Source organism: Acomys russatus, chromosome 4 (assembly GCF_903995435.1).
Source record: "Acomys russatus chromosome 4, mAcoRus1.1, whole genome shotgun sequence".
In the NCBI taxonomy this organism is placed as follows: domain Eukaryota; kingdom Metazoa; phylum Chordata; class Mammalia; order Rodentia; family Muridae; genus Acomys; species Acomys russatus.
In genome coordinates this window covers 70,249,548-70,320,189 of record NC_067140.1, presented here as the reverse complement: position 1 = coordinate 70,320,189, position 70,642 = coordinate 70,249,548, and the positions used below count along the sequence as shown (strand labels likewise).

Here is a 70,642-nt window from a genome sequence, read left to right as displayed (position 1 = left end):
GGGGAGGGGAAGATAGGAAAAAGTGGGGGAGCAGGAGGAGAGGAAGGAGGGAGCTGACAGAGATGTAAAGTGAATTTTTTAAAAACCCGGAAAATATCACGAACGTGGTTTAAAATTTCTTTGAATTCAGTTTGAATTTATAGTCACACAAGGAACCTATTCAGACAGCAGGTGTGAAAGCCCAGGGTGTAAAGCAAGCAAAGTCGGAGGGTCATCAGAAGGTGGGAGGTTGAAGAAGTTGGGGGAGACATACTTTATTCGTGGACACAGGTTCTAGTCAAGCAGATGCTGGCAAGAACCCAGGCACACACTTGTCAATGTGAGCCTCACATTGGTACATATGTAGTCTAGCACACAGCTTGTGCGTGGTCTCGCAGGCCTCTGCAGTCTAGCTGGCAAAGGCAAGAGGTGAGGGCACTGGCCTCTGCTCTCAAGGGCATATTTCTGCAAAACACAAAAGTGGCATTCTGCCAGCAATATTACGCATTACATCATTGTTTACTGTAGGTTCCACAATGTCCACTGTCAGCCATCATTAGGTCATAGTCCCCTGAACATCTGGAGTCAGCTGTTTTAACTGACTCAAACCAGATACCTATATTAGTACCATTTTGTCCAAATCCTAATTGCCCCAAGAGTCTTCTGTTCTCTACAGTAGGGTTAGATTGCCTAAGTTCTTGAGATAGTGGAATTATTATAACAACATTTGAAAAACTTTAAAAACAAAAGGAGTAGCTATAAAGCAATAGAATAATATATTTAATGTTTACCAGCATCAAATGCAGCCTTCATGATCCATTCTACTCTTGTGGAGCAATACAGAGTTTCAACTTAGATAGTCCTTTAATCATTGATTGTGAGATCATCTCTGGACTACTTTACACTAATCTTTGGGAAACACCAGAATGTTATCAGTCTACACCTTAGGACTTCCCAAAGCTGTTTTTGAAGCACTGGGAACCACCTTATAGCACACTGACAGGGAGTAGATGCTTGATAGCAACCTCCTGCTGCTGGCTCCCAGTGCCTCCTCAGCCACCCCATCCCAGAGGTGTGAACTCCAGCAAGTGACCCATGATCCATGTATCTCATCATCACTATGGGGACAGCAGGTGAGAATTTTAACCAATCCAGTGAGTAAAACTCAAGACGTGTTTCTAAAATGTAGCATCATGTAATGGCCTTAGACTTTGTAGGGCAGCACTTTGAGATCTAGGAATGATCCTGAGGATATGCAGGGCATACTGGGAAACAGCAATGCTTTTGAGATGCTGCCTCTGTGGAGTCAGGTTGGCTAAGGGTGGACAGCCTGTCTCAGAAATGCCTCGCTTTAGGTGTGAGGCTGAGCCTTAACTAAGCAGATGCAGAGATAGAACTCAACTTTTCTCTACCACCTGAAACCAGAAATGATGTGAGAGGCAGGTGTACTTGCTGGAGGAAGTTTCCTGACCGCACGGGCTTCTGGTTGCATCCTGGTTCTTTCTAACTTCTGCTGTGAGATAATTTGACCTGGTTTGGTTAAAACGTGAAGACCCAGTAGTCACATCTGAGTAAATTATTGCTTTTAAAGGACTGCATTCTAGAAATCACTCATTTCTGTATTACTTCCATTCTCCCTTAGTGTCCAAAGCTATCACTTCCATAAGCTAGTGTGTGCCTTCAGTCATCTTTTATACTATCCCTAGAAATTCTCTTCAGATGTCTCCAAAGGACAAGGTAATTGTTCCCTTTCTCACGCCTTTTACTTCTACACCATCTTTACTCATTTTGGAAAGATCTTCTTCTTGCTCCTATGGTTTTAACTGTACATTTGAGCCTTAGATCTTTACGTAAGTGGAAAACAACAACCAGCCCAACCAGAGTTCTTGATCGGGAGAGAAGATGGCTGGGAAGCTGTGTGTGTATCGGCGTCTATAGGAATTGTGCTTGTCTGTGCCTACATTTTCCACTTTCTGCTGGCCAGCTTCTCTAGTTCAGTCTACCTAACTGCTAGCCTCAGCCACCATCATCAGATCTCATTGTTCTCTTCACAAACAACGGAGGCAGAGAATAGGAAGGCTCCCAAAAGACCAAGCTCTCCTGCCCCTTTCTGCTTCCCACAACCCACACTCCTCCTCCAGTCTCTCCAAGAGGCTCCTCCCCGAGCATCTCACTAGGTACTTGTTTCATCCTCCCGCCTTTGGTCAGGAAGCAGGTGACACCGCCATAGTAACTCACCTGGACTTATGTCTTCCAAATCATCTCATTAAAATTCAATTTGCAACTTCTTGGAGGAAGTTTTTCTTTTAAAGGCAATCTAAAATTCATTATATTTATTCTATAAGTATCATTTTTCAAACTATAATGCACTGCACTTGAGACTTCATTGTTCCACAGGTCTGGCTATCGCCAAATATGCACTATTGACCTAGGAAAAATTTAATATGTGTGCGAGTGGGTACCAATACAAATCTAAAGGTAGATTTATTACTAGACTATAGCCCCATCCAAATTACTGAATATATGGTCCAATCTTTCTAGCTAGCCAGCCCCAGAAATATAATCAACTTTTATCTCTGGAATGAATACTTAGCAGGGTCTAATTCATCATTCAAATGATCATTTCTTAAGATCCCCATGCATTTGTTTTCTACACAGATACAAGGCGCCACACTTCAGTTTTTACCTCCTCCCTAATTCTTTGCTCTAGCCTTTCCCTGAATTTGCTTTGCTTCAGTCTTGATCTTTTATTTCTTCCTCCTCCTCCTCTTTCTTCCCATGTCAGTTTTATACACAACTCAGTCTTTTCTGCTAGGTGCCTTTTCATCTTTTCTTCTATTTTTTCCTCCTGATTCAGCTGCTCTAAATATGAATGATAAGGCCTGGAAGAGAAAAGGAAAAACAAAAACAAAACAAAACAGCAGCAATGAGTATTCCATAATGAGGACTAGACCTTTCAGATGAAGTGTCATTCCTGTCACCTTGCAGTGAAGGAGTAATAGGTTTCAAAGATGCTGCTGTTGCACTGTGCACTGGGGTTTTGCTTACAATTGCCAAACTTCCCCCCTCTCTCTGTCTGCCTCTCTGTCTCTGTCTCTCTCTGTCTCTGTCTCTGTATCTCTGTCTCTGTCTCTGTATCTCTGTCTCTGTCTCCCTCTCCCTCTCCCTCTCCCTCTACCTCTACCTCTACCTCTACCTCTCCCTCTCCCTCTCCCTCTCCCTCTCTCTCTCTCTCTCTCTCTCTCTCTCTCTCTCTCTCTCTCTCTGTGTCTGTGTCTGTGTGTGTGCACACGTGCCTATGTGTGGGCATGTATATGTGTGCTGGATGCATGCGTATGTATGGTATCTTCCTCTACTGCTCTCCACCTTATTTTTAGAGATAGAGTCTCTCATTGAACTTGGAGCTCACCAATTTCTCTATACTAGGTGGCCAGGGAGCCTTACCTCTTGTCTCCACTTCCCTACTGCTGGAATTTTAGGCACATGGTACCTTTCCTCCCCCCCCCCTTTTTTTTCCAGTCAGGTCCTTATGTTTATGTGACAAGAATATTACTGATAGAACCATATCCTCAGATATCAATCTTGACTCTTTTAAATATTTATTTACTTACTTGTTTGTTTATGTGCACGTGGCAGGTATGCAGCTGATGGATATGTGGACGCCAGAGGATAATTTGTAGGAGTCAGTTCTCTCTTTTACCCTATGGGTTCCAGGGACTGAATTCAGTTCAGCAGTCTTGATGACGAGTGTGTTTAATCGCCCACATGGATGCCTTCTGTGCAGGACCATTCAGTAGGGATTTGTGCAGCCCTGTACAGGAAACTTCTTTGGAGATTGCTGCCTTCCCAGAAGAGTGTCAATGAAGGGATATGGGGAAAGGCAACAGACATGCATCTCATCAGTAGAACTTGCGTTCCAGGTACCCTTCTATTTGTCTGATTCCAAACATTGTGAGAAGCCAGATTCCTCAACAGAAATTACTTAATATTATTAAATGTTGGAGTTTTTTTCCACCAGTAATGGTGACTCCTGACTGGAAGAATTATAAAAGTACATTTTCTTTCTGCTTGGAAATACTGGTTAAAATAAATAACAGGACCATGACTTTTAACTCCATCATTTTTACATTTTTTACACTGTTGAGCCCGCCTCTTCATTGAGAAATTGCTTCCTGCATGTGGAAAACGATGCCATCTTCTTTCTGGAAAATGTGGGTATCTATCAATACCGAAATCACATTAACAGACATTTTGCTGTTGCTAAGAGCAGAAAGACCAGACTAATTTGTATGATCCTTATCTGCATGACTTCTGGAAAATCCTATTAAGATGAAAGTACTCAGAGCTGTGAGCTGGCCAGTTTCTCAATGTTTAACTGTTGGGCTCTGAGCAGATGAATATGGGGCCTAGGAGGGTAATAAAAAGTAGATGCACATGCAGCCAACCTGAGGACTTAGGAGGAACAAGAGGCGATGCATTGGTTACTGCTTACAGAAAGTGACATAAGAGACAAAAGGGACAGTTGTCATGCATATCACTTGAAAGTCTCCTGGTGTTGATGATATTAATCAAATTCTCCCAGCTGTTTTCTGTGGGAAATTTATCATTTTCCCCTAACATGCCAACCTTATCTTTTTTTGTGCAACAGGATTCTTGAGCCCTTGTGAATCTTCGTTTCAGGAGTGACTCCCTGTGGAGGGCAGAGCTCTGCTTTGAAAAGAGCACAGTTTCATTGGAATGTTTTTTCACACTAACCTGGAATGCCAGCAACTCCACATCAATTATTTGTCTTTTCGCAAAAATGTTTGCTCATCTCTGAAGCTTTAGAGGGGGGGAAAAAAAAAAACAAAATAAAGCAAAACAAAACAAAACACAAGAAACAACTCAAAACATTTCTGTTTTGTAGTTCACAGTGACCTGACAGGCCTCACTTGCAGAAATGAAGCCTTCGTTTCCTGATCATGTTGATGCTGTAGGCATGAGATATTTTATGACCATTAGAACCCTGGAAAGATCCTGTTGCTTTTTTCTTCCTTCGGAAGGGAGTGCTGAAACAGTGATGATCTAATTTATTAGATTCACAGTGTCTTTCCTAGCACTTGCCAGACATTAGATCAACACATTAGCACTGTCCTGCCACTCTGCAGGTTAAAGCCTGGCAGCAAAGCTGGTGTCTGGCTCAGAATGTTTCTCTTGTATCCAGATAGTTAAGCAGAACAGAAACTTTCTTCTGTTGGAAAATTTAAAATGACAGTGACCTCAATTGTGATGAGCTATGTCTTTTATCTATTCCCAATTATAGAAACTATGTGGGATTGAGGTCTTCCCTTCTGACTGGCTGGTTTTCATTTTAGTTTTGTGTGTGGTGCCCAGGTTTAAAGCCAGGGCCTTGTGCATGCTCTGGTGACAGCCGCAGCTTTCGGCATGTAATGTGGAAATAGAATGTTACAAGACGATTTGAGAGGAATTCCATGTTCTACTCTCATGACTGTTAACTTTGGTCAAGCAGCTGTTTGGCCTCATTTATCTGTCTTTAGTGATGCTTATATTACAAATTTTAAATTCTTAAAAATCAGCACACAATCCTCAATTTTTATTTTTTCTATTAATGCTGAGTGTCAGTCCCAGAATACACACACACACACACACCTTCCATATACACATTCATACACATGCACACATATGCATACAAGCACATACACACATACACATACTCACATGCACACTATTACTCATCCCAATATATTTCAGGAAGAATCACCATTTTAAGGGGTCCTAGGATTTTACTTACTGGGGCTTCCTGTTATCATCTAGGATTTAGATAGCTTTCATTCTCTCTGCTAATGGAAGAGCTCAAAGGCAGGAAAACTTCTTAGAGACAGCAGGCAGCAATAAGGAGCACATTTTATAACAGATTATGAAGCATGTATAGACACAGACACACATGCATACAAAGACATGCATACACACAGGCACAGAGAGAGGGAGAGAGAGAGAGAGAGAGAGAGAGAGAGAGAGAGAGAGAGAGAGAGAGAGAGAGAGAGAGTTCCCTATTCCCTTATTTCGGATTGATAGGATTAGACAAATAAAAGGGAGATCTACAGCTTCCACTGAACATGTTCAGGACTAGCCTTGAACAAGCTTGAACATATCAGGATGAACCAGTCACCAAGAGGGAGGCCCTGATAGTAGGAGAAAAAAAAAATCCCTACAGGTCATCAGAGTAAGAATGAAGCCTGGAGGTTTGCCACCTTTATTATTAATCGGTGTGCCCTTTCCCGATCTGTCTAGCTCCTGGGCCCTCATTCCTGTCCCTGGTGCTGTAGATGCTCTGTTATGTGATACATGCGCTTGACACCTCATTAGCTGGGACTTTACAGCTCATCTACTTGAGCGTAGAACAGAGCCGTATGACAGCATGGCAGCAGTGAAGAAAGGAGGGTGTCCTCATTTCTGATTCTGTCGCTTCTTACGCCATTTGGATAAAGTGCGGCCACCACAGAAATTGGCATTTCCAGGTAATAATGTCTTTCATTTTATCCTTAGTCTAAGGTCTGTCTGGTTTTGGTTTGTTGAGCTTACACGTTGATTTTTACATTTCACAATGATACGAAATTATATGTAGTGACGCATGCTATAGAACACTTACAATACCCTTAGTGCATGTGCTTATAATGGGAAACTGTGTGTGCTGCAGTTCTCCCAGGTTGGGCCTAATGGATGGTGATGGAGGCTTCCATAATTCTCTATAGTTTGTGTGCCCATGTCCACTGGAAAAACCATATGACACAAACAGAGGATCCTAGCAAACTGGCAGAACCTCAGAACAAGCTGGTGGCTGCTTTCCGGATCTGCACAGAAGTTCCCTCAAGTGCTGGCAGGCCTGGCACCTCTCCACAGTGACAGTGGGAAAGTCGGCTACCCCAGAGCTTGTATCAACTCCATAGTGATCCAAAGGTTTTATGTAAAGAAAAAAAGCTTGCTGCTGTGCAATAAAAATAGATCTGTACTCGATGCTGGACTCCGGAGTCTGTTTCCCGGGTGGATGACTCCATCTCACACCGCCTCCTGGACCCCAGTTCCCTCAGGAAACAGAGCACTGTTACTGTATAAAATATTTGCACATTTATCCAACATTGGGAAGTGCATACAACATTGGGTGATGCACAAGTGAATTTCATTAAAAATTATGAAAAGTATATAAAAGTTCACATAAGTAACACATTCTGAAGTCTCATCCTGAATAATTCATCACTCATCAAAATGCAGATAAGAATCACAAATTGTGCCTCCCCCCAGTCTTTTAGTAGTAAGTGAAAATGAACAATTTAGCTTTTTAAAATATACTTTGCTTTGTGATGGGCAATCACCTGGGTTACCAGAAAAGATATTTGCATTAAGAAGTTACATATCCAAGTGTGAAAATCATTTTACCCGTTGTCATAGGGTAGGTTGGATGTTTATTCATATTGAGCCCTTTCCAAAATCCATTTGCTTTTAATAAATTTGCCTAGTTCCAATACACTTTTTATGTAAAAGTATCCTCTTTAAATTCCCAAGATATTAAAGTTCTAACAATTTCCCAGTTTTCAAGTACGTTAAACTTTTTGCTAATTTTTATTTAATCTTTGAAATTTTCATACATATGTACAGTATATTTGATCATATCCATCTCTCCCTCTCTCAGGAAGCCCCGATTTCATCTCCCTTGCAACTTTTTGTTCTCCTTTTACAATGAACTACTTCTATATTAATTATTTTAGCTCATTGTGTCCAATTAATGCTGCCCATATGCTCAGCGACATGAAGCATCCATTTGGACATGAGACCTACAGGGACCATTCCTAAGGAAAAGCATGCTGTTGACTCCAGCAACAGGGTCCTACCAAGTTCTGGTGGGCAAACGAGAGCAGCAATAGCCTATACTTTTTGAGGTGCCTCTGGGGCCTCACTGACCAATACAACTTGTGGGAGAGTAACCATGCCCAGCATTGAGACTTTCATTTAATAACATGTCTTCTGAGATCTGCATGGTTCACTAATGTAAGTTTGCTGCCTGAACAGTCACCCAACATTCTCTATAATGTTGGAGCATCATCTTCAGCCTTCTGGCCCAATATATCTGACAGACATATTTGTGAGGCAAGAACTATTGAGTATTTGCTTACCCTGTCTTGGCAGAGTTTTGCCATCAACTTTGCCTGTATCCAAGCTTGCCCATTTTTAGGCAGAATTCTGTTTGTGGCAGAAATGAAGACATTTTGCCCAGTGGCTTGTTTTCCACGTTTGAAGCCATGACCATAAGGAGGCTCTTTGATGCTCATCATCTTCTTTGAGGTAGGCTGGGTGTTGCCAGGAGTTAACCTGTCTAGAAGGGGGGATATAGAAATATATAGGGATGATAGAACAAGAAGTACATTATTAAATCTACTCCTCAACTTAAGATCTGAATTGTTACTCACAAATGAGAGTATTTTGAATGCATTGGTATAGAATTTTGTATATAGATACAAAATAAGTTTAATTTTGATACATTGGTATAGAATTCAAATTTAAGATTATTATTCATAGACATTATAGTATTGTACCCGTACAACTCAGTTGTGATACAAGGTTTATTTCCAATACCTTGAAAGTAGTATTTCAGGCTGTTTAGGATAATTAAGTAACACAATCTAATTGTTAGTTGATCAAATCATGGTCATGTCAATTACTAGTCTATTTTTATCACAAGAATATATATCATAGGTTTAACAGATAGGTAAGATTCTATAGATATATAAGGTAAAATAGTTAGCTATGGTCTTCAAAAGCTTCAGAGACCTACAGAATATAGCATTTAAAGATATTTTTATTATTTTAAAGATTCTTATTTTTCTTAACAGCTGAAAAATATTCCACTTTGTAAATGCACCATATATTCATTATCCGTTCGCCCATTGATGGGCATCTTGGCTGTTCCCATTTTCTGTCTATTAGGAATAGAGTAGCGATGCACACGGATGAGCAATTGTCTCATAGTAAGATGTAAAGTCCTTTGGGTACATGTCCAAGAGTGGTATAGCTGGATCTTGAAAGAGATTGATTTCTAGTGTCCTAAGGAGCCACCACACTGATTTCCATAATGGCTGTCTGTCCAAGTTTGTAGTTTTACCAATAATGGGTGAGAATTCATTTCACTCTTTACCCTCATCAACATGAGCTGCCATTTGTTGATTTTGGCCACTTGACCGGTATAAGATGAAATTTCAAAGTAGTTTTAGTTTGCATTTCCCTAACAGCTATGGATATTGAACATTTCTTTGGTCTTTCTTAGTGTTTCATCTTTTGAGAACTCTCTTCTACTGCTTAGTTTTGTTCCCCATTTTTATTGAGTTATCCTGATATTCAAGTGTTTTTGTTGGTTTTGGTTTTAGCTCTTTATATATTTTAGCTACTAACCCTCTATCACATGCGTAACTGATGAGTATCTTTTCTCATTCTGTAGCCTTTTCCTTTGCCATGCAGAAGCTTTTCTGTTTTGAGCTTCCATTTGCTAATTGACGGTCCTAATGCCTATGTTATCTATGTTTTGTTGAGAAAGTCTTTTCCTGTGCCAATGAGTCTGAGACTATTCCCAACTGTCTCTTCTGTTAGATTCAGGATAGCTGGCCTTATTTTCAGGTCCTTGACTGATTTGGAATTGGATTTTACTTGGGGTGATAAATATGGATTTATTTCTGCTTTTCTACATGGAGCCCTCTTGACAAGAGCCATTCTGTGCATTTCTTAATGGCCTACTGTAATAGGGTTACTGGGTTCTGGTAAATGCATGTTGTCTTGGTTGTTCGTGTTTGATTTTTTTTTTTTTTTTTTTTTTTTTTTTTGCCCTGGGGCTAGAGTTACATGCTGCATCTGGAGTTATGGTACTGGAGGTGGTTCCCGAGTGCCAGTGTCAGGTAGGTGTGTGGTTTTCTGGTTGCTGTCGCCCTCTCTGGATCCTACACATTGTAGTGGCTGTGTGAAGGGTGCTTCTGTAGGTCAGTCAGTGGACGGCAGAAAGGAGCGAAGATTGGATGGATAGAATGCTGAGAGGGCCTGTGGGAGAGAACTAGAGGAATTGGGAGCTACGTTCAGAAATGGAGCCCTCAGAGAATAAAGATAGGGTCGGGGGCTGAGGAGATCCTGCTGAAGGCAAGTTGCAGGCAGAATATAATGGTGTTTTATAATCTTTTCTTGAAATGCACCGGAATGAGTGAAGTTGTTTGTGTATTCATGCGTATGTGTGCATGTGAGTGTTTATACGGATGTATGTATGTATGTATGCATATGGGGACAAATATATACATATTTGTATGTATGGGAATGTCTGTGTGCATTTGAGTGTTTACATGTTTATGAGGTTTCATTGAATCCGTGGATTTCTTTTAATCCTGCTACTAACCCATGAGTGTGGGAATTACTTCCATCTTCTGGTGTCTTCTCAAATTTTTTCTTCATTGCCTTAAAGTTTTCATTGTCAAGGTCTTTCGTATCCTTGGTTAGGTTTTCTCCTAGGGCTGTGTGTGTGTGTGTGTGTGTGTGTGTGTGTGTGTGTGTGTGTGTGTGTGTGTGTGTTTGTGTGTGTGTGTGTGTGTGTGTGTGTGTGTGTGGTGAATTGGATTGTTTCCCTGATTTCTTTTTCCAGTGTATTTGTCATTGGTGTACAATAAGGGTACTTACTAATTTTTGTCTGTTAATTTTGTATCTTGTCACTTTGATGAAAATATTTATCACCTCTAAGAGTGTTTTGGTGTTGCTGCTATAGTTTCCTGTGTATAGAATCATATCCTCTGCCAATAAAGATGCTTTGACTTCTCCTTTTCCAGTTTGTGTCCCTTTTATTTCCTCCCATGTCTTATTAATCTAAGAATTCAAACACTACATTGAATAAACATGGAGAGAATGGAAGCCTGCTCTCCTCATCTTAGTTGGGATACTCTGATCGCCACCCCACCCCAGCATGATGTTGGTTACTTGTTTGTTATGTAGATATTTTATTGTGTTGCCATATGGTCCATCCTCACTATGATTTTGATCAGGAAAGAAGGTTGGAGTTTGTCAAAGTCTTTTTTGTATTTGATGAGATTATGAGATTATCACATGATTTCTGTCTCTATGTGAACAGCATTGGTTTACATATGTGTATCCATCTCTGAATGTCTAGAATGAGACAAAGTTAGTCATGATTCGCCAGGTAGATTGGTCTGCACTTTTCATTTTTATTGTGTCTTTATCTAACTTAATTATCAGGGACTACCTTCATAAAAAGAGTTTGGGAGATTGTTTTTATTTTATGGAAAAAATTAAGTGGCATTGGGCATTGCTCTTAGTTCTTTTTTGACAATCTGGAAGAATTCTGCTGGATCCATTTGCTCCTGTATTTTTTTTTTTTTCTTTGATTTGGTTTGGATTGTTTTGTTTTTGTTTTTGTGTTTTTGAGGGGGGTACTTTTTTATTATTGCTTCAATTTCATTGCTGGTTATGAACCTGTTTTAGGTATGTATTTTATCTTGGTTTAATTTTGCTATATTGTGTGCATTTAGAAATTTTCTTTAGGTTTTTTAATTTAGTTGGACAGAGGTTTTTGCAATATGTCTTTATGATATCCTGAATTTCATTGGTATTTTGTTATAATGTCTACTTTTTATTTTATCATTTTATTAATTTGGATTTTCACCTCTTTCTTTTAGTTAATTGGCTAAGGGTATTCCTATCTTACTTAGTTTTTCAAAGAACCAGATGTTCGGTTCATCGATTCTTTGTATTATGTTTTTTATTTCTATTTCAATTTTGGTCCTAATTTTGATTGCTTGCTTGGTTTTACTACTTTAGTGTTAGTTTTGATGCTGGTTTTCTAAGGCATTATGGTACATCATTAAGTAACAAATTTGAGTTATTTATATATTGTTTGTAGGCACTTAGTACACGTAAGTTTGGTTTTATTGTGTCCCATAGATTTGGTATAATGTGTTTTATTTTCATTAAATTATAAGATTTTGTTTATTTCGTTCTTGACTTTTGTCTTTGCTGCAACTACATTAAGTGATGTGTAGTTTAGTGATTGTAAGTTTGTGTACTTTATAGTTTTTAACTGTTGTTGCTACTTAACTTCATTCTGTTGTGGTTAAATTGAATGCAGGATGTGAGTTCGGTTTTCCTACACTAGTTGATCCTTGCTTCGTGTCCTAATATATGATCAGTTTGGAGAAGGTGCCATGGGCTTCTGAGACAGAGATGTATTCTTTAGTGTTTGCGTGGAGTGGTCTGTAGGTGTCTATCAGGGCCATTTGATTTATGATGTCATTTAACTCCAAGGTTTTTCTGCTTTTTTTTTTTTTTTTTAGCCTACTTGAGAATGTGGAATGCTACAATTACCAACTATCACTGTGTTGAAGTCAATCTGTGGTTTTTAGATAGTATATATTTTATGAAATTAAAAGTATAGAAGTATATCTTTTATGAACTTATATGTACCTGTATTTGGGGTCTATATGCTTATAATTAGAATATCCTCCTGGGTATTGTTCTTTTGATGAGTATAAAATGACCTTCCTTACCTCTTCTAATTTTGGATTGACCATTATTTCGTCAGATATGATAATATCTATGTCACTTGTTTCCTAGATCCATGTGCTTGAAAGAACTTTTTACATCCCTTTAGCCTAAGGTGGAGTCCATTTTATTGTAAGGTATGTTTCTTGCTGGAAAAAAAAATCCAATCTGCTACTCAGTTCCTTTCTATTAGGGGAATGGAGACTGTGCTGGATAGTTTTGTGTCAAGTTGATACATTCTAAAGTCATCTGAGAGAATGGAACCTCAATTAGGAAAACGGCTTCAATGAAGTCTGGCTGTAGGTAAGCCTGTAGGACATTTTTAAAATTAGTGATTGGTATGGGAGGGCCTGGCTCATTGTGGGTGGTTCCACTCCTAGGCCAGTGGTCCTAGAGTCTATAAAAAGGCAGACTGAGCAAGCTGTGAAAAGCAAACCAGTAAGCAGCACCCTCCATTGCATCTGTATCAGCTCCTGTTTCCAGGTTCCTGCCCTGTGTGAGTTCCTGTCCTAACTTCCTTCAATGATGAACAGCGATGTGGAAGTGTCAGCCAGATAAACTATTTTCTTTCCAAGTTGCTTTGGCCATTGTGTTTTGCAGCAGTCAGAACCAAAGGTAAGACAGAGAGCATTAATATTAAGAGTTACATTGAAATGTGTGTTAATTCCTGTCATCTTGTTGATTTTGTTGTATTTTAGGGAGATGCCTTTTGCTTAACTGTCCTTGGAGTTTGCTGTCCAGTTTCCACCTCCCTGTCTGGGTAGCCTGGCCCATTGCACACCCAGCTGGATGTAGTGCAGGAGCGAAGGGCGAAATGAATAGACCTGGAACAGCGCCTTGAGGAGGCTCTCTGGGTCAAGGTCTGTGTGGCTGAATACCATTGGCCATTTGTCAGAGCAGGGGTGTTAGAAGATGCTTTATCTTCATACTCAGGGACTGCAGAGGTGGGGGGGGGAACAGCCTTATAAGGTCAGACAAGGAGTGATGCCTGATAACTGTCAGGGCAATAAATTCTTACAAGGGTTGATGATCATGGGGGGGGGCAGCTTTATAGTGTCGGGTTCAGGGGGAGGTAGCCAACTCTCCCTGTCATCATATGAATTTGAAGTATCTGAGATTGAAGTTCCCTTGACCCTTGACCCATAAAACTCTCTCATCTCTCTCTCTCTCATCTCTCTCTCTCTCTCTCTCTCTCTCTCTCTCTCTCTCTCTCTCTCTCTCTCTCTCTCTCTCTTCTCTTGTTTTGTTCAAGTTGCTTTTCTTTTCTTTTCTTTTTTTTTTCAGTAGAGCTCTTTACTAAGTTCAAGAGAGGACAAAGTCTTAGGATTGAGATGTGATTTTCTTTATAGCTCTGGTGCAAGAAGCTCCAGATGGTGCAGATGAGTCTAACAGGGAAAGCTGTTAGACCTCTGCCGGATGCAGGAGGCTGCTTGGACTTTTTTTGTGAATCAAAATTCCCAGGAGCTGTGTGGAGGCCGGCTATAGGAACCCCAGTGGCCTGGTGCCGGGACTGAGCTCACTGAGCAGGCCTGAGACAGGGAACCAGGGGTTGTGGACTTGGTTCAGGAGTCATTGAACGTCTGCCATGTGGTATGAATCCTAGTCTCTTAGCTGCTACTTCCTGAGAATATGTAAGAGACATGCTATTGATGGTCACTTCTGTCATCAAGAAGAGAACCAGTGCTCGTTAATCCCACTGAAAGGCTGTCCGTACCCACACCTCTCCCTGTAACAGGAGAGACTTGCAGGAGACTCTATTCTGTGATGCACATGCATGTGAGGCGATTCACTTTTCCATTCTCCTTTGGTGGAGCTCTCTTTCCTATCTAAATCCGGATGATCTTCCTGAAGGAATGAAGTTCTCAATGACATGTATAGAGTCTTTCCTGCTCTCAGAAGATTATAATTTAAACAACACCTTGCAGCTGAAGGCCTCTTGCTTCCGAGTCTGTGAGAATGACATCTTCACTGTCCATCCACTCTACCTCTGGCTCCAAGAGCCACTCTGTGCTAAGATTAGTGTCCTTTAGAGGTTTCTCCCTGATTGTGCTGTATGGCACTTACAGAGAGCATTCCATCTACCGTCTGCTCTCTGTCATCTGTCATTGCCACCTGGGTAATATCTTTGCATACAAGTAGGAAATATTGCCACATAAACTTAGAGGGTTACTGTGGACTAAATGAGAGGATTATGTACATAAAATGAAATGTTATTTAATGAGGGAAGAAAGATAAGGTACTTAAGAGAGTGATTGTCAGGCAACTAGTTATTTGCTTGTAAAAGTAATTGGATTCCTTTTCTATGCCTTCTGTCAGGAAGATTGCAGTGCACTGTGTGGTTTGGAATGGCAGCTCTGTAGTTGCATTCATATTATGTCTCAGGCCTCTATGCTGGGGACCATTAACATCAGGCAAGCAAAACAGCCACTGTTAGGACAAAGCTGCAGGCTCTACCAATGAAAAAAGAGATAGAAAAGGTACTGTCTTCGCAATGTTGTACTCTAGCCCAGTTTAGCAGTCACAGGCACTGGTAGCTCATAGTCCAGAATTGTTTGCGTGGCCCAGAACCAGCCTGGTCTCAACTACAAGAGAGCCAGAAATGATTATTTTCTTGAGACTTGAAGGGAGGAGCTGAGCAGATTTGGAGAATCAAATGTTTAGCCCACTTTGTTTACTGAAGCAAAATCATAACAAGTGCAGTCTGTAGAGTTCAGTCCCAAATGACTGAAAACATGGGCGAATGCCTTTAAGACCTCTGCGGTAGGGTGGTTATTAAAGAGATATTCATTATATTGATGTGTGTATGTGTGTGAGGTCAGAAAAAGGACTTCAGATCCCTGGGGCTGGAGTTATAAGGCCTTTGTAAGCTGTTCAGTTTGGTTACTGGAAACCAAACTTAGGTCCTCTATAAGAGAAATGAATATTCTTAACTGCTGAGCCAACTCTCCAGTCCCATCTCTGGAGGATTATGAAAAGTAAGATTAAAGGGCTCAACACATTAGCAATAGGCTATCTTTATTAGAGAATATTAAAAACTAATTACCTTAATTAATTACCCTTAATTACCTGGACTAGCCTGACTAAAAAGCCTCTTACTAAACACTTACATATGTGAAATACAATATTGTAAGAATACTTTACAATATTTTTCTGCAGTAGCAAAAAAAAAAAAATATATTGACTATTTTTACAAACCAAAGCAGAAACAACAAACTTAAAAGATAGAGGAAAAGCTTCCAGGCAGGTAAATGACTGAAGAGTCTTCCGTGTGTCTGCTGAGCGCTGAGCAGAAAGCAGGTTGACGTGTGAAGCCCGACAAGTAGGGAGGCAGTATGGGAAATCCCATATGAAGACTGGAGGCCAGAGGACAGTGTCTTCAATGAAAGGAAAGTATATCTTGGGAAATTGCCCATGCTCACATACTGGATGATGGGCCAAGGGAAGGCAAAGCAAAACATTAAGGCCTTGGGGCAAAAGCAGGCATCCATTTAGGCACTGCAAATGGTCATCCCTGAAAACACTCATAGGAGTAGAAGTGGATGCATCCTCACTCTGTCTCCTGCCTCTCTTGGTGAACAATATTGTGGAGACTTTACATGACCACTGACTAGGCTTTGTGTGTCTCCTGTGGTTTCACGTCCAAACTAAGCCATAGACTACACATGAGGTTCTATTAATACATTTTCCCCTTGGATGTTTTCCCGTCTACAATATATAATTTCTAGGTTCTTTGCCCAGCGTGAACTATTTTGAATCTACATCCCGTTCACTCATTGGGGCTTTATAAAGCATGAGTCAGGGCATTTCTCCAAAGAACATGGCTACATAGATCATTGCTGGATGGCGATCCTCACGAGGGAGTAGAAAATAACTTGAATAAGCAAAGAACGATTCAAAAGGATTGACATGAGTACAGAACAGCAACAGCCTCATAGAAGCCAGGGAATCTCATGCACCTTTTTGCACTTTAGATATTCATGTTGATATAATTGAGATTAAGAAATCATCTTTTACAGAAACCCGCTGGTGAAGTAGGAGATGAGTGTGTATTCAGTACCTACTGTGTTGCTTTCTCATTGCTGTAAAAAGAGCTGATGACACTAACATCTCAAAAGGAGAAGTAGTTTATTCTGGTCCATTGTTTCTTTGCCTCATGCATTTGGGCAGGATATCACAATGACACGTGACAGAGGAGAGCTAATCGCCGTAGGCCGACAGTAAGTAGAGAAGAGAGGGCAGATACAAGATACTACCAAGGACCTTTCCTCTTCCAGCTAGGCCCCTTCTCCTACCATTTCTAAAACCTCCTATATGATCAGCCGGGGAACAAGCATTCGACATACGAGTATCTCATATTCAAAATCAGCTCCATCTGTGTGCTGTATTTCCACCAGTGATACATCCTTTTCGTCTCCCCACAGATCTGATATTAGTCAAGTCTTAGTTTGGGTTTTGTCAAAAGCGCACTGCCATACAACAGTTCAGTGGGCATGGATTGCAGGAAGACCCAGTCTGATGTAGCTCTGAGCCAGCGGTGGCTTCAGGCCAGCCCCTTAGCTTGTGACTCATTGTCTTGTTCCTTCAGTGTGACAGACCCTGCTCATTTCTGCTACCTCCCCGGCACTAACTGCGTGTTCCAGGTACATTTGGTGACTAATCTGCAAATGAAATGTCAAAGTCTAGGCATACAGTGTTTGTTTACTTGATGTAAGCAAGAGAGAATTAAATATGAACTTTGGCAAATGTCTATTAATAATTGACAAATAACAGAATTACCTGGGCATACAAAGCAATCCATGAAAAATTTCCAGAATATCTAAAGTTGTGTTACCCTGCCACAATGTTGCCCCGGCTGGTCTGCCTCAATGATTATGAACAACATGCCCGATCAGTGCTTCAAAAGTCAGTGTATGATTATTACAAGTCTGGGGCAAATGATGAAGAGACCTTGGCTGATAATATTAGAGCATTTTCTAGGTAAGAAATTTTGTTATTTAAAGTTGTGTTTTAATACCCCACAGTGATATTGCATAAGAATGAGATGTAGTTTTATGCGGTGGTGTGAAAATGACTGCCTGGATTTGAATTTAATGAGGAGTAGAAAATTGCTGGCATGTGAGAAATCTTGAGGTCTTAAAATGTTGAAGTATTATAAGTCTGGGGATTGATGGCAAAAGCGAGCCCTACCATTACCCAAACTATGTCGGTAATAAATTTAACTATACCTACAAGTTGTCATGAACGCTGATGACTCCATTTACTTTTTATTAGAGTGTGACAGAGAAGGCTTGTGTGGATAGACTAGGGGACAGCTTCACATGTTAAGACGGTCGAACCCGAAAGGATGATGGCTTCACAGGCTCTCTCTCACCCTGCTGGCTTCCTCGGTTATCATCATCATTATCAATGGTTTGTCCACACTGTCACTTTAAATTTCAATATGCCTGTGTAGCAGTCATCTTTTCACCCTTGCTGTCTCACGCCTCCTGCAAAGCGCTTCATTTTTCTTCCCAAATTACGGTCCACAGGATTTTATATTTCAGATACAAGATGGCTTATGCTTCCTTTTCAGGGCAAAACCAAAAAATAAAATAATTTTAAGTGGGTTCTTCTCAGCCTACTAGCTGGGAGAGGCTTTTCCACAGCTCACATTTTCTGTGCCATTTTTATTCCACTGTAGTCCTTAGTGGACCTGAGAGTTCCCCTTTTATGATCCTTCCTTAAACAGAAAGGGCTAAAAAAATATCTAGAGAGCAGAGAAATCTGCCTTCTTTCTTCTTCTTATTTTTTTTTTTTTTTTACATGATATAGAGTGAATTTACTAGAATCGCCTTTGTGTTTCTAACTAGGAGAACTTAAGTCATTGTAATCAAGGTAGTCTGTTGTTGGCAGCAGGTATTTTACATGCAAGTTGCTGGAACCTGGCACAAATGGTGAGACATCTACGTAACCTCCAATGCCCTTGATAAGGCTTTCTCTGAAACCATCCTGAACACACAAATGCTGGGGGAGTTTTGGAGGGGGAGTTGTTAACAGTGTAGGAGCTCAAAGTTCTGCAGTTAGTCAACTTATTATTTCTTCAAATATTTGAGACTGAGTCAACATTTCTTGTTCTTGTAAAATGTCCTTTCTTGGGATCATGCCATTGTGCTTAACTGTAAAAGGCTCTCCTGAGTGGTCTCTTCAAATGTCATCTTAGTCCCACTGGGCTGTTATAGCCAAAGATATTTCAGGCCCCTGGCTGATATAGTGGGCTGGTGTATGTGCGCTGCTGCTGTTGCTGCTGCTGCTCACCCATGCCCTTGCTATGCAGCTTTCTTTACCCTATTAGCCACCCCAGCATGTGCAGCCCATTAAATAGCTCTGTGTCATGGCGAACTGTCCATGCGTACCAGGCTAGCCTGGGACTTGCAGTCATCTCCCCATCTCTGCTTCCTGAGTGCTACAGAAGTGTGGCAACATGCCTAGACAATTGACTGAAGTGTACTTTGAACTGTTTTCACAGACAAGATCGCTACAAGTTGAGGACCTAACACTGAAAAAAATAGAAAGGAATCTGCATTGCAGCAACTCCACACTGGCTTAGTTTCCATAATCTAGTAGTTGGCAATGAGGTAAAATATCCCCCAAAGGCTACTCAAGGGAAGGAGTAACAGAGTACAGTGAAGCAGACCACCTTGCTAATCTTAGAAATTCTAGAAATTTTTTGTGGCATAGAGTACTGGTGGCTTCCAAGTTATAACCAACCAGAAGAGTCTCTTGGCTTCTGTGAATTCCATAGCACTCTGACTAGAAATACCATCCCCAATGACACAAATAACGTAACCGGGCTTGCAGTGTCATGTCTTTCATGAAACTTGATAATTCTCTCGCTTCTTTTTTTTTTTTAATTTTATTTTATTAATTTATTCATATTACATCTCAATTGTTATCCCATCCCTTGTATCCTCCCATTCCTCCTTCCCTCCCATTCCCCTTACTCCCCTCCCCTATGACTGTGACGGAGGGAGACTTCCTCCCCCTGTATATACTCATAGGGTATCAAGTCTCTTTTTGGTAGCCTGCTATTCTTCCTCTGAGTACCACCAGGTCTCCCCATTCAGGGGACATGGTCAAATATGAGGCATCAGAGTATGTGTGAAAGTCATATCCCACTCTCCACTCAACTGTGCTCTCGCTTCTTTAAAGAAAAGGGTATTGAGGAAAATTTTCAGGAGAACAGCTGATTCTTAGTATTTGTACTACAACAAAAGTCTGTCCTGACCACCCATCTGCCATCTCTAGGCCTCCTTTGCTTTGTGGCTCCCTGCATGACCCACAATCCCTTGGTTTGTGCCACTGAGCAGGAAGTAGAATTTCTGCTGGCTTTGGTAGCATTGCCTTGACAGCAGGAAGGAAGTCATCCCTGAGTTTCTTATTCTGTTTCAACTAAAGGCTACAAAATAATCACCCTTCAGATAACTGTGACCTAAGGTCAAAGTGTTCCAAGGGCCTTTGTGGAGTTCATCCTGTCTCCTCACAAGTACACGGAGCATCCTCACTGGCTCTGTCCATCAGCACTCAGATCTGACAAGCACATTTTGGAGTTCTGGAGACTTGGGCCACTTGTGTGACCCAGTAGCCGCTTGGAGATGGTCCTTGGTGTGGCCAGGGACTGTCATTATCATGACCAGAAATCACGTCGTGAAATGATGAATAACTTGAACCATTTAGAAGAATGAAATCCTCTGTTGCAAATATATAGGAACAAGGCAAAGGCCAGAATGCCAGGCGGCTTCATTTTGAATAGCCTGAGCGGACTGGGGCTGATCTGAAAAAGTGTACTTCACCATTTCTTTCACACATGGACATAAAGGAGCCCACTCACCCAGCATTGTCACACACTCTGTGGCTTTTCCTGAAGGTGTTCCTGATGGGAACTGTTGGCTCTGTTTCTTAACAATTAAACTTTATTATACAACCCAACTAGCTTACACAAAAGGGAAAAAAAGGTTAAAGGGAAACAAGAGTGAACCTTCCAGTATCAGTTCCATGCGACGGGTCCCCAGGTGTCTCAGGCCTGAGTGCTGGTTCGACCTGTTCGCTGATCCTTTACCTGATCCACATACGCTCAAGCCTGGTCTCCACCTGCTGCTCCTTTCTCTCCTTTAGGCGTGCCTGTCTGTCACGTGCAAGAGGCGGTCTCCCTCTCCCGTTGAGGGTCAATTAGAAACACAATAGTCCAGGTGGAGTCCCCAGGTGCGTTTCCTGAATTCCAGGCCCAGGACGACTCCACCCAGTCTATCTCAAGGTTAATCTCAGGGAGTATCCGTGGTGTGTCCTACGGCAAAGCCCGCCAAGATTGCTTTCACCTGTGACAAAGTTTACACTCCTTCCCAAAGGAAACTAACTCCACAGTTTGAGTAGAAAGCAGGATTGTGACATCAGAAGTAGAAGCCGCCTCCCTCCTGCTGTATCCCCATTGGTTGGCGGATTGCTGTGAGTTCAAGGCCAGTCTGGTTTACAAAGTGAGTCCAGGACAGCCAAAACTACACAGAGAAACCCTGTCTTGAAAAGCCAAAACAAGACACTGACAAATGGGAGGCTTAATTCAAACTGTCTAGCAAACAAAAGCAACACCAGCCTCACTTCACTGTTTGAGAAACATCACAAACTCTCTAGTGACGTTTGTTTTCAGTGTTACATAAGTAAAAATGTCACAGCCTCTCTCAGCTAATCCATGAAAGAAGTGAGGAAGGAGCTTTGCCAATCATTTGTCTTAAACTCGTAGAGTGGAAAGTTCACTTAAAGACACTGGAATGGCATGTGCTGGTATTTTTGGACTCCAGGAAAGTCAATTCCAGGGGCTTAGTTCTATGATAAGTGGGTGCAAGGTTTCAGTGCAATGGAATTTGTGGATACTTTTAGGGAGTGTGTGTGTGTCTCTCTTGAGTTTTTGCTTAGTTAGAACCTAGGCTTTTGTTCTATGTGAAGTGTAGGCTGAACGTCTTGTTGTAATGTCTTTTGTTCATTTTGGCCTTAAGAGTGTTCCAGCTGTGCTGGACATCTTCACAGGGACTTCCTAAAGTGGATGGCACGGGAATGCAACATAAGGTTATGTAGAGGCATTATTTGTTGTATAATTAGCGTGATAGCCATTTAAATTTGGGGTCAAAAAAATCCAGTGAAACTATCTGGTGAAGTTATTGTAATTTGGAAAACACTAAAATTTGGAGGACACTTTGGAGATTGTGCCCTTTCCTGTTTCCCCGACTTTATTTAATGTTGCCCGGAACTGTAGGTCTTGAAGAGTCTCTGTAATACTGTAATACGTGAAAACAGATAATATAGTTAGGGAAGGCGGGAGCCTGTGATTGTTAGGGTGACTGCGCCACCAAGTGGACAAATGTAAGGCTTGTGGACAGAATAATCCTTAATGGTGACACTTTAAAAGGCACCTTTTGCACATGTATCCACTTGCATAGTTTTGTGGGTTCTTCTCATGAAGATTTCCACTATTCCCTTAGTCACAAGTAAATATTAATATTAATGCCTTTAAAAGATGGTGCGTCTGTCACCACTATTAAAGTCTCTTCTCATTTTAACAGCTTAGAGATGATCCGTAATAAATACTCCCTCCAGGGCTTCCACCTCTCCCCCTTCAAAATGGAGTCAAAGCATCATGATTTAAGTGTGGTGCTGAGGAAAATATTTCCAGGAACAGACATGTGGTGTGATGGAAAATGATGTCCATTATGACGTTCAAAGAACAGCTCTCCTTTATTACACTGTCCAGGCATGGGATGTTTTTAGTTCACTGTGTGAGAAAGGTTAGATTACAGACCTATAACCAGTCCTCAAGGGCAAAGCTGTTGCTGATGCTCCTCCTGGGGAAATGAGTTTTACTCAATTACGGGCTTTCCCCTCACTTCTCCAATATAAAATCATTCTTTGCTATATTTACAAGAGCAACCTCAACCTCGTTAGAAGTAGAGGAGATAAATCTAGAAAAATAACTGGGACTGTTGGTCAGGTCTGTATGTGTATCTAAACAAGACGGTTATTATAACAACACTCAGACTTAGTTTGCCACAACAAGGAGGGCAATCAACATAAATAGGAAATGTGCACTCAGTTGATAGAAAAGATAATTTATTCTTGGTAAGATTTATAGATAAAACTTTTGATGATTGGCTCCATAGTAACTTCTGTTGGCATGTAGAGGAATCGCAGGAAAATCATTTACAATTTTCAAGAATGAAAACTTTTCTTTTCTATGAACCATTCTGAGGAAAAGGCTTAACCAACAAAACAATTAACCCCCAAATTTAACTTTTCCCTTATTGTTATTTTTGTGGATATGGATTTAGTTAGTAACTTTGAAGAGGATAATATAATTCTAGAAGCAACTGCCGTGAGCTTATCTTCCTTACAGAATGTAACCTCTAGGACTTTGCATATCATTATCTAGGTCTGGGCAGAGTACAATAAAAATTCCATTCACCCAAATGCCTGTAAGTGGATGTTCATAGTGATGTTGTTGATCATCAGTACAAATGCGAATTTTCTTTTTTTTATATTTTATTAATTTATTCATATTACATCTCAATGGTTATCCCATCCCTTGTATCCTCCCATTCCTCCCTCCCTCCCATTTTCCCCTTACTCCCCTCCCCTATGACTGTTTCTGAGGGAGACTTCCTCCCCCTGTATATACTCATAGGGTATAAAGTCTCTTCTTGGTAACCTGCTATCTAAGTGTCCCCCAAGAGTGAATAAACTACTATGGTAGCGTCCATGATGTGAAATGGGGTTCCTCAGCACAAAGGTACAAACTGCTTATACACGCAGCAGCACAAAGGGTTAGTAAGTACACTGTGTCTGCTTTTCTTTAGTGCTCTTGTTTTTGTTTTTGTTTTTTTTCTTTCTTTCTTTCTTTTTTTTTTCTTTTCTTTTTCCGAGACACAGTTTCTCTGCGTAGCCCTGGCTGTCCTGGAATTCTCCTTGTAGACCAGGCTGGCCTCAATCTCACAGCGATCTGCCTGCCTCTGCCTTCCAAGTGTTGAGACTAAAGGCATGTGCCACCACGCCCGGCACTATTCTTGAAAAAGCAAAAATATGAGGATGAAAAATACAAATGTTTGCAGGAAATCTGGAGGACGCTGACTGGCGTAGATGTGGGCTGTCTAGGCCATTACTTGGCTGCCTGGTTTTGTCACAGCTCTCAGACCCATGTGCTGGCATAGATGGGTTCTGATGTGACAGTCACACTTTAGTAAAAATTATATGGGAAGACATTGTAATCTCCACTTTTATATTTTAAAGTTGCAACAAGTTCACAAAAAATAAACTGACATACAATAGGATATCAGGTAATGTGATGTTCATTATCAGCTTGTTTACTTTCTATGCTAGCAAACATTAAATCTGTCCATTTTTCTTTAGCTTTATAAAAAAGAATTTGGCTTAACAAAAGTTATTTTCTCTTTTAAAGTATGGTAAAGTTGTGGTTACAGTTTTAAAATTCTAAAATTACATGTAAATATTAATATCATTTTAACTTCTAGATGGAAACTATATCCACGTATGCTCCGGAATGTTGCTGATATCGACCTGTCGACCTCTGTTTTAGGACAGACTGTCAGCATGCCTATCTGTGTCGGGGCTACTGCCATGCAGTGCATGGCTCATGTGGATGGGGAGCTGGCCACTGTACGAGGTAGGAAAGAGAGACAAGTAGAGGCTCCCACCTCTAACACCCTTCTGAGGAAGCTTTCATTAAAAAAAAAAAAAAATACATTCCTTGGTTTACTGTCAGCTTTCTAGCTTGTGGCTCAAGGCAAGATACTCTCTACGTGCTTGGCTTTCCTCTGCACAACAGGGATCAATCCAGTAGTTGTTGCATTGGGTTGCTGTGAGGGTCATAATAACATTATGCATATAAACGCCCAGCACAGAGTAGCATTCTGAAAACGTTAGCTATTTTATGAGTAGAATATCAAGGTCCATAAAAATGACGATCTAAGTAGTAGTCTGCCCAAGGTCATAGGTCTTGAGTACCAGAGGTGGTTTATTCCAAACTGAAATGCTTTGCGTTTCAGTGCAAGAATAAACACAGCGATCTAGTTGGTTCTATTTTATTGCATGGTATTGGAACTTGATACTATTTTATGGGTGGATTCTGTTTCCAGTGGAGTATTTCCCATTGCCCCAGGAAGGAGCAAGGAGGACAGTGAACAGGGTGCAAAGAAGGCCCTTTCCGTGGCTAATGTGCTAACTTCCTGTTTCCATAGCAACACGGAACATGTGACCTCTGCACATTCTGCTTTAGAGACTAAGAAGCCTTGCTAAAGAATCCTAGTTGACATCTTTTGATGCCAAGCATGGTGAGAAATGGGGGCCCAAAGGGCATGAACTCAATCCTAATTCAAAACATTTTAATTCTCAGAATTAAGGATCACACAGATCTACCTTCTTTGCTGAAATGAGTCCCACAGGTTTCTGGGAAGAACGTCAACATTTTGTTTTGACACAAGAAGGTTGTATGACATAAACATAGGTCAGAGGCCAGGATCATCGTTAATGCTAGGGCCATATGTGTATGAGTGGCCTCAATTTAATTTTGGTAGTCTGGCAACACATAGCCCCTGAAATAGGGGTGGGGGCTAATAGGAGACTGGGCTAGATGAGTGTAGTAGGGGTGGGACTATCTAAAGACATTTCAGGCAACAAAACAAAAGTGGAGAGATGGGCATATTAGATTACAACCTGAGTGCACCAAAATTTCCATAAATATCAAAAGAAAATATCCCACAAGATACTGTAATTGGTTTTGAGGAACTGAAAAATAGTTGAGAAAATAGGAGATGCAAATGGACGAATGTCCGTTCCATTAACCACAAGACAAAGACAAAAGTAAGAAAATCGGACATTCCAAAAAGGAGACGGGAGAGTCAACAAGTGGAATTATTTCATTTACTAATACACAAAGGAATGTAAGTTGTTATCATACATTTATTTTCTGGATGTAAAGTTATTATTTTAAGATCTTGATGGCTGGTGCGATTTTGGAGAAATGTGCAGTTTCCAAAATGGATAGAAAGACTAGAAAGCAGAGGAATCTGAGAAATAATTGGTATCAAAGATTAAAGATGTGCATTCCATTCTGGAACTTGCTTTGTTTTGTTTTTGAAAAATATTTGTACCAAATTTTTTTTATCATTTTATTTTTTTATCTGGCAGATGTTAGAAGACTGGCTTCTAATTAGAGATGCAATGAAAAAATGGCGAGCGTGCCAAAAGAAACAAAAGTTTGAAAATACTACAGAAAATGATTATGATCTGTTCCTTTTAAAAATCTAACCACATAGCCAAGCATGGTGGCACACACCTGTAATCCCAGCACTCAGGGAGACAGAGGCAGGTGGATCTCTGTGAGTTCGAGGACAGCCTGGTCTACCAAGCAAGTCCAGAAAAGTCAAGACTACCCAGAGACACCCTTTCTTGAACAAACAAACAAACAAACACAAATATAACCATCTTTCTTTTTCTTTTTTCATTTTGATAAGAATTCATTGCATATCTCAGCCTGATTCTACTGCCTCTGCCTCCTGATGCTGGGATTACAGATGTGCTGGCTACTATACTTTAGGTATTTTAAAAAGCAGTTACACATGGTAGTAAGGCTCACAATTTTTTGGTTTCTTTTGCTGTTGTTGTTGGTTTTTTTTTTGTTGTTGTTGTTGTTTTTGTTTTTGTTTTTTTAGTAGCCAGAAAACATGTTTCGGAAACCCTGCTGGAAGATGGAGATGCTTATTGATGATGATGATAATTTACTAGTTTTTAATGTGGCTGAGTAGGAGATTATTTTTTGTTATTCTGTCTTTTTGGCCCATCTTTTTTTTTTCCATTTACAACTTCTTTTTATTTATTTATTTTTTAATTGAAAAATAAAATAATTCATATTACATCTCAATTGCTATCCCATCCATGCATCCCCCCATTCCTCCCTCCCTCCTGCTTTTACTCCATTTCCCTTCCCTATGACTGTGACTGAGGGGGACCTCCTTCCCCCGAATATGATGCTAGGGTATCAAGTCTCTTCTTGGTAGTCTGCTATCCTTCCTCTGAGTGCCATTGGTTCTTCCCATCAAGGGGACATGTTGGGCCATCTTTATAAGCTAATTTTCAAGAAGGAAGCAATGAAAAATAGGTTTAAAAGAGAAGACAAAAACCAGAAAATAACTCAGAGGACAGAAACAGAGGGAATTGAGTAGGTCAGTGGGCAGAGATCTCCGGGTAAGTCACTGTGGGGGCAGGGAACTGTTTAGATGCATTTCTTTAGGGGCTGGAATAAAATAAAAATGCTTATTTAGAAACTGTTAGGTTATAGGCTAGATAGGACTATTCATGGAACCTTATGTCCCCTGGCACTCACTATGAGCTGACATTAAGTGCACATTAGTTCTTATCCTTTTAGATTGGTGCAGTATGTAGTTAGCCACAAGAAACTTCAAGCAAGAATGGAGCAACATTCAGGCTTAGTAGATTACTCTCCGAGATGCAGGAAATCATTACAGAATCAAGAAGGTTTAATTCATTTATTCCAGTATTTGTAAGAAGAATTAAAAAAAAAAATCTAAGCCTGATCCTTCAAAATATTGTGAAATCTGTTAAAAGTATTATGGACGATTTTTGTCAACTTTCTAATTATCTGGCCCCTAAATTTTGTATTGCCAGGGAAACAAACTATTTGCAAAGAAAGGAAGTTCCATTTACATCTTGTCATAATGAAAATCACTTATTTTCACTAAATACTTTTGCCTTACTCTTTATGCAAGGACCTCAAAAATTACCCTTAAGGGCTAAGCTCGAAGTCTTTAACGTACACAGAGTAGAGGAGGTAACTGAATAATAGTCTATGCTCTTGATGAAGGCAGTGTGATTGCCTGATGTATCCCAAAGGGGGCAGCTATGTCCTAGCTTTAGCTGACTGTTCCTGAGGGAGTCAGGAGAGTCTGGCAGATCTTCAAATATCTTAAAAGAAGCCAGAAATCTCAATTTTTATGTACAATTTCTTGTTTTTATATGTTGGCAAATAAATCAAATTCTCTAAAATGCTATTTGGGGCAACAGCATGTGGGCCAAAGCAAATACTTTTGTGGGTTACAACTGTCCCTGGGCTGTTCAGCAGCGACATCTGATTTATGTGGAAATTCACCACTAACTGGTTTTGCTTTGTGGCAAGTCATTTTCACTCTCTAGGATTACTGTGCCCTCACTGATAAAGTGAGCTGCTTAAGCAAGGCTAGTGGTTTGCATACTATGTCCCAAAGGGCTTGGGGCTGTTCTGTGGGACCTTAGAAACTTAGCTATCCCTGAGCATGCCAGTGATTCAAAAGGAAGTTCTTTAAGAAGAACTCTCCACTGCTAAACAGCACACAATGGAAACCATATCAATGAGAAAACTGCAGAACCAAACCAGCTCGGCGTGGTGGCACATGCCTGCAGCCTCAGCACCCAGGAGTTCAGAGAAGAAAGGTCAGTAGCAGTGAGCAAAACAGAACAACATCACCACATGGCCCAGGAAACAAAACCAGAGAAAGAAACCAGTGATGACACAACACAAAGATCCAGAAAATCCCAAGAAGGGTAAATGATCTTTACACTTAAAAACAATGGTTTTGATTATATTTAAAATTTCACTAACTACCTAAGACAGTTCAAAGTATATAGCTGCCCTTGTACATTTTCTTTCTTCTTTTTAAAAAATGTGTTCTATAGCAGCCATTGGAGAGCTTGGGCAGGGAGTCAGTACCTGTATACATTTGCTGTCTCTTCTTACACTGTGCTCCTGGGATACAGGACTGGAGTGGAAGTGTATTTCTCTTTGGATCTTGCTAAAGACACAAGTAAACATTTGGTAACTATTTCAGAAGTTCAGAAAGGTACATTTGAAAGTCTTGCGGGAAGATAGCGAACATTGATTGAGCGTTTGGCATGTTTCAGATTTGAAAATTGATGATCTCATCTGTTCTTTATCACTACCCTAAACCACATTAGCCCACGTCCCTAAGGACTGATCTTGAACCCTGTGAATGTGGAAATGAAGGCTGTATGACATTGAATATTTTGTTCAATATCATTATTTAATTGGTCAGTGCTGACTATAATAACCTAGTCAACCATTGATATTTCCCAAATATTAATTGTAGCAAGAGACCTTGAGGCAAGCCCTATGTGATAGTTTAGGAATATTAACCAAAACCATAGCATGTTTTACCCTTTTTATTTTGAGAAGAAAATGAAATCCATTAGGAAATACTTGAAAGCATATGTAAGGTGTCTTTAATTATATAGCAACAGAAGCTACAGTTCCTAAAACTCTTATGAAGTGGAGGGGTGTAGGTGGAAAATATCGTGGACTTTTTAATGCATTATGCTGTGACTAAAAGATTTGATGCAGAGTATTGTTTAATTAACACCTTAACAACTGGAAATTATTCAAATATTTATTGAGTTGTGAATGTCTAGAAATAAGAGACTTTACCTGCCACCACCCCACTTTTTTTTTTTTTTTTTTTTTTTTTTTTTTTTTTTTTTTTAGTTCTTGTCTTTCTTATTCTTTAAGGAAGAAATCACTTCTGTATTTCACATATTAAAGGCATTAACAAGCAGTGATAATAAATCTCACTAGCTCATAAAATAAGTAATATAGTTACATTTGGTTTCTGTCTTGCAAGATAGGTAGACCACTCTGATTTTTCTTGTCCTTTTTGTTCTGAGCCTAGCTGTTAATAGCTGAGCCCTCTCTTTAGTCCCAAGTCTGATTCCTCAGATGCCTGCTGCTATGTCACAGGCGTTACTAGGGCAGCTCTCTTACCTCATTGTATGCATAGTGACCATAATACAGCTTTACCCCGTCTTCCATGGAGTTGCACACTCCTACTTATTTATTGCCTTTAAAAATAAGGAATAATAAAGGAAAATATATTTATCCTTCTATTTCTAGCTTGTTATGTACATAAAGGCCACATGAGGGAGTGCTGGGACCTCGTAGAGAGAAAGGCACCACTGTCTAACATGTTCCAGGAATGCTCAGCATATTAGCAAATTCTTATTAAACTGTCAAAAAAAAAAAAAGTTTTAAAAGAAATCCCAGCTGCTGGATGCAATTAGAGAGTACCACACAGGATTTGATGGGCCATAAAACCATTAAATCTGAACACTTTCTTTCTGAGCTTAAAACATTCCAAAGTGAAGTTTGAGATTGGCCACCTATTAAGGTGCAGGTGGAGGAGAGTCACACCAAGAGCTGCACGCTGCAGAGAATGGGTCATCGTGGAGGAGAGTGTTCTACCTGTTGAATTTTCTGGGTTTTCCAAGATTAAGTGATCAGCCTTACCCTTGACGGAAAGCACTCAACAGGAAAATGTTGCCATTTCCTTTGCTTCCAAGTCAAACGATGCAGTTTTGAAAGTTTTATTGATTTATATATCTATGTGTCATTCTAGGTGACCAGGGAGATATCCATTTCAACATTCCTACCAGGAAAAGGACCTCATTGTTCTCAGTCTTACCCAACCCGGGCAAAGCAGTGGGCTTATTCTAAAAGACATTTTTAGCTTTTTCCTAAGGTAGAGGGTATTTGCTGTACGAAGTGCAGTGCTTGGATTTATAGCTCTGCCATCACTCCTCAAAATGGACCTGCAGGACTGTTCTCATTATCATTTGACAGTGGAGGAGGAGGGGACACATGGGCAAGGACTATCCCTGGTGGACAGAACGGTTCATCCTAGGAAGGTCTCACTCTGAGCTCTGACTTAGCTAGCTGTATTAAAGACCAACATAAAATGGTATGCTATTAAGGACTGTGCACCAAAGTTTAAGCAACCGAGTAGCCTTGAGGAGAGCATGTGATTGCTTTTGTGACTTCTGAGTGGACGCTGGGTTACGACAATTAGGGTGTAATGTGTCCCAACACTGAGGGAGTTAAGCTGTGGGAATTGTTTGAAGTCACCAGATGTAAGCTTGATGATCACCAGAGTCATTCATCACTATGCCTGACTGCAGGATGCTCTCTTCCTCATTATCTGCCAGTTATATCAAGACTGGACCATTCAGTCAACTCAGCTGCATGACAAGCAGGTGAGGGTGATGTTTTCCTGTAGCTCAGCATTGTGCCCTAGGGATGGGCTGAAGCAAGGAAGGGAGGTCTAAGGTGTCCCAGTAACTGATGGGTCCTTACGAGCACTTCTGTATGGTGACAAAAACCTCAATGGACAGTGGCAGGCTAGTGTGATCCTTGAGGATGTACTGTTCCAATTCAGGGAATGGCTTGTGTTAAAGGAATTGCAAAACTAAGCCTGTTTTCCTCACCTTTGTTGAAAGTACTTAAATTGGTTAAAGTCCTTAAACTGTAAGTTAAGGTTTGTTTGACCATTTTTAAGTAGATCAAGCATAATTTACACTTCACTTAGTTCATTTCCTCAGAACTTTATTTTTCTTGAGAAGACTAATATAATACTTTCAGACACTTTGGCAACAACGTTGGTCATTTCTTTAGTCCCTACGTGACGAAAGGCTGACACACGCAATGCTCATTAAGGTGTACATTTATGCAAGTACTTCAACATGTCAGACCATGAATTTAGAACACACGGTGGCTTGGTACTCTGTCACTGCATATTTTCCCCATTACACAAGCACTTCCTGTGCAGATGACAAAATTCGTTTTTCTAAAAAAAAAAAAAAAAAAATTGTTTTCAGCACAGATGTTTCAGTGACTAAGTCTTGTAGGAGCATTTTAATCAAATGCATCTTTAAAATGCTAGACCTTTTGAACAAATTAAACCTTTTCTTCCTTTCTCTCCTTTTTTCTTTTAAAAACATAATTTTGGAAACTCGAGGACTTTTTTTTTTCCCAGAGAAAAGAGATAATATTCGAATAAAGCATTTGAAATCAGGATATTTGAAATTGCTCAATTGTTGGGCCCTGTTAGAGTATGAGATGGTCTCTCAGGAGTTAATGTTTCAAATAAAAGTCATAACTTGTCATAACGTCTCTGGTATGGCTGTCGGGGGACATCTTCAGGCCTATCTTATTTTTTCCCTCATGTCAAGCACTGCATGATGTGCTTTTGTTTTACATGATCAATATCCTGTTCATAAGACTCCCGGACTTGGCATTAAACATTTGGAACCATTTTATAATTGGTAAATTGTAATTTCTCAGCTTTGGGTAACCACTCTTTTTCTCTTTCCATCTTTGAACATTTAAACTTAGATTCTTTTATTAATGTTTCCTTCTAATCTGAAATCTATGAAGCTGAGAAAATTATGGGTCAACCTGCTTATGAAATATGTCTGGTGGCAGTTAAATGAACTGAGCATAAGCACTCTAATGCAGTTTAACTCCTTGATGCAAACACAGTAAGAGATGGATATGGGAGAAAATATGGCATATGACCTGTGCCTCTCCCTGGTGGTCACCAACAGAAACAGAGAGGTGTCACTAGGGTAACATCGACAACTGTCAAGCCATGTGTGTTAATGAATACTCTGTTACCCCTGGTCAGGTTTCCTCCCATTTTCCGGGAATTCTTCCTAGCTACAGCTCATGAACTCGGATGGGAACTTGAGAAAGAAAATGCATACAATCTTGTTCTCAAGGAATGGTTGATGGTCACCAGCCTTGACCACACTCAGCAGCTTCGAAGAAATGTGGGTCTCAGGTCTCCCTCCAGGTCTGTTAGATGGAATCTGAAGTTCATCAACTTCTATGTAGCTCCTATAGACATCGGGCTTAAACAGATAGACAAAAGCCTGGCATGAGTGCTTTGTATAGTTACTAAAGGGATGGATTAAGTCCTCTAGGATGAGGCTGTTAGAGAAATTGTGGAACACATTTCCACTGAAGAGTACCCAGGTTTTCCGGGAGCCTGTTGACCTCAGGGTGAACATGGGAAATGACACAACTACTCTAGTCCCTGAGAGAGATGCATGTAGAGGCCCCTTTGCAGACCTGTTGTGGGTGGGCTTGGGACCCAAATTTGTAAAATACATACAAAACAAAGGATACACATATGTGTGAGGTGGTTTTCTTTTAGATTTTTCTTTGGTGGAGCTCTCTTTCCTGCCTAAATCCAGGTAGATGCTCTACCTGAAGAACTGAAAATCTGACTGAAATATAAAATCAAACCTTTGGACCAGAGGCCTTTCAGTGCTGATACTAATCTCTAAAGTGTATTGAGAATGACATCTTCATTATTAGTCCAAGGTTTTACACCCACATTACCTGGGTCAGAAGGAAACATTTTTCATTAAGGCTTGAAATAAAGAAACCTGCCCCCCAATCCAGGGGCACAATTACACTTCCTGGCTGTAAGGCAGCTCTTGCCAGGCATGCTGTTTTGTTGAGCGATAAACTTGAGATAGTCATGTAAGTCACTGTACATTGGACTTTAGGACTTGCTTTTAGGTAGCTCAATCCTTATGGAGCCAGTTAGAGATTGAATAGGGTGTAAATGTAGTTAAGTCTTCACTGGAAGGTGGCCTCATGGCTGAGCCCTATGGCTTACCTCATGCTTGGGCCTGCCCTAGTGTATGCGGATTTAACTTTAATAAGATACTTTATTTGGGTTTATCTGGGAGGAACTTTCAGCAGAAGTGATCACTGTTACCATTATTCCATAGCCTGCTATATGGGCTGTTTTCTTGGTAGGGAACTGAGTTTTTCTTCTGCTTTGAATATCAGCCCCTTATCAGGGGTATGGTTTGTCTGTGTTCCCTTCCAGGCCACTGTGGTCTCTTCTGTAGTTAACTGTTTTCCTTGCTGTAGTGAGACACGGCAGGTCAGTGGAATCCCTTAAAAAATAATAAAATAAAATTACAATGTGATCCAATAATCCCACTCATAAGTGAAGATTTAAGGGAACTGAAATTAGGTATGCTAAACACATATAATATTATCTGTATTCTCATGTTCACTTTATCGTTATTCACAATCACCAATATGGAAGAACCTGACACCCCATAAATGGATGAAAAATAAAGAAAATGTGGTATGAGTGCATCATGGAATATTATGGAATTAGAGAGTAAAGTGGTAGAAACTAGGAGTTGTGGTTAGGGCCTGAGGATGGATAAAGGAGGATGTCAATTGAAGTCTAGGGTGATGTGGTTGAAACGAGAAGCTAGGGCCCAGGGATGAGAATGAGAAAAGGACGATGTCAGTCAAAGCCCAGCTTAGACTAGAGGAATAGCTTCTAAGAAGCTATTTTCTGTGTGAAACCACACTGAGTACTGATGTATTATACATTTCAAATTTGCTGAAAGAACAGGATTTTTAAAACTTTTTTTTTTTTTTTTTTTTTTAGTGATATGGGTTGAACTCAAAGCCTTGTACATACTGTTCAAATTCTCTACTGAGCTTCAGACCCAGCCCTAAAGAACAGAATCTTGATGTTTTCATCACAAAATTAGTTGCATATGTTATCTAGCATAATTAAATATTTTTTTACAATGTGCAAAACACTCACAGGAATAAAATAAAATAATAAATAAATCTTTAAAATAAAAGTTTAGCTGGGCACGGTGCCACACATCTGAAATGCCAGCACTTAGGAGGTAGTGACAAGAGGGTCTCTTGTTCAAGGCCAGTCTAAAATACATACCAAATTCCAAGTCAGGCTGGACTGCACGAGGAGACCAAGGAAACAAACAGCTTTGCCCCCAATAGTTTATGGTTCTATTTTTGAAGCTATACCTTCAGGATGATAAAAGAGGCAGTAAAAATAAGAAAACAAAGTTCCAAAACGTCACATGGAATTCACGTTCACTTGGTACTGTGTTCTTTTGGATATGCTGTTTTAAATATATTTTTGTTGTTGTTGCTGTTGTGTGTTTACCCGTGCCGTGGTGCATGTGTGTAACTCGCAGGGTAACTTTGTAGAGTTGGTTTTCTCCTTCCACCTTTATGTGGGGTCTGAGGATTGAATTCAGGTCACCAGGCTTGCCCGGCAAGTGTTCTATCCACTGAAGCATCTCGCTGGCTCTGGCTATGTTATCTTTAGGATGTGTTCATCTCATGATTCCTCAGTGCTGGAACAGTATCAGAAGCCTTCACCCCTGGGAAAAGGCAGGCTGTGCTTTCCTAGCAGCAGTGCCTCGGCTGAGAGCTCTGTTCCACTGGCTTTGTGAAAACTCAAAGTTACCTTGCAGTCTGGTGATGAACAGCTGCACCTGGGAGTAGAGAAAAGCCCTGAAGCCTGTGCTTTGTAGAAATCAAAAACAGTTGGGAATAACAAAGCGAGCCTATCTCTGTATGCAAACCACCAGAGGATTTCTCTGACTGGAACTTTGGGACAAACATGCAAACTTTTAAAAATTGTAATCTTTACATCCAAAACCTTTCAGGGAACTAGAAGGACTTACCTTTATCCCTTATGTAAATTGACATGAGAGTCCAGTACAGCAAAAGGCTTTAACCTGCTAAAAGAGATGCTTAGATGCTGATCTCTTGCACTGCAACAGGTGTACATGCAGCAAGGCATTCCAGGTATTAGAGAAGTCATTGGTCGGTAAAAACCTCCAACGAACCATCAGTGAGGGTAGGGCCTGATGGCATGTTGAAGTACCCTAATACATTTGAAGGAAACTAAGGACATACCTACCTCGGTTTTCCCGAGTGTTGAATAATACGCATGCGCAATCCCATTTGGGCCCATTCCAGTCTATGGAGGAGTATGAATGTCAGCTCTGCTTTTACCTGTATAGATACATTTTCAGTTCTGTCTCTAAATGAGCTGTGTAAAATTTCATACTCCTTTAGTTTACACTAAGGTAAAGATATGTTGAAAAGCAACAGTTATAATCCATCCATCATTTCCTTTGGACACAGCAAGTGACCACCTAAGATTTCTCCCTGTCTTTCTCCTGGTTGCAATAGCTTTACCCCAACACATGATGATGCATCATGTTCAGATGTGATACTCCCCCTGCTTCCAGGAGGCTCTTATCAAGTCACCAAAGTCTGTTTAATTCCTGCAGCCAGGGACAATGGTAACTTAGAGTTTATGACCCTCACTTCCAAATTTCAGCCCCTATGATTTTAGTTGCTGAAAAATAAAGGTAGTGATTGGGGCCATGGCTCAGTGGAAGCATTCAGGACTAGCATGCCCTGGGCTTGATCCCCAGTGCTTGAGGGAAAGGTAAGTTAGAAAACCTAAGAGGAGGATGGGTAGTTCCAGAGCAGGTGAAAGTAATGCAGGCATGGGAGTCTGTGCTCAGATGGTTGTGTCATGGTGTCTGGGAATGCTAATAGCCTGGGCAAATCAGAAAGTCTGCTGTTGAAATGATCTGTGAGTTGTTCTTAACATTGTAACAACCTTTACTGGATGCCTATAGATAACTCTAATGTGCTAAGGGAAGTCCTTGGCGATTTCCATATTACAACTGGCAGAGCTGTGACTGAGTACACTGCTAACTTCATGAAGCTTCCCCATTATCTTAATGTCCCCTTTGCTCAACCATTTGTGAGGAAATATACTTATCTGTGCTTGGTTACCAGAGACTCTTACATATACCAGTGCTAGAAAGATAGACATACAGAATTCTGTTGTCTTACTGTTCAACTCTATATGACCTTAGTTACGCCACATATTCTTCAGGACATCATTGTGTGTGTGTGTGTGTGTGTGTGTGTGTGTGTGTGTGGTAATGTGATGGCTAGAAGACTCTGACTCAGGCACTCAATGCCCTCTGGTGTTGTTTCCACATTGTTAAACTTAATGAAAATCAGACAAGGATCCAGATGTATTATTACCTAGTAAAATGTGTTTCTTATGGACAGTGATTTGCAAGCCATGAGAACCTATTACATAAATTCTCAAATGAGCTCCTGGGATGAACAGTGTCTCAAAGGCATGGTGCTCTTAAACTTACATATTTTGTTTGAGATGAAGATATAATCAAAGGTATTGGAAAAGTAATGTGCATGCTTTAAAAACCAAATCCATTTTAAAAGTACTTCTATCAGCTGCTGATGCTATTACTTTGGTGTCTAAGTCGGGTCTAGCATAGTTGGCAGCAGCATTGTCTGGATTAGTCAAATACTTGAAGTTCAAAAGAGACCAATGGAGCAAGAGTCTGCAGGTGAGACCATGAGGTCCTCTTCTATAAGCTCATCAGGAAACTTGTCTGTTGGCTGAAGTTTGAACATGGAAGCTCTTGCACCTCTCAGAGAAATTTCATAAACACCGTCTTACCTGATTCCTGTTATAACACTGTGAGTGCCACTTGGACAAATGCATTTATTCCTATTTGACACAAGATGGCGACTCAGATGGTAGGAATGACTTGGGGATCCCATAGCCAGCATTAGATATTTGTGCTTTATTTCTTGAAACTTTCTGTACCGCATGCAAACATCAAATCAGCCTCTCTTACCACTTATGAGGGAGGAAATCCCATCGCCAATGTTCTGGTAAGGCTTCTTAAACCATTTTCCCATTTATTTCTACCTTGCTCAACATGATGGATCTGCTTTTCACATCTAGTGCACACATTTTTAAAGGGAGGGGGGCACAAAGGTAGAATATGTCTTAGTAAACACTTTTAATAAGATATTCAGAAATGTAAAAAGGAAGGAAAACTTAAAGTCACCATGGTTTTGTGACTTATTAATGCTTAATTTATTTAGGTGAGTTATAATTTGTACAAATATGGAATCATGGCATACATGCTGTTTCTTGAGCTTTTAGCTTTAGTCTGTCTTGATTGTATTTGTATGTCTATAAATGTTTTGTACTTTTAACAGCTAGAGTTCTCCAGAGATATGGAATCAATAAGATCTAGCTCCCAATACAGATGACCCAAGATTATCTCTCTACCTGTCTGTCTGTCTGTCTGTCTGTCTGTCGGTCTATCTATCTATCCACCCATCTATCTATCATATCTCTAATGTTATTTATCATAGAGACTTATTTTTAGGACTTGAGTTACATAATTATGGAGACATCTAAACCTCAACTCTGTAGACTAAGCAAACAACTGGAGACCTGACAGAAGGTGATATTAAAGTCAAGTTCAATAACAGTCACTTAAAGAATTTCCTTTTGTTTCTTGGGAGAGGTTAGTCATATTTTAAGTCTTTGACAGATTAGGTGAGACCATACAACAGCAAGCTATCTGTTTTGCTCAACTCTATTATTACTTTAAATGCTGATGGCAACTAAAAAATACATTTATGGTAACATCCAAGTTTGTTTGTCCAAATATCTGGACACCATGACCCACAAAAGCTAACATATAAAATTATCCTTCACAATAGTGCTATCCTTAATGGTTACATGTATTTCATTGTATATATTAATTACATATGCTATAACCAGTACCCTAAAATGGTCATTAAGGTTTCTCTCAGTATTTCCACCTTAAGCTATACCAATCTTTGTTATTTATTCATTTTTCTTCTTGGTATATAATAAACACAGAGTTAAAATCAAAATACATGTTTTATGTATTTATTTTTAAAGATTTGAGCTCATGCCAGGTTGCATTTTCCGAAGCCCTTCCCCCTTGAATGAGACACCGGTCCAGGGGAGCAGCTGTTCTAGGCCTACCCTAGCTTTCTTCTTCTTCTTCCAGCCTGTCAGACTGTGGGAACTGGCATGATGCTGAGCTCCTGGGCTACCTCGTCAATAGAAGAAGTGGCGGAGGCTGGCCCGGGGGCACTTCGCTGGATGCAACTGTACATCTACAAAGACCGCGAGATCAGCAGGCAGCTAGTGAAGCGAGCTGAGCAGATGGGTTACAAGGCCATATTTGTGACAGTGGACACCCCTTACCTGGGCAACCGCTTTGATGATGTGCGCAACAGGTTCAAGCTGCCGCCACAGCTCAGGTAAGTATGATCTCATAGACTGAAAGTAGGATTTATCTTTCCCTTTCATAAGCCACCTCTAAATGTGGCTTTTTAATTTTTATTTCATTTTGCAAGTAGATACCATGGAGAAACAGATCTCCGTAAAGACAATACCTGTGGGACATCTCACCGGAAATGATGGGCTCTTTGTTTTAGAGAAAGCCACTGCCACATATCTGCATAGTCTCTAGCAAGTGATATTGCTTGGGGATGTCATACAGCTGAGCTATTGTAACTGTCTATTTGTAAAATTCAAAAGATTTTGTTATCAGAGTGCACTAGGTTTTTGAGAAGTATGAAATAGAATACACATAAGTTTTGTATAGGTCACAATTTTTTTTTATTGTGATCCTGGTGCCCTATTACTTCATGGAAATGAAAGACTCACTTTCACATTTTAATTTTAGTTGAAGCAGAGCAGCTAGGGTTAAGAAGATGGAAAAAGGATAAAAACATGGAGGTAAAAGAAGCCGAGCACTTGATCCTTTATCTTCTACTTCATTGTGTTTCTCATTCACGTGGCTCATCCATGGATCAGGGTTCGTCAATTCACGTGGCTCATCCATGGATCAGGATTCATCAATTCACGTGGCTCATCCATGGATCAGGGTTCGTCAATTCACTCACTCATTCATGTTGACAGAAAACATGCATCAAGCACTTAAAATTGAACTATAATGATTTCATGAGGTCATTCATCCTTTTATTAACTTTGGACTGTTCTTGCCCTCGTAGGATGTTAGGAACTTGAGTCAAAGCCAGGACCTCAGTGGAGCTCAGTGAGAAAGGACTGCAGGTTCCTTCAGCTACGGGCATCTTTCCCCATTGCTTTCTCTTTCCATATTTTATGACAAAAGGTCCTCTTCTGCATTTTTCAAACCAGTTGGGATAGATGTATGACATTCCTTGGAGGTATATGTATCTAACCAGACACCAAACCTTTGTGTTAGCAGATGCCTTTGATGTTTGGTGACCATGGATGCCTTCCATGGAGTGTAGAACTCTTTCCACAGGAGCCACACTGCTCCCTCTGTCTACATTTTGTGTTTACAACAGTGAGGGCCTTAAAGACAGAAAAAAGCTTAAAGAATAAAAACAAAGGAAGCCGAATGTAAGCATCCTCTGTTTATCTTCTGAAAGAATTCAAACTGAACAGATGCAAAGCTCAAGTCAGTTTCCAATAAGGGAAACAGATTACTGTAAATGGGACCTCATATGTGTTACAGAAAGAATATCCAGTCTTGTATAAGGACCACAAAATTGTCATTTACTATAGCCGTGAATATACTTAAGAGACTTTCAAGTACCACACACAAGACCTTGCTGTTGTGCTGTGTGTCAATGTGTGATGTAATTAGTGGGAGTGCTTGTCACTCTCAGACAGGTTTTGGGCTATTGTTTTTGTATGTGGTACTTATTATAAGTTAATGAAAGACTTGATAGTAAAGCTGGGCCATAGTTCTGATGGATAGATGGATAGGCTACTCAGCTACTATGTAGGGAGCAAACCACTTCCAACTTCTTTAATATGGACTCTCGCCTTTTCTTTATTTTGACACACACACACACACACACACACACACACACACACACACACACACGAGTTTCTAAAATAATTAGCTTTACACTGTTGCAGTTTCCTACAGGAAATACTCCTTATTTTCCTTTGGTTGTTTGTGAAGAAATGGTCCTTTTCGTCTTTTCCTAATGACATCACTCTTAACAACAGCGATGGTACTAGAACCATGGAGTTTGCTTCCTGCTTCCTGCTCTGAGTAGCTAACAAGTAGGTATCTAGTCTTGTGGGCAGGAGGACACGGTTGTATATCCTGGCTGGGAACCCTTGCTTCTCAACACAGGGTGACTTCATGATGAGCCACAGGCCTGACCCCTCCCCCCTTTTCCTCTGCCCCTGGACTTCTGCCCAGATGATGTGGCCAGCCTTAAAACAAAGACCCCTTTCAGCTGCTAGTGTTCACTGCAGTGGCCGTGGGTTTCCAGCTTGTCACAGCTCTCTTCTGAAGATGATCAAATCATGAATAATACATTTAGATTATGGGGAACACGGAAACATCCTGCACCTGGCCGCACCCCATCCCAATGGGCACACTTCTGAGTGGTTTCTGCTAAGCAGCACTTCAGCGGCCCCACCCCCCACCCCGACACACACACGGCCTCCTAAGCTTCTTCATCTGTGAACACCCCGATATGAAATCAGTTTCTTTTTGCGCTGACCTGACTCATAGAAGGTGAAGCCTGCTTTTCAGAAGTGAGGTTTGGCAAGGGAGGGAGACAGGAAATCCAGGGGAGAATGAGTTGCTAAGCCTGGCTCCCTCCAGTCTTTGCTACTTCCTCTGCCCGGGTAGAGGGGAGGGCCCTGACTCTTGGCACCCGGGAGCAGAGAGAGTTCAGAGGGTTGGTAATGGCCACTTGGTCTATACGCAAAACATATGCGGGTGAGCACGGTACAGAAAGTGTGAAAGTGAGAGGAAAAGGAAAATCCTCCACTCTGGAAGAAACAGGAATAAAGCCAGCTCACAATGCGGATTCCCTAGCCCTGACGGGGGTGGGAGGTGGGGGGCTTTTGCCTAGGCCGTGTTCCATGGACATGATTCATGTACCTGCATGAAGAGTAATCTACTCCTACCCCCCATACACCCGAGGTACCAGACTGCTTAAAGAAAAGTGACCGAGGCCAGAGGTATGTGTTCTTCACACACACCTGAACCCTGGAACATGACACCTTATGTGGAAAAAAGAGCTTGGCAAATGGAGCTGAGTTAAACGTCTTGAGAAAGGTGATTGGTCTGCTTTTATCACGGTGGACAGTATATATAACGAAGAGTTTTTATTAGGGAAAGACTTAGCCAGAGAAGGAAGTAGAGGCAATAAAAGGAGAGTTGGTTTCCATGTGGCCCAGAGCAGGCCAGTCCACTCAAAGTATAGATGGATAATCTGTTCTTCTCCAGGCAGGCAGAGGACTGGATAGCCTTCGGCACCTTGAGTTGAGCTCAGTGAAAACCATCTTGGTCTTTCTAACCATTGCAAATGTAATACATTTGTATTATTAAGTTTTTTACATGTACGGGTGATTTGCTTGCATGTATATCTGTGCAACTTTGTGTCCCACTGAGGTCAGAAGAGGGCATTGGGTACTCTGGAGCCAGAGTTGCAGATGGTTATGAGATGGCATGTGGGTACTGGGAATGGAACAAGGGTCTTGGAAGAACAACCACTGTTCTTCACAGCTAAGCCATATGTCCAACCCACAACATTTGTGACATTATAAAGCTCTGCATCTGTGGTCATTTGTTGTAACAGCAATGACAAAATAAACTTAACCCCATTGAGTTCATTTTTATAGTAGCATTACGTTGAGGTCTTCCCTTGTTACTCCACGTTGGCTTGCCTCCTATTCTGCCCCATTGTCCCTCTTCATTTTCCAACACACTTGTTGGTTGTTTCTGGGATGGATGGAGATCTTTCACTCTTTTTTTTTTTCCTAAGGATCTACAACAGGGACAGATAATAGTTGGTGCTTGGAATATAATTATTTATTCAGCATATAAACCATTTAGTAGTGCAGATGGGAGTTTCCCACTACAGTAGGAAAAAGGTGAGCAGGATTGAACCTCCACGTTTACAACCGCAGTCTGTCTTTAGACCACCTGGACACACCAAGGAGGAAGTGACCAGGGCATGTTCTGAACACGATGCTTTCCTAACCACGGAAGAGAGGCTGACTGCCTGTCCCTTTCTCCTGCAAACTGTGAGCTTTTCTTCTCTGTACTTGATGGAATTGTGAACTTGGCTGTTTTTTATTTTGTTTTATTTCAGGAGTGTTCAGTATAGAGATGTGGCTTTTTCCTTAGTATTACATTATCAACATTTACAAATCGTATGTTATCATCACTGCTCATTCTTCTTAGTCATATTATTAGTTTAAAAAAGATATTTAACTTTAGACATTACTACTGTCACTTGATGCTAACTTACTAAAATAAAAATCAATTTCTTTGTTAGATTTAAAAAAAAACTATACTAAGAACCACTCCATGAATAATAATTTCCTTACAAGGAAGAAATTTTGTCCCTGTGGCATTTATCAGCTCATGATTCTGAAAATTAAGTTCTGAATAGTTACGTTAATATTTCAGTATTGCCTTTTTCCTTCTTTACAAAATAAATATTAGAAGGTACTTTAAGGATTGTGTGTGTGTGTGTGTGTGTGTGTGTGTGTGTGACGCATATATGTCACAATCTGAATAAAAATAGCATTCATGGCAGTTTCTTTCAGAGCCATGAGTAAAGCACGCCATCGTAGTTCTCTGTCAAGATATCTGAAAACTTTTTCTTGGCTTCTGGCTTTGAACAAAGTTTAGAGTAACAACAAGGCTTCATTGTACCCTGAGATTTCTGTAAGGCAACATTCATTCAAGTGTTGATCTGTATTGCACGGTCCAAGAATAACAACAGTTATTTATATAATTTTATCCATGTTTCTGTTTTTTCCTATCCATTTCACCCTTTCACCCACCCTTGCTGAAGCACTGCAGCCTGTTTTGAGTGGGGGAAGGGACATATTAAGATGGTTTTCTTTTTTCTCCTGGCCTATTGATGGGATAGAGAGATTGCATTTTTATTTTTTAACAATATTATTTATGTTTGACATTTAGTATCATTGAATTAATGGGGTAAGTTTGCCCAAGGATACATTGATTGAACAGAAAGCGTAATTCAATTCACATTAAGAGGGTCACATAAGTCCTAGGACTGTTAAATACTGTATAACCCTAAGTGCCTTGACAAATGGAAAAGCTCAGGCATTTTATCAAAATCCAACAACTAGATAAGCACCAACTATTTATGTCTTTATATCCATGAATCTACAGGAGTATGTTCAATCCTACTGAGAAAACTGCCATTTAATACAATGGCTTGAGTAGCGTTGTTTGAAAGTTCATGTTCATAGAATGGTTCTGTGCATTCTAACTGCTCCATCAGTCATTTTACCTAAAACGTTCTGAAGTGGAAGCTAATTATCAACCAGTTTTGTGTGAAAAGAAGGTATAAAAACACTTTGAAAATATAAATACTATATAATATAAATATTATACTTATATCTATCTATATAATATAAATACAAATATAAATAATATCAAACACTTTGATAATTCCATCTGCAGACATGCAGTCTTACTCACTGCTCCAGTATCTTTTCAATGTTCAGTGGCAGAGCTGGTGGATGGGAAAGTGAGCCGGGACTAGTCCAACATCTATGTTGTCACCCACAAGAAGAATGCCTAGCAGGCCAGTTAAGGTGTGTAGGAGAGCAAGCTGAGTTCCAGATGTTCAAGAGAAGTCTTTCCTGTGGTTAGTTTCCAAGTAAATCTTGTGATTGTAGATTGCTAAGTCACAGTGAAGGTGCCATTGCATGTCCACACTGTCAATCATCCATGTGATATGGTCAGAGCAGCAAGCAGAATGAAATTTGTCTTTAGGTTGGGGCACTGTCCAAATATATCCAAGAATGACATGCAAGAGCAAGGAAAAGGGTATCCAGCATGGGGCGATCCAGCAGTAGAGTCTTGGTCATGAGCTAGAGAACTACATGGTCAAACTAGATCAACAAGTTGAGCTAGGAGAAGGCCAGGGGTGGTATGACCAGGCTGTGGCTCCCTGGGAACAAATCTCAGCCACTGGCCAAGTGTGAGCTGATCTTTCAGAAGGTGAAATTTATTAGCATATAGAGAAGTGCACAAAACGTTGGGATGAGTAATTGCAAGAAGAAGTTATAATATATAAATGCCAGTTTATTGGGAGGCGGGGAGGCACAGAAAGAGGGTAAAGAAAAAGAGTAGGGATGAAGAGAGGGGAGAAGAAGAGAAGAGAAGAGAAGAGAAGAGAAGAGAAGAGAAGAGAAGAGAAGAGAAGAGAAGGGAAAGAATGGCACAGAGACAGTGGCAGAGTAGGAGGTGCAGTATCCCAGCCACACTCTGTAGCAGGTAGAGAACAGGGATGTCTGAAATTAAACAGAAAGGGAACAATTAAACAAAAGGGAATTTTATGAAGATGGGTAAACTGTGGGCAACTGAAGCACCTAACCCCGAGAGAACACTCTACATATGCACAGTTCATCTTAAAGTGAATCTATCCAGAGGTGCAGGAGATGCTGCTTCCAGTTTGCTGGGTGATCATGAAAGCTCAGGACTAAGAAAATCTAGCAGGAATGAAAGAATGGTGGTTTGTGATCATTTGAAAGCCAGGCCCTTGCCAAGGTTCTCTGGAAGGTCACAGTGTGAACCATTAACCAGGAAACCTGGTTATAGCTGAATGGAGGAGGGAAAAGCAAGACTTCTGTACTGACAGACACTTCCCACCAATCCCTATCAAAGCCCACAGCACAACGCACCTAAGCAAATACTGTATAGTTAGCAATCAAATGACCCAGGCTAGATCCCAAATAATGTCCTGAGCTAATTTTATTCTAGGTCATCTCATTCTGCACTTGAGTTACATTACTGCTTTTATATAAAACTGAAGTCGTAATGAATCAATGTTACCTTCTAAAAGATTTTCAAGAAAAGAAATGTGCAACTATGAATATATAAAAGGCCTTTGTAAACAATAAAGCACCATACAAATGTTTTCTATTATGCTAAATTTGCATAGTTGGCTGAAAATAGCATCCGGTCTATTGTCTGTAGCTGCAAACTGGCTTACACAGGAAATGTTTTAACACAGCCATATACTGATCCTCAAAACTGATTTGTCTGAATTAAAACACATATGTAAAGTAAGCTTTAGGTGGCCGTTCAAATTACTGGATGGCCATAGTTAGAACACACTTCTACATCAAACTCTAGAACATCTGCAGACAACCAAGCTGTACATGACTGAGAGATTTATCAAAAAAAGGGGACTTTTCCCCCAAATTTCTCCAAGTCAGATAAAAGTTATCTCTAATTCCCATTCTATGTATCTATTCCAGGATGAAGAACTTTGAAACCAATGATTTGGCATTTTCTCCTAAGGGGAATTTTGGAGACAACAGTGGACTTGCTGAATATGTGGCACAAGCCATAGACCCATCTCTCTGCTGGGATGATATTAAGTGGCTCAGACAATTGACGTCACTGCCTATTGTTGTAAAGGGCATTTTGAGAGGTTTGTCGTTTCTCTACTTTGCTACACACTGACTTTACGATCATTTATGGATAAAGTCATGGCAGCTTTTAAGAGAGAGTAATTGAAATTGATGGAAAATGTCATATTAAGATTGAAATGTGTTTCAGCTACCAATTCTCTCTCAAACATTTATGTATGTGAATATTCCTTTATGTCTATATGTGCACTGTGTGTGTATGGTGCCTTCAGAGGTCAGAGGAATGCATCAGGCCCTATGGATATATAGATATGTGGATCCTATAAACATTTGTGAGCCACTACAGGTGATGGGAACCAAACCTGACTCTTGCAAGAACAGCCAGTGTTCTTGACCACTGAGCTGTCTCTCTGATCTCTCTGGACATCCAATTATCTCTTTGGATTTTAATAAGTCTCTCAGTTGTAGGTAACATTCTGAAACAGAACTAGACTCTCACTAAAAAGGAAGTAGCATTTTCCAAATTATTGGAATGTCATAGCCTTATTTTGGAGCTGTTACTGAGTCACAGAACTTTTCAAGAACTAAACAGAACATCATGAGCTCATTGCTTTACCTGAAGGCAATGGTAGTTGATCTGAAGCCAAAGAGAAGCCTGAAGAATGGCATTGTGGCCACCAGACCTAATTCAGAAGGATTTTGTATTTTTATTGTGTTCCTTTCCATGACTCAGATTAATTTTCAAATCTGTCAGACTCTTCAGAATATCTCTTTGGAGAATGGGAGAAGGTTATAAAATTCTGAGTTATTAAGATGTGGGTATTGAAAAATCTGGCTCTGCATTCAGTAGTCAGGGGTATTGAAATCCCCCTGCTCAGGATAGCATGCTCACTAATGGAAATGTCTTCTTGCCTTTAAAAATACTTAAAACACATTTTTTAAAAGAAAGGTATGGGCTTAGAGAAACTACCAAAATATGCTGTTTGAGTAAGAAACTTTAAGATGAGTTGTGTCTACTAAAACCTAAGAATCAGCTTAGAATCAAGACACAGATTTATCTTGAACACATCGATGCCATGTAACTCTTATTCTAAAGCTCTGGGCATATTTCCTACTTTGATTCTGTCATCTTATTTATGTAGAAATGAAGCTCAAGCTCATAAAAGTCAAAGGAAAAAATGAACCCACTGCGACTCAGGCATAATAGAGAAGTGTTTAAACAGAGCTCAGCCTTCATGTTTGGTTTTGAATAAAAAACAAGTTACAAAAAAACAGCTTCCCAGTTGAGCACTGTCCTGACTCAGAATTGCCATGAGTCCTACACCTCAGTGCGTGCCTTGCTTCATACACAGATTTAAGTGATAACTGCACTTAGCTTATCAGTCACAACTATTAGTACTGCTTTCTATAGCTATAATCAACAATGGCTGCAGAAGAAGTTCAGCCTGGAGGTGCTGTGCCATCCATTCTTCCACTCAGTTATTCATTCACATACATTTATTATCTGGCTTTGTGCTAACTTTGGACATATAGTAACTTGATGTCCTTGGCCAAAATTATAAATGTTTTTAACAGGAGACAAGCACTTGGAGCAGAATAAAATATAAACGATGCTGATGGTGAGATAGACGTCTACTGAGTAAACTCTGGTAGATAAAGTGGTACCAGGCAATCTTAAACGTAGGCTAAATCATTCCATTTCAGGGTGAAAGCTGATATCCCTAACACCATGTGTAGAAGCCATCCTGAAGGCAGGGAGCACAGCTATTACATAGGCTGATTGTGGGTAAACTTAGAATACTGCCCCTGAGAGACGGGGCAAGTGCCCATGAGTAGAAGGTTAATGCAACTAATTCTAGAGGAACTGGATTGAATACGTAAGGATGAGTAAAATTGTACTTTAGTTCCCAGATTGGCTCAGTGAAACAGGCATGTGAAGTAACAAGGTCATCTTTGAAGTCTTTTCACTTACCTGACCTCACAATTTTGGATTCTCAACTCATATAATTTCATACAACTTTATCCTGTGGCATACCAGGGAAGTGTACTGAATTGCGTTAGGCAGCAAGCGGTCCATTGAAAACTACTTCTACATACAGAGCTGTAGCTTACAATTGTACCTAGGACTTTCCCCATTTCATCACTCAACATCACCACTTCTCTTCTGAGTCACATCTGGGTCATTTCTTCAGGCTTTCACAATGTTCTGCATATAATAGATAAAGTCTTTGTTAGGTAAGATGCTTAGTGAAAACAATTGGTTGTATCTAATGAGAGAGCTCAGAAAATAAGCTTGAACGGAAGTTATTCATACATGTAAAGTTTATCCTAGATGGCATAACAGTTTATTTCACGTATTTATCAAACAAAAATCATCTCCATGACAACAACTATATCAACCAACACACATGCTCAGCCTGGAATGGAGGAAGAACTAAGACAGTTGGGAAGTCCAGTTGTCATCAATTCACAAGTTTTCAACCAGAAGTCACATAGATGGACTGAGAACATCTCTTTTCCTTCCCTTCCCTTTCCTTTCCTTTCCTTTCCTTTCCTTTCCTTTCCTTTCCTTTCCTTTTCACTTCCTTTTTAGCAGAAGAGCAGGGATTAATGTTTTCAGGAAAGTGAAACCCCAGGGAGTTGGGTGATTTTAGTAAGCATCCACCCTTATGACCATTTTAAGATTTGCATTTTAATGAATGCAAATTGGAATCTGAGATGTAATCTGTAGCTGTGGTTAAAATCTGCCCTGGGAGAACATTAACAGAGTCCCAGAGCATGTGCTTCACAGAGGGTTTTTTCTTCACTAGAAATCACGCCAACAAACAAACAAACAGCGTGCGTGAACAAAGGCATAATGTTTCTTAGAGCTTCTTTTTATTTATTTATTTATTTATTTATTTTTCAAAATAATTTTTTTAGTAATTTATTCTTGTTACATCTCAATGGTTATCCCATCCCTTGTGTCCTCCCATTCTTCCCTCCCTCCCCTTGTCCCCTTATTCCCCTCCCCTATGACTGTTCCTGAGGGGGATTACCTCCCCCTTGTATATGCTCATAGGGTATCAAGTCTCTTCTCCGCAACCTGCTGTCCTTCCTCTGAGTGCCACCAGGTCTCCCCCTCCAGGGGACATGGTCAAATGTGAGGCACCAGAGTACGTGAGAAAGTCAATCTATCTGGTGCTATCTCAGAAAACTGGGAATAGGGCTTCCTCAAGGCCCAGCTATTCCACTCCTTGGAATATACCCAGAAGATGCTCCAGCACACAACAAGAAAATTTGCTCAACCATGTTCATAGCAGCCTTATTCATAATAGCCAGATCATGGAAACAGCCTAAGTGTCCCTCAGTAGAAGACTGGATAAAGAAACTGTGGTACATATACACTATGGAATACTACTCAGCTATTAAATACAAGAAATTCCCGAAATTTGTGGATAAATGGATTGAGCTAGAAATTATCATAATGAGTGAGTTAACCCAGAAGCAGAAAGACTTAAATGGTATATACTCACTTCTATCTGCATACTAGCCCAAGGGGCATGTCCCACGAAAAGCCTTCACTTACCAGGAAATTGGGACAGAGGGGAGGACATCCTATTGGGACTCTAAATGAGAGAAGCATGGGAGAATAGCAAAGTAGAAGGATCCAGAGAATCCTAGAAACCTACAAGAAGAACATTATGATAGGCAGATTTGGGCCCAGGTTCCCACTCAAACTATGGCACCAGCCCAGGACAATACAGGCCGTAAACTTCAAACCCCTACCCAGATCTAGCCAATGGACAGGACATTCTCCACAGTTGAGTGGAGAGTGGGATATGACTTTCTCACGTACTCTGGTGCCTCATATTTGACCATGTCCCCTGGAGGGGGAGACCTGGTGGCACTCAGAGGAAGGATAGAGGTTCTTTTTAAAAACTGTTTATTTTTCACTTTCGTTATGAGTTTTTGTTTTTGAAGAAGTGTTTCTCTAATTAGATCTTTTCACATATACTAGGTTAAGAAATTCTTAAAGAATATTACCTCATTATCCCTGGATTATTTCAAAAAGTGTTGTCACATATATAAAATACTTTAGCTCCTAAATTTATGCAAGTTACTGTAGCCCCTAATGCTGGAAGTTAGTTCTAGTGGATTTCAATTTGGCTTTGGTAGTTTAAATATGTTTTACCCAATGACCACCGTCTTTCTTAAACACTCAACTTCCTTAAGGGCAAAAGCGCAAATATGGAATGCCACATCATGTTCTCCGAGGATTAGTGAAAATGTCAATGATTTGTAAATATTTTGCCACGCCAGGATACAACATTGTGATCTTTTAAATAGATTTTTGGTTTCGGTTGTAAAATAAATAATTGAATTAAAAATTAAAAACACCAACTCATGGGCACGTTTCATAAGCAGGTAACAAATAGGGACCCTTTTATCTGATCATGCCTCTTCCTATCTCACAAACTTGTAATCTCATCACAACAAGCCATTCCATCATTCTCCCAACAGCCCCACAATGCCCAGAGAACATGGAAGCTCATTCTCAATGATCAGAATGACAATTTTTTTTTTAAAAGTACCACTTCCTCAAATGGAAGAGCCTTTTTAATCATATCCTAAGATATGAATCTAGCCCAACTTTTTCTACCTGCCCATCTGATTACCACTTGCTCCTTTTCATCCTAAGAAAATAAAAATAGTTCATATATATATATGTGAGGGTTCAACATATGTTGAGCACATAACAGCCAGCTTCTGCACTCCACAGTCCCATACAGTATGCATGACCGTCATCACTGGGTAGATTGGGATGTCGACACACAGAAGGTAAGCAACTCACCTCTGGCATAGCAGATGAGCTACTTGAAAGCAAATCAGAGACTGCATACCTGCTCAGTTCTCAACTAATAAAATATTACTTACTTTTTCGTATAATTTGGTTTGATAGCTAGATAACCAGAGGCAGCTACAACATGTCAAAAACACATATTTTTGGCTGCACCTAGGTTTTAGACATCATACGATGCCATCGCCTACTTGCTGCAATGTCAAGAGTGGTGGCATCTGCCGGTCACAGTTGGCCGTGTGAGTTAATAAAGATTAAAGTAAAATTCCAGTCGCTGAGTAAGGAGGCCGTCTTTCAGTTCTCTTTCATTTTAATTTTCAGTTAGCGTGCATGGTATTGAATTTCATTGTGGCATTTTAGAGCCCAATTTGAACCTGTTGGGCCTCTTCTCCCATTTTCTCCCCCGTGCCCCTGGCCTGCTTTCTACCCTTCTATGCCCACAACTCTCCTTTCTGCTTATATTGTATATGTTTTACTTATTTTCTTCTCTTCCTTAGCACCTCCTCTTCATGTTCTCATGCTCTTCTTTCTATTTCTTGTGGCCCAGACCCACATAGATACACATATGTAAACACTGAAGCCAGATCTGCATTTGAGAGAGAAAGCACATATGTCTGTCTTTGTAAGTCTAGGTTACCTTGCTTAATTAACATTCTTTGATCCACTCATTTTCATGAAAATGTCACTTTTCTCTGCAGTTGATTAGAATTCCATGGTGTGTATGGACCACATTTTCATTATCCATTCATGAGTTGATGAACAGCTAGGCTGGTTCTATTTCTCAGCTACTGTAAACACAGCAGTAGTCAACATGGATGTGTGCAGGCATCTGTGTGATAGGATGTAAAGTCATCTGGGGATGGGCCCAAGAGTGGCTTAGCTGGGTCACCTCATGGTGGTTCCATTTGTTCTCTTTTTTAGTTTCTGAGAAGTCTCCACACTTCAACTCCATAGGTCTGCATTAGTTTTCACTCCCCCTAGCAGAGAATAAGTCTTTCTGTTCCCCTCACATCCTCATTAGTTGTCCTTTGTTTTCCTGATCATAGTCTATTTAACTGAAGTTACACGGACATACCAAGTAGTATTAATTTGCATTTTCCTGTTGGCTAAAAGTTTTGAATAATTTAAATTACTTATTGGCCATTTGTGTTCTTTTGAGAAAGGTCTCTTTCTTCTATTAGCCTATACTAAGTGGTAGTTTTGTTTGTGTGGTACTTTTTAAAATATTTATTTACTTATAATTAAAATTGTATTTTATGTGTATGGGTGTTTTACCTGTATGTATGCTTGGGTACCACATGCTTACAGTTCCCGCAGAGGCAAGAAGAGGAGTCAGATCTTCTAGAACTGGAGTTACAGGCAGTTGTCATTGGTTGCTGGGAATCTAACCTGGGTCCTCTGGAGGAGCAGCCAGTGCAATCAATTGTTATGCTATTTCTTCTATCTCATGGTACTTAAAATTTTCCGTTAAAAGTATACGAGATATTAACATGCAGTTTAAAATATATTTTCTCCCATTCTATGGGCATTTTCCTTCTCTGTTGGTAGTTCCCTTTGTTGTATAGAAACTTTAAAATTTCATTTAGTTCCATTTGAAAATTCGTTGGTTTTTCCCTGTACAATTGAAGTCTGTTCACTAATTTTTATCTGTGCCTATATTTTAAAATGGTTTTTCTTTCTTTTGTCATGGCATTTTAATGTTTATGTTTTAAATTAAGTTCTTTTATTCTCTTTGGTTTATTTTCTGCATGCAGGGTAGAATATATGGATCCTGTTTTATTCTTCTGGAGAGGATACCAAGTATCATCAGTACCATTTGCTGGATAGGCTATCTTTCCTTTAAAGTTACATGGCTGTATCTGTGTGAACATTTCCATCATTACAGAAAGTGCTACTGAACAAGCTACACAGACATTTAGATCCAGCTAGTCTAGGTAGTTTAGCATGAAGACCTTAAGTCCAGATCCTTCCTGGGTTTAAGGGTGGGCCACTATGTCCATCTGGAATTTACATAGGCCCTGAGGACTTGAACTCTAGTCCTCATTGTTGTATGGCAAATGCTTTATCTCTTGAGCTATTTGCCTACTCTGACTTGTGAGTTGCTTAAGAGGAAAAATAGAGCATAAAAAAGAGGTATGAAATCCTAAAGCCTTGGTACTTAAAAATGAAAATGAAAATATTGATTAGTTGAACAAAAGTCAGTGACATTTTCCCAAATATAATGAAAAAATAAGACAAATAGAACATTATAGTTAGGTAGATGAGACACATGCCTGTGATTTTAAATGCCAACTATCTAACTGATATGCTTTTTAGATAGACTATACATAAAAGGGACAGGAAGACATTGTTAAAGAGAGACAAGTTCTGAATTTTGGTGATGTAAATTATTAGACTAAGAAAACAAATCATACCTTATCAGAGATGAAATGGCAAAAAAAAAAAAAAAAAAAAAAAAAAAAAGAGAGATGGATATAAACAGAGAAAAATCAAGAAAATAATTTATTATGAAGGATTATAGGCCAGACTGTGTTCAGGTCCACAGTGGTTTCCATCAAACAAAGAGGAAAGTCTGCAAGGTTTTGTGGGAAAATAATTGCCCAACCTTGATTGTGTTAAAACTCAGGTAGTGAACACACAAAAATAGGCATCAGTCAAGGGCTGACAGTTTGCTTCTCATTGATCTGTGTTTTGGTAGCTGTGCATGAGTGTACTACAAACAAAACCATAAACCAAATGAGAACTTACATCCATCTGTCTGTAAGAGATTGAAAGCAGAGAAAACAGGAGTACTCGGTGGAGCCAAAGAGTAACTGCTGCAAAGCAAAACAAGAAGGCAGAGGGTTCTGTGGGCAGCTGCCTCAAGGGAGAAGATAAGGAAATTCAAAGGGTGTAGTAGAATAGTGGAAAGGTTTGAGACTTTCATAGCCGTGTTTCATAATAACTGGAACAAAAGAAAGACAATTAGAACTTTAGGAAAGTCAAGTCATGTACCAAGGTATGTAAGTCCACTTGTAAAGCAACCGTAAAATGCAAAGTAGAAATGGCTGATAAAGGAAGCCATCCTCAAGATTTTTTTTTTTTTATCCTACACAAGTTCAACAACTTTTCTTTTTTAAAAATGAAAACAATATAGATAAAGCAATTAAATTATGAACAGATGAAATTTTTCTATCCAAAAGATTGACGGCTTTCATCAGTTCCAATAATCTGTCATAGTAAATAATACTTTATTTATACTGCGCAGACTCATCCAATAATGTCAAACAGTTAGAACTCTCAACTTCATCAAAGGAATACATTTAAACCAGTCACTCATATGAAAAGAAATCACAAAGTTTCTCTTTATAAAACATCTTTGGGGTTGTCGATCATAGAGTATACTTGCTAATTTTATTTTATTCTTTTAAAAGCTGCAGGATGGAAAAGTAATTCTATTTTTATTATATGTATGTACTTTATTTGCATAATTTCCCCTTATTCTCCTATTTCCAAATACCCTGTGATCCTTTTTTTCAAATTCACAACCTACTTTTTTAAAAATTAGTAACTCAACACACACACACACACACACACACACACAGACACACAAACACCACACATTTTACAAATACAACTTGCTGCTCCATTTAGCACTACTCAGAGGCATATTCTCTTAGGGCTGACCACTTGTTATTTGTTACATGGCTTTATTTTTCTTGATTTCAACCTTGGGGATGATGGTTCTCCAGGTCATAACAATTCGTAAGTTGTAATCTCAAATACCCACTACTCGTAGTAATAGTCACAATGAAAATAATATTAGGCTAAACACAATATATATACATATATATGTATATATATATAATAGAAAATTTTCTCACGGCTCCAGAGGATGGGAGCCAAGACTAAGCAAGACTGGTGAGGCCTTTCCTCATTGCTTTCTGCAAAGAGACAAGAAGACAGAATTTCTTATAAGGGAATCTCTCTTTCGCTCCCCCCCCCCCCCCCGTTGATTCTTTGTGAATTGTATATCACGAACCCCAATCTCACTCATATCCCCAGTCCTTGCAACCCCTTTAAAAAAGAAAGTAAAGTAAAAGAATTCTTTGCTTCACTTTCATGAACATATCCAATTCTTATTGCCTATCAGAGATTCTATCTCAAAATACTATAATATCAGGTACTAAGATTTCAGAAGAAGTTGGAGAGGACAGAGATATGCAGACAATAGCATGTTGGTGTAACATCAGTATATACCCATAATTTAAAAAGAATAGTATTACTACCATTAAATATTATTATCATCAAAATGCTTCAGGTTTAGTATTCTATGACATATAGTGGAAAGTGGTGTACCACACTAAAATGCAAACATTCAGAGCTACACATTATTGCACATCTTTTGTAATTGTTCTTAGTTAAGGCTGCCTTTGATCTCCGTTAGTGAATTGATAGAAAAATGCATTTTCTGTATCTGCTCACTTAGCTCTCCAAAGTCTGATTTTTAAGACAGCATCAAGTTGGTGTTACTTAATATTGTATTTAAGAGCTAACAAAATGGGGCATCATAGAAATATTAGTTTAGAAAATAAAATTTAACAATCATGTTAATAGTTCAAGAATTTAATCTATTTTAAAACTGGATTTTCAGAAATCAATGAATTCGAAGTACATTTAGGGAGTTATCTTATAATTCCAGCATCATATATTGGCACATTTTAACTATATAACAAGATAGTTACTGAAATTAAAGCAGGTATGTATTAAACACTGTTTGGAATAGATGTTTTCATTGGTGGCTGCTTTGATATTGCTTTCCACATACTTACTATTTTATTTTCCATATTGTAGCACAATAGTTCTGCTAAATGGAAAATGATATGATTTTATTTATTAAAACTAGCTATTATGGGCTGGAGAGATGGATGGCTCAGCACTTACTGCTCTTTCAGAGGATTTGAGTCTCAGGAGAGACTTTTTAAAATATATTTTATTAATTTATTCTTATTACATCTCAATTGTTATCCCAGCCCTTGTATCCTCCCATTGCTCCCTCCCTCCCATTTTTCCCGTACTCTCCTCCCCTATGACTCTGACTGAGGGGGACTTCTTCCTCCCCCTGTATATGCTCATCGGGTATCAAGTCTCTTCTTGGTAACCCACTATCCTTCCTCTGAGTGCCACCAGGTCTCCCCATCCAGGGAGAGTCAACGACATTCTCTTCTGACCTCATTGGGTGACCGTATTGATGTGGTGCTCATAAACTCATGTGAGCACACACATACACATAAAAGCCTACTCACCAACTAACCAACCCACAAATAAATCTTAAAAATACAATTAACAGAGAAAACAAGTTCTCGTTAATGATGTCATACTTGGTATACTGACTACATTCCAGAGCAAGACCCATGCCCAGTAAATAGTCATTAAATACAAACTGGACTTGATGGAGGGGTGGAGAGGGAGAGAGAAATGAGGAAGTTGGCAGGTAGGAAGGTGAGGAAGAATCTGGAAGGAGTTGGGAGAAGGGGATGAATATGACCAAAATACACTGTATGAAATTCTCAAAGGACCAATAAAACATTATATAATAAATAAAGTCAGCAGGAATATGCCTTTACAGAAATAAATTATTTATTTATAATTCTTTACTATGTACTCACAGTTCTACCATATAATTAGGTTGTTGTAATTGTTAATTTTGGATGAATAATCTACCACTAATATTCTAAATTTAATGATTTAGTGTGTTTTAATGGTGAAATTACTAAACCAGACAGGTGGGAGTGAGGTCTTTCTCCTTTTACTAGGATACCAGAGATTCAAAGTCGAAGCTTTTGTTTCCAGAGGATGATGTTTTGTTTTTTCCAGGTGATGATGCCAGGGAAGCCATTAAACTTGGTGTGGATGGGATCTTGGTGTCCAATCATGGGGCAAGACAACTTGATGGGGTGCCAGCCACTGTGAGTTTCCACTAGGATTTTCCCATGTACTCCTTTTTAAAAATCAGGACTCTGTACATGTCTGACTCGTGTGTGTGTGTGTGTGTGTGTGTGTGTGTATTCATTTATGCTAAACTGTGTGGCACTATGTGAGATCTCAGATTTTCAGTGGTACATAATTATCTCAATTAGCAAATATGATTATTTTTAACTAGCCCAATGTGTCTGTTTATGAACCCAAGAAAGAGGCCTTGCTAGTGAATAAGGCAGGATTTGGTTTTTTGAGCACAGGTACACCAGTAGGAGTTATTTGAGCTGAAGAAGGAGAGAGAAGATTCAGACATGGTCATCTGAAGAAAAAAAAAAAGAAGGAATATACAATCATAGGGATCACAAAAGCCTCTGGGGGAAATAACTTAACTTAGTAGCAGTGAACTGTTGTTTTGTCGTACCAGCAGGGTGATTTGGCTAAAAGTCTGCAGACCACTTGAGTTACTTTTATGACAGAGTACGAGCCAGCAAGGAACACTAGTGTGCCCAGGGCACTCACACGTTGAGTGTTTCCCAAAGCACTCAACTGCGCAGCAAACCAAGTCTGTACACAGTGGGATTAGCTGCCCAAGACTTAAAAATCCTAAAGCCAGAGCTTGTCAGCCCCATCTGACATAGCCTTACTTAGTGCCACAGACACAGTATCTTGGCTGATATTAAAGGTTGCCTGCAGGTAAAAAAAAAAAAAGAGGTGGAAAGTGAAACTCTCCTTAAAGCAGGGTGGAGAAGTTGGTCACAACTCAGAGTGTTTGCCCAGATTTATGCCTCACTTATGCATGAAGACACAGACTCAGTGTGCGGGCTAAATGAAGTTTGTTTTCTAAAAATAAAATATAAATCTTCTGAAATCAAATCTAACTAGATTTTAAGGGGGAAAATATCTAAATGGTGTGGTTTCTTTCCTTCTGGCCAAGGAAATATGGAAATTTATCTAAAAGGGCTTTTTGAGTTGTGGTCTCAGAGACTGTTTAAAAAAAAACAATAACCATCCCCTTTGCGTGCTGTGTTCATGAGAGGATATTCTTGACTAAGTTTTGCCTCATACTTACACCAAATTTAAGGCCTGTGATGATGAGAGAAATGTAAGAAAGCGCTCACTCAGTCAATAGTAAATGGTGTTTTCCCCCCTTGGTGTATGGGTTTCAGGTGAGCACTCAAAGGCTTAAAAGGAGGCTGTGGTATAAACCTTTACACTGGATGCATAGAAGGTCCTACTGTCCTGTAGACCTGGTTACGTCATAGACCAGGGCAAGGTACAGTATGAAATCATGGGAGGAGTTTTGAAATAGGAAGCTTCAGTTTGAGTTATTTTCTTGTTTCCTGTAATGTGTGAGGGACTGAGCAGCAATCCATTCAGACTTATGGCTGGACCTCTTCCGGTACTGTGTTGGCTCTGTAAGACTGTGCCTGGACTGCAGAGCTCTTCTTCTTCACAGCATCTGCTTGTACGGAGAACTTCTTGCTACTTGAATTTGTAGAACAGAAACAGAAATTTTGTTTATCTTGACATAGTATTCTCTGGCTTGTATGAGTCCTTAGAACATTCTATTTTTTTTTCAAATTTGCATCTCATTTTGATGCCAGCTAGATGCAAAGTACTTCAGACTTACAGATATAATGTTCTTTTCCACTGTAAATTTTTCACCTACCAAACATTTACACTGAATAAGTGTTTGTGTTGTTAAGTTGCTAACTCTAAAATTGAGTCCTTAGGCATGTTCTGTACCATCTAAGAGGTTTTTTTTCTTTAAATGGGGGTCCCTGGGGCTAGGGGTGGAGCTCAGTAGTAGAATGCTTGCTTAGCATGGAGGAGGCCCTAAATTGAATCTCTAGTACCAGAGTCACAAAATCAACTTTATTAGCATGCTTAAAATGTCCCATCCTTGAGAGGTACTTGGTATCTTAATTGGCTTTTGTGATGTACAAACAAATCTGAACTCACTGGCTATAATAGCTCCCATTTATTTATTTATGTCCCAGTTTTAGAAATTGGCATTTTGGCCTGAGAACTGCGAGGCTATGGGTTCTGGTCTTGGCCAGGCTGAGTACTGGTTGCATAGACTAAGTTGTTTGGGAAGTAGACCAGGCTGATGTAGGAGAATCTCTCTGTCACACATCCCCTAGTAGGTCAGGTTGGTTTGTTTTCATGAAGGGGCAACTTTTCTAAAGAGGCATGCCAGTTCTGGAGATTTAGGCTCAGAAGCGACACAATGGTTAAATGTTTCCCGTTCCATCGGTGGCTTCTGCCTGCATTTTAGACTCCCACCCTGTTTTCCCGAGGATGTTTCCACGTTCGTAATCCCTCCACGACCTGAAGAGCAAAAGGAAAATCATCAGAGCCATTTTGGAGCTTGCTAACCCTCTGGATCAGTGATTTTGAGATTGTACTGGGTAGAACCCCTGGTGAGGTGTGGGGCGTGGTCCTGGAGAGAGGCTGAGGCTTGACAGCAGCTGCTTGGAGGCGATCTCCTCTGCTCTAACTGCTGCCGCCTGTTTAACTCTCAGTTTCTTTGGTTGGAACATTTGAGTGTCCATCTTCGAGAGAGTAACAATGAAAGTGTAGGAAAGAAAACAAGGAAATGTAAACAGGGCTGCGCCTAGTGGGCTTGTCTATTCAGCTTATTTATTCAGTCCTCCAGGATCATCTTATTTATTTATTTATTTATTTATTTATTTATTTATCTATTTATTTATTTATTTTTGTAATGTGTTCCTAGTGACAGTGCAGTTCCGGGAAGAGAAGGAAGTTAAATCTCTTGGTGTTGGATGGGACATACCTGTCCACAGACACAGAGACACAAATGTAGGCATTGTTTTATATTCCAGGATTCATATCTTAAGTACCCTTATTAGTGTACTTTTAGGCCAGGTTAGGCACTGGAAATAACCTAAACAGAGTTGATTTGTGTGACTTTGAAAATGTGTATTGAACCCAAGCTAGCTAATATTTTTCTTTGGTTCTGGTTTCAAATGGGGAAATATGCTTAATTATGGCTTGCATCATGGCTTGGAAATTGTAGCACTTATGTGTTGGTGTAACTCGCCCGAATGTAAAAGGGGGACTATGTATAGGTAAGGGAACGTACGTAAACGGATCCGAAGCATGTTTGGCAAGGCATGGAAGCCAAAAGGGAAAGGGGAAAATTAAACTACCTGCCAAACATTTAGGGGCCACTTGCCAAGGGTTGCCTCCACTTCCTCCAAATTGTAGCTGTGTTTGGTTTTCAGCCTTTTACATAAAACTCTATTTAAGTTCAGCTACTAAACTTCTAGGAGAGAAGTAGGAAAGCCTTTGAGTGATTTCAGCACAATTATTTCTGGAAAAAAAGTGCAGTTTAAGTGTGTGGTGGCTTTCACAGCATACGTAAATGGAGTCAATATTTCATTTCACATCTAAACGTTTTGGGACAAATGTGGATAATTTCTATAAATTTGCACCTACATCTAATGAGCCAGTTACATCACTTACTACTGTAGTTCTAGGGGGAAAACCATGTGATTTAAACTGACAATTGTTCCCTTGAGTCATCCCGCTACTGGGGTCTTTTGATCCAGGCTTGGGACTAGCCTGCTGTTTGGGCTGTAAGTTTTAGGTCCAACTGGGCGAGGCTGAGACAGTTTTGTCTCCAGAAGAGTCTCCCTGGGACCCATGTTTTGAGAGAACAAGATTTGGGTACCCCCTATCTCATGACAGATAGCAGAAGTACAAATCTAAGCAGAAACACTGGACATAGCTTCAGGTCTATGCCCAGAAATGGCCTTCTACCGCTTCTGCTCTCCTGTGATTGGCCAAAGTGGGTCATATAGGCAAAGCCATGTCAAGGAGTGAGTAAGTACACTCTGGTTTAGTGGGGTAATCTACATAGCTGTCTTTGGGAAAGCAATGCCTTTGAAGGAGTATGGGGGATCAGGAAGAAAACTATAAGCCTCCACCTCATCCTTGTGAGGCTCTTGTATTCTCTGTAATAAACTAAGCACATTATTAATTGACAATGGCAACAGGGGTCTTCAAGGTTCACATGGACATATTCCTATCACAGGGAGTCAAGTGTTTTCAAAGTGATCTGGATGTAATGTGTGAGAAGAGGAAATCAGAGATGAGCCGTGCTTGCATGGTTTATGTACCACTATTTATAATGTCTAATGTGCATTTTAACCATTAATTTCCAGTAGTTAAATGTAATTTAAATATATTTGAAATAATTTATACCAGTAAGACACTTTGTTTACTTTTAAAATATATTTTATTAATTTATTCATATTACATCTCAATTGTTATCCCATCCCTTGTATCCTCTCATTCCTCCCTCCCTCTCATTTTTCCCATACTCTCCTCCCCTATGACTCTGATTGAGGGGGACCACCTCTCCCTGTATATGCTCATAGGGTATCAAGTCTCTTCTTGGTAGCCTGCTATCCTTCCTCTGAGTGCCACCAGGCCTCCCCATCCAGGGGACATGGTCAAATATGGGGCACCAGAGTTTGTTTGAAAGTCAGACCCTATTCTCCACTCAACTGTGAAGAATGTCCTGTCCATTGGCTAGATCTGGGTAGGGGTTCGAAGTTTACTGCATGTATTGTCCTTGGCTGGTGCCATAGTTTGAACAGGACCCCTGGGCCCAGCTCTGCCCATCATAATGTTCTTCTTGTAGGTTTCTAGGACCCTCTGGATCCTTCTATTTCCCCATTCTCCCATGCTTCTCTTACCTAGAGTCCCAATAGGATGTCTTCCCCTCTGTCCCACTTTCCTGGTAAGTGAAGACTTTCATGGGACATGCCCCTTGGACTAGTGTCCAGATGCAAGTGAGTATATACCATTTGACTCTTTCTGCTTCTGGGTTAACTCACTCATTATGATAAAAAATTCAAGTGACACCACATGCTGGCGAGGATATGGAGAGAGAGGAGCACCCTGTCATTGCTGGTGGGAATGCAAACTAGTACAGCCACTTTGGAAAGCTATCTGGTGTTCTATCAGAAAACTGGAAATAGGGCTTCCTCAAGACCCAGCTATTCCACTCCTTGGAATATACCCATAAGATGCTCCAGCACACAACAAGAAGATTTGCTCAACCATGTTCATAGCAGCCTTATTCATAATAGCCAGAATCATTTACTTTTATAAAAGAGGGAATTATGTAAGGTTGAATGATTTAGAATTGTGTGTGTTAATTTTTTAGACATAATATTTGCATTTGAACATCAGAAATACAAAATTAATGCTGGACTTTGGAAACAAAGAAGCTATTTAATTTTAAATTGCCCTTGTTCTTCCTGGAGAAATGACCCCACCACCAACCTCAAACCCACTTATCTCTCTTCTCTCTGAGCTTTAGTTGGGTGCATTTGAAGTCATTGGAGGTGAAGATGAGCCGATATTTTTTTTACACAGTGTTTTTCTCTCCTTAGATTGATGCCTTGCCAGAAATTGTTGAGGCTGTGGAAGGGAAAGTAGAAGTCTTCCTGGATGGGGGTGTGAGGAAAGGCACAGATGTTCTCAAAGCTCTGGCCCTGGGAGCCAAGGCTGTGTTTGTAGGAAGACCCGTCATCTGGGGCTTGGCTTTCCAGGTAATTGGACAAGAAAATAAATAAATGCACTAAAATTCTTTAATAGAAAAGTACATAGAACCTGACTAGTTTACACAAATACTCTAATATCTTTTACTTACTTAGGGAGAGAAAGGTGTTCAAGATGTCCTTGAGCTACTGAAGGAAGAGTTCCGGCTGGCCATGGCTCTGAGTGGTAAGGCTTGGCACTCTTTGCGTTTGTATCACCATAACACAATAACTGACAGAGAAAGCTTACCAGAAGAAGAACTTATTTGAGCTCATGGTTTCAGAGACTTTCAGTCCATCACTATGGTGAAAGCATTTGGGAGCTTGGGGCAGAGACTGAGCTAGGGGCTAAGTTACAACCCTGGAAGGCCTTACTTGGTGCCTACGTTCATCATCTAGTCCCTACACCCTAAAGACTCCGGAGCTTCCAACATGGCACCACCAATGGGAAACAGGCACTAAAAATATGAGCCCATGAAGAGCAATTGAGACTCAAACATAGCAGGTTCTAATATTCATTTATCACTTTTTATGTTTTCTGTGAGCTTTAAGCCAGGCTCCTAGGAGGAAAGAAGGTTTAAAGGGGAAGACAACAGATTGTCTGGGCCGTTGAACTTGCAGTTGGCTTTATATTTTATGGCTCTGAGGCACAGTGCTCAGACTGGAGTGCTACATATGCATAGGTCTACAGCTGTTACTTAGCCTTCAGTTTTGACAGTTCCACCAGGGATGTCTTGATGAGCAAGACCACTTTAAAGATAAGTATAGCACCATTCTTTTTCTCACTTCTTCTTGATATCTGAGTGCATAGATCCACCTAGCCAGTCAGTTAGTTCTACCCCTCGACTAAGTGGTAGGTCAAACTCTATTACATGTATTCCACTGACAGCCTGTCACTCCCTGGTCATGCTCAGGCCAAAGGTTCATTTGCTCTGGCCTCAACTCTCAAGCCTTGCCTGTCCTTTCACAGCTTGACATCCATAGGACTTTGCTAAATCACAACACAATTTGAGTCTGATCTCCTTCACCACATTTCCTGCCACCACCTGCCTGTCCCATCATTCTTTTCTTCTAGCAGTGGGTATTGGAGGCCGGCCCCTCAAACTTGGTTTACTTGCCTTCCCCTGGTCTCCTTTGATCCCAGAAGCCAAGATAGCCGTTTAAAACATTCATTTAGCTCTTGTTCTTCCTGTGATCAGGAACCTGCAATGACTCTTGACTTACTTAGCCTAGATGCCGGAGTCCTTAGAGCAGTTTACAAGGCCCTTGTCCCTGGTTACCCTTTCGGCCACAGCTGTCACTGCTGCTGTTCCTGTTAGAGCAGTGAAGCTTCATTTGTATCTTTAAAGTTTCTTGATTATCAGACAAGTCTCAGCCTCATGGCCTCTGTGCTGGATCGGCTCTCATCCTTTATACTCCCCAGATGTCTGCATGAGAAGGTCCCTCCACCCTCCAAGCTCTCGTGCACATTTTGAGTTCACAAAAGGTCCATCTTGACTGTTCATCCTGCTCCACATTCCAGCCTTCTGTCCCAGTTCTTGCATTCCTTTTCCTTAGAAACCATCACTGTTCATAAGTCATCTGTCACATAACTTATTTTTAAAACAACACGCACTATGTATTTTGTGTTTCCTCTCCAGAATATAAAATGCATGACCAGTGATCTTTCCATCTTTTATCTCATTGCAGAGTTTGCAGTGTTTAGAGTGGTGCCTGGCACATAAACAATAAATGTTTGTTAAAAAGAATTAGTTAGTGCTGTGTTTACTGAGGACTGCTTAGAGTTTGACTCAAAATGGACCTTTAGCTGTGGGGAGGGACAGCAGCAAGTGAATTACCGGCTTCTGGCATTTGCAGGTGAAGTGAGATTCATTTTCTGTGATCCACAAAGTCCAAGTCACCCTGATAGCTACAACTCCCGGGATGGATTGTCTCCCTGCTACTGTGCAGCCCAAGCCTGTCAGACTTTCAGGAGAGGAATTCCATTCTGTGAATCCTCACTACACATTTTAATTTGCTGCAGACATATCCTAAATGAGAGCTTTCAGCTTCTGGCTGTCTATTAAATGTGGCAGAAAGAATACACTCTTTGTGTTAATAAAAATATGTGCCAGTCATTTTGTATTAAGGACTGTTTAGGTAATAAAAATGGTCTCATGCCACATAAGATTTGGCAAGCCTACCTTGAATCATAAACCTTACATTTGTCAAGTTTTACATTCCTTGGGAAAGCGATTACCTGCCTGATTATTATTGCATTCATTTCATATTAAATGTATGCATTATTTTTTTTCAGGGTGCCAGAATGTGAAAATCATCGACAAGACATTGGTGAGGAAAAATCCTTTGGCTGTTTCCAAGATCTGACAGTGCACAATATTTTCCCATCTGTATTATTTTTTTCCAGCATGTATTACTTGACAAAGAGACACTGTGCAGAGGGTGACCACAGACTGTAACTCCCCACTTCAATACAAAGGGTGTCGTTCTTCTCCAACAAAATAGCGATCCCTTTTCCTTCATTGCTTTTGACTTTTCAATGGGTGTCCTAGGAACCTTTTTAGAAAGAAATGGACTTGCATCCTGGAAATATATTAACTGTTAAAAAGAAAACATTGAAAATGTGTTTAGACAACGTCATCCCCTGGCAGGCTAAAGTGCTGGGGAACAAAAGATATCCTCTGGTAAAATTGGAGGTAGTGTGCTGAAGTAAAGGATAACGTCCTCACTGTTTATTAACCTGTCTTGTGTTTAGATTTCCTTAAGACAGTGGTTCTTACAGTTTGTACCAGGCTTTGAAAGCCTGGAAGTGCCCAGAGAAACATGAGGTTTGGATTTGCCCTGTTGAGAAAATAGGACTCAGTAGAATGAAATAGATGGTGGTAATTTGTGATTTTCTGAGTCTTTTCATTTTTTAACACCCTATTTCTTTGAAGGTGGATTTCTAGCCATATATCGAGTATCTGAGTAGATCTGAATGCTTTGTGGTAGTCACTGCATTTGAAGGGCATGGGTCTAGTCTACTTGGGACAATATGGAATTATTTTCATTTTTTGAACTGTCTCCTCATTCTCATTTTGAAGTGTTGATGTCCTAATCCCCCCTGAACCTTTCTTGATTTTTCCACTTCTCATTTATAGTCACGTTCTGGGTCAAGTACTTATTTTGTGAGGTCCGTGGTGAATAAAGACTTGGAACTCTTGCTCAGAAGGAAGTAAAAAAATGTACCTTTTCCTTTCATCACAGTAATTTTCTTGATTGTCAGTGTCATCTTTTTTATTTATTACTTTTTTTTTCTACTTAATGCTGTTCTTCCTTGGGCATGAGGCAGTGGTGACACTATGAATGGAAGACTATAAAGTGACTGTGGTTCTCCCTTGTACCTTGTGCATATTGTACCCATGTGCAGGACCTGCACAGAGTGGCTGAGCCAGCATCCAACAGCTCCTTCCAGGGAGGCATGGAGGGATATCAGTAGGGACAATGTGTCATGTTTGGCTCAGCACAAACTCCACTTGTCTCATTGAATGTCACTTAAAAGACACAATTTCAAAGATAAAATTGTTAATGCTTTAAATGCAACAACCAAAGAGCATCAGACCCCAACCATGAGAATTCCTCTGACAGTGGAACCCTAGACACTGTGACATGAACAGCATTGGGCTGACAGGGTTAGTCCCAAAGAGGGAATTCTGCAATGGAAGCTATACTTGGTTTCTGAAGTCATTTTGTTAAACTATTATGGAGTGTTGAGTGAAGTTATATTAAAGGATGATTGCTATATTGCTCTGTTATTACATTTATTGTCTGGTGATCTCCTCTGCGAGCTTCTGAATCTCAGGTCATTGCTAAGTGATAGCAATGTAAACATAGATTTTCCTTTTGAAATTATGTGTGTGTTAGATTAAAACAAGCAGTTATTTACTCAGATAAAAAAATTATTGTAGTTAGCTTTCATCTTTTCCTCCACATGTGAGGAGGAAATGGTATATTCATATCATATCATGCTGTCATTTCTAGTTAACCAGTGAAGAAGTATTTCCAACTGATTAGTAAATACCTTTGTTGTTAGTCAGTAATATTCATTGCGGCTACATTGTTGGATGATGCCATCTTAATATGTTGGTAGTAGTTCAGAGAGTGACACTCCATAAGAAGGATTTACTCAAATTACTACCAAGAACAGCTGCAGATGTGTTAATTACCTGTAATTTTCACAAGCTCAGAACTATGCTACGCAGATTTCTTTTTATGTCTTCAGAGTTAGAGTATGTCTGAAACCCCCACGTTGGATAACTTTTCTATAACCAAAAAGATATAGTTGTCTCCTCTTCTTAAAAGGGAAAGTTGGATCCACCGGAAACAAATAGGATACAGGAATGGTTGGGGCATGAATGGAGTGCTTTGATTACGCATCCCTTCCCAGGAGTTCTACCATTACACTTTGTGATTGTCTTTTCTGTTTCTGAACTTAAAAAAAAAATTAAGTTAAGCTTATTATTTAACAAGTACAAAAAACACAAACACCATACACAATTGTGGTATACCCTGGAGGTTTGACACACATATATACATACTGTTTAATGTTCATCTTTTCTCTGAGTTTTTGGAAAACCTGGGGGAGGGGAGAAGAAAAAGATGTTTTTTTAAGGCTGGGTACTCGTCTGTTGTGTTACTTAGAGCACACTGTAGCAAGGTGGTGTGCCTTAAACCAGCACCTGTGGCAGAACAACTTCCAAGTGTGTTGGGCCTGTCTGCTGTGGCTTCTTAGCCAGCCAGCTCAATGAGCCAGCTGCTAGGTATGAGCTGTAGGGAGAGGCCATGCGCCCCTAGAAATGCCAGGCACTCTTTAACAGTGGTATCTTCCTGGTTTATTTTATGTCTTACTTAGGCAAAACAAATTCCTACAGGGCACAGTAAAGACCAAGTGGATGGGTGGATGCACTTGATACAACCATAAGGTTCCCTTGTAGATCCTGATGCAGAAATATTCCAGGATTCCTCGCCATGCCCTCTGTTTCAGAAATAAACATCACTGTGGACTGCTGATGATTGTTGCTGAATACCATGTGACCCAAACCATATGGCTTAGGCCTGCGTGTTTGGGGTATTCAGTTCTCTGCATGTGGAATTCTTCATGCCGAATCTTCCAGTAGGTAGTTTCTTTTCTTTCTTTCTTTCTTTCTTTCTTTTTTTTTTTTTTTTTAGGTTTTTTGAGACAGGGTTTTTCTGTGTATCCTTGGCTCTCCTGGAGTCACTCTGTAGTCCAGGCTGGCCTGGAACTCACTGAGATTCTCCTGCCTCTGCCTCCCGAGTGCTAGGATCAAAGGTGTGCACCACTGTGCCCGGCCCAGTAAGTAGTTTCATTTACCAGTCTGTGGTGTATCTTCATCACCCTAAGGCTTTACCACAGTACAGTGATCTTTTCTTCCATTGCTATGTGTCAGGTTATTTTCATGTTTTTTCCTCCTGGAAGTAGCTTCTGCTTCTCATGAATGCAAATGCAGTATTAGTTTATGCTTTTTCCAGAAAAAGCTATGCAGTTTGAACACTGAGGCAGTCATGTTTTGTGTAGATATGGCCTATCCCTGGTTTAAGGGCATTACGTCCTCCATCTCTGTAGCATCTTGTCATCATAGCTGTTTGTTTCTCTCATGGCTGAAAGTTCTTCCACCCTGATACCGAGTTACACCTGGGGCCTGGATAGTTCGGGATGGCTGCCAACAGAAATCTCCAGAATTTCCTTTGCTTAAGCTTGCTTATATTCTGCTACCTGGAAGATGTGGGTGTGAAATAAACTTCCTCTGTACTATCAGGTTTCGGTACCCAGTTCTCAGGCCTGTACACAGTGGGACGGATGCTTCTTAGCGTGCAGTTTGCAAGCTGCATCTGTATCCTAGCTGTGTTATTCATTTGATTGTTTATCTGGCCCAAACCTTGGTGTTTGTGAAAGAGTTTGAAGAGGCTGTGGGGCATTAGGATAGCATGAAAGGAAACTGTGGCTGGTTCTGAAAGAAGAAGAAAGGATTTTTTTCCTCCTCTGTAAAATCCATAATTTATTTACAATGCACTGTGTTGCATGTGAGTTGCATAGCAACAAAATAAACCCTGCGTTTGAAAATCTGAAGGTTTCATATTACATAATGGCAGAGGACACTCTCTGACCTTGTTCTCTCTTATAGTGTGCGCTATGTCATTTGCCAATTACAGAAAGACTTCAGGGTGACAATTTATTTTAGGTAATATGTTAACCCAAGTGATAGAAAGTCATTATTATATATTTCTATGGTGGGAAGCTTTTATCCATTTTAAAGGATACAATTTACTGCCCTGGTCGGAATCTAACTTGCGCAATAGGGCTTGTCTCCCCTCCTTGATTTGACTGCCCATACATGGCCGAGGAAAGAGAAAGAAAGGTTCCTTCAAACACTCATTTCCTGTTTGCTTTTCTAAGGATAATCTTCTGAACATAGAAAATGACAGGGTCTAACTGAAAATTTCCCAGATTCCTCTGAAAGTCAGGAATTGGGGATGCTGGGGTTTCCATAAGCAGCATGCCTGGTTTCACTTTTTCCTTTGATTCAGCGGGGCTGGGAGAAAGGCCTTGGCCCAGCTTCCTACCTGTTTTCCTTATTTGAATCATTTATCTTTAGGGCGACTTTGTTACCCTTTACAGTTAAGCCTGCATTTCTTTCTAACAGTGGCATCTTCTTATTGGTGGAATAGTATACAGAAATGGCCTTTCCATCAGATGCTAAGTCTGCTTGTCACTTTCATTGCGTGAAGGTCAAAACCAGCTTGCCAGGAAACCCTGGGTCTACAATTCAACCCGAGGCCCTTTCAATCTCAGCTGTGGATCTTGGACTGGTATCTGCATAGCATATCGGGTTCTTAGAACATAACAGGAAGAAATAGAAAAAAATTAAGAGCATGGGGGTAATTTTTGGTTTAGACACATATTTCGGTTTCAGACAGCACTGGTTGACTTATGCTTTGGAGACATAATGAAAACCTCACAACTACTCCTCCCTTTTATCCAAGTTGTGTGAGCAATTTGTTATGCTGTCACAGTACCACACACATCCCTATGTGTTAGTAACGCAGCCACATAGCAGCTACTTCTCATCCTGCCCGGGCTCCGGCCCTACTTTGATGCACTTGATTCCTGGATTCACTGAGTAACTGTTAACGGGAAGAAGGGCTATATTCTCTGGGCTACTACATGTTTAAATTATTTTCTCAACACTCTCACACATAAGTGCTAAGATTCTGGGGTCACTATTTTTTTCAAATCTTTTATATTGTCTTCAAACATCTAATTCCGTCAAAAGACATAGACTGGCATTGTTAATGTCTTCTCATTCCAAAAGCCTGATATGTAGAATGCCATTTCTGTAACTTTGAACTTCAAATTTTCAGCTAAGACTTCATACTTAAAATGTCACAAGACAAGAGTTTATAACAAAGCTTTGCCTATCTCATTTTTATTTTTAATTTAAATATATGAGGTGCAACATGGCTATGTCTCATTTTAATTGTGAATGTACATTTTGATTCATTATTGCAACGAAAATTGTTATTTACAAATTGTTGGGCACTTCTTCCATGATGACAAACGTTTTTAGAAACTCCAGCACAATAACAGATGTGGCAATTGAACACTTGGAAAAGTATCAATGATGGTATACTTCATTTTGTTTTATTTTAGCTCATTTAAGTTTAAGTAGCCACAGGTAGCTCGTGAGTCAACAGAAAAGGCTGTAGGGCTAGAGGCGGAGGCCCATGCCAGGTACTGAAGAGAAGGAACTGAACATTTTCAAGAGTACTGTAAATGGACTCATTCCGCCACGTGACTATTACCGCAGTCACATGGAATGACTTCAGTGTAGCTTTTAGACTTATCACAACAGCTATTTCCCATATCACAGGTCTCTAACCTACAAGAATAAATAAAATATGACCTATAAGTTATTTGCACATCATGTGTACTAATTAAAATAATACATGCAATGTTATTTTTAAATTATTTGGAAGGGAAGTACTGTGTTGATCTAAAGTAGTAGCTTTGGTATTGTTTGTTTCCTTGTTTAAATTTCCTTATTAAGAATTTTAGTTATGATTCACTGGAGCTAAAGCAAAAAATTTTGTCTAATATTTTCACCCAGACACTGAAAGGAAATATCATCCTGGGAAACAATCCTGAACATTAGATCTCATTGTCTAGGTGTCTGGTAATATCACCAAACGGCAGGATGTGATGACAAATGGTGAGAAACGATGTGTGGGCAAGTTATTATCAAAGCGGGAGCAAGAGGAGTGTGTGGTGTGATGACAGATCTCGGGAGCCCAAGAAGAGTGAAAATGTGTGTTAGACAGAAAAGCAAGATCCCGTATGTCAAGTAGCAGAGTAGCATCTGGTATGAAGTGGTCCTCTAAGGAATCCTGGCACCTATGTGGTGTCTACACATTTCTTTTAGTCAGTTATCTGTTGCTACAATAAAATACCTGAGATAACCAACTTACAGGGAGGGAAGACATATCGGCTCCTGGCTTTGGAGATTGATGTCCACAGTTACCTCCATATTGCTTTGCACCTTTGGGAGGTGGAACGTTCTGGGAGAAAAACAGCAAAGAGGCTAGAATCCCAACAGCCTCTTCCAAGACTCCATCACCTTCAATATACAGATCCATCTCTTAAATGCTGAATT

General features: G+C 40.1%; 1 protein-coding gene across 2 annotated transcripts; it reads left to right on the top strand.

Moving 5' to 3' along the window:
- The first annotated feature begins 17,282 nt into the window (after positions 1 to 17,282).
- On the top strand, positions 17,283 to 64,978 carry Hao1 (hydroxyacid oxidase 1). 2 transcript variants are annotated; one of them, XM_051144696.1, is made up of 8 exons: positions 17,283 to 17,529; positions 24,099 to 24,250; positions 38,179 to 38,434; positions 45,447 to 45,622; positions 56,257 to 56,348; positions 61,788 to 61,946; positions 62,052 to 62,121; positions 64,231 to 64,978. In XM_051144696.1, exons 1-8 carry the CDS (start codon positions 17,393 to 17,395, stop codon positions 64,299 to 64,301), a joined length of 1,113 nt encoding a protein of 370 aa, XP_051000653.1. In that variant the 5' UTR covers positions 17,283 to 17,392; the 3' UTR covers positions 64,302 to 64,978. The 2 variants fall into 2 exon arrangements, with proteins under 2 accessions (XP_051000653.1, XP_051000654.1); XM_051144697.1 differs by lacking the exon at positions 24,099 to 24,250 and having other exon boundaries at positions 17,389 to 17,529.
- The last annotated feature ends 5,664 nt before the right edge of the window (positions 64,979 to 70,642 follow it).

Bases quoted from the DNA above. Each gene is read 5' to 3' on its own strand.
- Hao1 (XM_051144696.1), top strand. From the start codon at position 17,393: ATGTTGCCCCGGCTGGTCTGCCTCAATGATTATGAACAACATGCCCGA. The intron at 17,530-24,098 runs GTAAGAAATTTT...TTTAACTTCTAG, and splicing joins AATATTAGAGCATTTTCTAG to ATGGAAACTATATCCACGTA. The intron at 56,349-61,787 runs GTGAGTTTCCAC...TTCTCTCCTTAG, and splicing joins TTGATGGGGTGCCAGCCACT to ATTGATGCCTTGCCAGAAAT.